Genomic DNA, 72,089 nt, shown 5'->3' on the forward strand with positions numbered 1-72,089 from the left:
TGAGTTAGTTAGTCTGCACTGTACAATAAGTGTGCTGAGTAAAAATTAGCCATGTGTGTGTGTGTGTGTCTATGTGTGTGTGTGTGTGTGTGTGTGTGTGTGTGTGTGTGTGTGTGTGTGTATGTATGTGTGTGTTTCTGTATGTGTGTATGTGTGTGTGTCTGTGCGTGTCAGGTTGATGCCGCTGGCCCCGGGGGTGGGCCGGGTCATTGCGTGCAGCTCCATAATGAGGGTGGAGAGTGAGGGCTGATCACACCGGCCGGGCGGTGGAGAGTCGGGGTAATTAGGAAGTCAGTTGGGCAGTTTGTAGTTGTTGTATTGTGGGAGAGGAGGAAAGGTACAGGAGGAGACTCACTGTCACGCAGCAGAATCAGGATCAGAATCAGGATCAGGATTCAGACACGGAATGAGCTCCTGACCCGACGCTGCTCTGAACTGCCAGAATCCACCAAATAAGAGCTTCACTTTCACTGGCTTTAGACTGAGGAGTTTAATTCACGTAACATTAAAAACATTACTCATTACACTGTAGGTAGAAGTATAGATACAAGTGTTTAAAATACTTTTGTAGAAGTTAAGAAATCAAGTTTAAGCTTTTTACTCTTTCTACTTAAGTAAATGTGAAAAGTATGAATTTCTAAACTACTTAAAGTAGAAAAGTAAGAGTAATGTAAGGGGAAAAAAGCTTAGTCCAGGCCACAGGGTCCTATATAGAAATGTTGGTTATCTATACTTTCAGATTACTTTTTATTTCTACTTCTTTCCTTTTTACATTTTCTATTTTATTACAGCTTGTTTTTGTTCCGGCTTCTCATTGTTAAACAAAAAAAAAACTCTTGTTATAATTGGACAGTACTCAGATATGTGCAGATTCAATAAACCGAGTTTATTATAAAAAAAAAAAAGGGGTCAACAGCGGTAAACATAAGTAGCAGGGGATAAACATACCAAAAAACGAGAGACAGTCCAAAGCAATATCAGAGGCAAGGTAAGAATCAGTATCAAAAATACAAAACAATGTTGGTAAATGAGAGAAAGAACAAAATAGTAAAAAAGTGAATACAGGTGTGTGTGGACTGAAGGTCTACAGTCATATGAGAAAGTTTGGGCACCCCTATTAATCTTAATGATTTTTAGTTGTAAATATTTGGGTGTTTGCAACAGCCATTTCAGTTTGATATATCTAATAACTGATGCACACAGTAATATTTCAGGATTGAAATGAGGTTTATTGTACTAACAGAAAATGTGCAATATGCATTAAACCAAAATTTGACCGGTGCAAAAGTATGGGCACCCTTATCATTTTATTGATTTGAATACTCCTAACTACATTTTACTGACTTACTGAAGCACAAAATGGGTTTGGTAACCTCATTGAGCTTTGAACTTCATAGCCAGGTGTATCCAATCATGAGAAAAGGTATTTAATGTATCTCCATATATCCAGGATTAAAGTAAAATAAATGATACTGAACAGATATAATCTCTAGTCTCTAGTAGATATATAATAGGAAATGAGAAATGTATGACTTTTTCTTTTGCTCAAGACAAGAAAAAAGTAGAACCCTCATGTGATAATTAGGGGTGAGTGATATGGCACGATATTTCAGGGTATAATATCGCTCACGGTATCGAATAAAAAATGTTGGCGATATCATTACGTACGATAAGATATGGCATACCCCTACACTGGAACACAGAATCTTCTCTCTATATTTACTTTTTTTGGTATATTTATATCTACTCCCACGCCAGACAGCTCTGACCAATCAGAAGACACAGCCTGCTCACGTGGTTTATTGGTGCGCATTTTTGATGTGTTTAGGTTTTAATGCCTGTGTGAAACCAAACCAAACAGAGGGAGAAACGCTCCAAATAAACTAATCTCAACTCATCAACTGATTCAGACCAGACAAGTAAAGAATCTTTTCACACTTTTGAGTAGCATAATGGTTATCGCAATCTTTCCAGTGATTCTCATAGCCCTAATTTTTAAATGTGCCTCTGAAAAATCTAATTTAGAGGCCATATAGCTTAAAAACTGCCCTTTCCCTTTTTTTGTCCCAAAAAGAATCAAGACAGCCTACCTCTAGATGTAAATGCATGATGAAACAAAGAGGTCAAGTTCATGGAAAAGTTGCTGTTACTCTTGTATATAATTTAGTTATGTAAAAATCTCAGATGAGAAGCGCTCGGTGCACGGCTTTAGATCTGAAGCTAAGAAGTCAGCACTTTTAACACAGAAAGCCTCTGCTGATCCCAGAGGCCTCCCCTGTTCCTGCATGTGGCTTGGCAACAAAAAGAACTGCGGACCACACAGTCCTATAGCCTCTGTGTCTGTGATCATAATGGCTCCATCTTTCAGTTGGAACTGAGGCCTACTGGACCAGAACAGGGACAAAAGACGTCTTCCAGCGGCCACTGAGGGCAGTTCCTGTGGTCTCTGGTTTTGTGGTAATTAAGGCCCGTTCCTCTCTCTGCTCTGGCACAATGCTCTCGTTATACGCCCTCATCCTTTCATCATGGCTTCGAAAAGCTATTAGAAAGAAGTTGTGGCCACCTAAAGCCATCTGTACTCCATAATCTCAGCTGGGTCTGATGGTCAAAGCTGCTGCTCTTTGAGGACTTTGGGGACAAAAAGAAACAGGGCCTGTTGTTACAGTGCCTTGCAAAAGTATTTGCCCCCCTTGAACTTTTGCCGAATACTTTTGCAAGGCACAATTGTTATGTGACAGTATAATTGATCTAATGCTATCAGTGTTAACGTGTCCTTAACTTCCTGACGTATTTCACTTTTTTTGACAGAGCACTTTTAGCGATGTAAACGCTTCAGTAAGTCCTTTTTTTATTTATTTTGAAATATAGATTAAACATTTATAACTATCTCTCACTCTCTTTACATCTGGATCTGATACACAGATCAGAAGATATTGTAGCACCTTCTGACTGAACCCACCCATTTTTCTTTTAAGCAAAAGTATCAGAACAGATTAAATTAAAGTAAATTAAAGTGAAAAAGATGTCATATTTAGTTGCAAATCCTTTTCTTGCAGTATCGCCCACACTTTAAACCCATAAGTTGTTTGAACTCAAATGATTTAAGTCTGTTTTACATAAAGTTGGATATTTCTAAACAATACTGAACTATTTTGAGTTAGTTGAACTCTTGATTTGTGGGCACATATACTGTACTATTCAAACTGAGATCTTTATGTTGAACCAACTTATAATAACTGAGTTTAGTCTGTTTTGTCATTAACAGCTTCTTTTCTATTGGCTTCTGTCACAATCCATTTGCATACTGGGTGTGTCCAACAGTTTCTGACTAACACTCATCATCAGTGTGTAGTGATTCTCCCTGGGCTACCTTACAAATAATCAACTTCCCCTTTAGTTGTAATAGTAATTCCCCATTACTTAAAAAAATGAGCAAGCCGGCTGCCTTAAAAAATGTAAGTAAACTCAACTTATCTGGTCTTACAGTATAACAAAAATAAAAAGTTAAATCAACTTCCCCTTTAGCTGTAATAACTTGATGCTCTAAGTTATGTTAAACAAAGTTTTTATTCCCCATTACTTAACTTTTCTTTTTTTTTTAAGACAACCGGTTTCCTCAAATTTTTACAGTAAATTCAACCTATCCAGGCTTACAGTGCAGTGTCTGAGGATTTGGGATGCGTGGTCGGATAGTCCTCGTCAAGGCAGAGGCTGTGCCGATTTGAGCTGTGAATTTTGCTGTGTATGATTTGAGGTGTGTTGTTTCATGTTGGATGGTAAGATCTGCCAGACATGGATGCTGAGCGGGTTTAGAGAAGGTGTAAGAGGTGATTAATTCCTGGTAACAGGAAACTGAAGAAAGCCAGAAGAAACAGTGTTACGGAGTGAAGGGATAGACGTAGCTGCAGGAAGCTTGAAATACAGTAACACAGAATATGAGAAGCGAAGGAGGTGCTAAATGAGAGTACTAGGATCTCGTTTGAAGTCTCTGACGAGCAGAAAACAGGTGGTGGTTGGAAAGGGTGAGGGGATCCAAGTAGCAGTTGAAAAAGAATTAAGGCAGAGAAGTAAACTAGAGAGTGGAAGAATGGGTAGAGAATAAATGTTGGCAATGGTGAGAAAGCAGTGTCGAGGTCCAAGGAAGGAAAAGTAGGGAATGAATGAGGTGAGGTGTTTAAGGATCTACCAGCCAATTTATATGTTTGAGTGTACTTGGATGCTCAACACGGCTGAAGAGAGGAAGTGAGGGTTTATATAGGGTGGAGAGTGGGCGGTGTAAGGGCGTGGATCAATCTCCCCTACTCCTGGCTTAAGGCATTGGTTTAGACCAATATGTAAATGTTCATAGGTTCATTCTATTGGCAGTATTTCTCTACAGGGACTAAATAAGCTTGTGTTTGTGTGCATGGTGCATCTGTGTCAGCAATTAATGCAACACATAGTAGTTAAATGCATTTATTAATGGTCAGCAAACATTTGGACATACAGTGTTTTGCATGCCACTGTTTTTGGCATGTACGGTCACAAATAAAGTGAATAAAATGTAGATATGAAGAGAGTGAAGTAGTGACTAGTCAGAAATGATCTATACTTCAGTATTAATACAAATTCAATATGTTCCTTATACAGTCCTATATAAACATAAATAATGTGGTAATTATATTGAACAAGTGTGGGAGATAAATATACCTGTATGATTACTGTCACTAAACTGTCTAATACAATATAGGTTCCTTTTTAGAACAATTTTTAGATTTTACATTGACATGCCACATTTCACGGGACAGGAACTGGTATCACTTCCCATGCCTTTTGCCACGACCCAGCTAAAAAACACCGCAATGACTTGTGGGATATGTGTATGAATCCTCCTGCATTAAATGCGATTTCTGCCAGAGTGGCTTTCCAGCGTGAATTTCAGCCAGACAATTGGGATGCACTAATATCAGTTGATTCCTAATAGTGATTTTATACTACTGATGGAAATTTGAGCCAGTCTATCAGAGCCTGGCCAGCTGATGGAAAGATTAATTTTTTAGTTGTATCGAAAATTCTACATGATAATGTGAGAGTGGCTGGGTGAGTACATCAGCTGAAACTCTGTAAAGTTGGGTAATGCAACAGGACAATGACCCTTAACTTGGCTGATCGATTATAGATGCCTCATAGATTCTCACCTCACCTATAATTCAACTGAATAATTATAATAAATGCGACTGAACTCTCAGCTGAATGTAAATGATCCTTAATACTTATTTTAACCTTTATCCGAAACTTAAATCAACATTAGAACCTAATACTAACCCTTACATTAACATAAAACTTAAATATAACCCTAAATTTAACTCTTAAAGGTTAAGGTTAGGGTATAGGGTTAGGGTTATATGTAAGATTAGAAAATATTTACTTTTAACTGTGAGTTCATTTGCATTTACTTGACATTTAGTTCAGTGTTAATCAAGGCATCAGCATTGGACCATCTAAGTAAAGTCTTACCTGAGATTACAAAGGGGTCACATAGGTTTTTTTTGCCAATGTATGTACAGACTGGTACGTATGCACCAAATACACCAGATTTAAACATGGATTTAATTTTAGGAAGTGAATGGTCTTAAGCTGTTTTTTCTTAGCTGGATTACTTGCTGATATTTGAAGACAGGCTATGATTATAAAGTGTACGTTTTATTAATTGCTATAATACTGCATGTGTATTATACTGTATGTTGAAAAGTTACCTTGATCCTGAGTATAAAGCTCAGAATATCTACATGATAATAAATAATTTATTTATGCAATGAATGATCTAATATTAGGACTAATATCCAGTCCTAGTATTGGTGCATCTGTGCATCTGTGTCAGTTAAACGTACACATGTAGCTTATTAATTGGTTACAACAATGTACAAAAATCTTAATCCCACTAATATCTCAAACTCTCTACAACAAACAATGCAGGAGCGTTCTGGTGGAACAGAGGTAGATGTGAGTCTGTAAAGTCTGAGTTAAACTGTAACGGATTATGATGAACCTGACAGGAAGTCCAGTTGTAAACAGCAGTGTTGTTGTGCGTTGGTCTGTTCAGTATAGGCTTTATAAACCTGTCTGTTTCATCAGAGTTATTTGGCTGTTTCTCCAGGCTTCAGTACACTGAAAAAAAATGATGAGTAAAATTTACTTTAAAAAAGTTTTGCAACTTTCTGCTTTTGCTTTTTTTAAGTAAATTTAATTTCAGATAAATTTAAGTAACTTCAACTCAGTTTCAAGACTTAAATGTTACACAGAGTAAATAAGTGAACTGAACTTCAGTCAATCCTTTCTTTTAGTAAACTTTACTTCATTTATTTTTACTGAATCAATCCTTTCTTTTAGTAAACTTTACTTCATTTATTTTTACTGAATCAATCCTTTCTTTTAGTAAACTTTACTTCATTTATTTTTACTGAATCAATCCTTTCTTTTAGTAAACTTTAACAGAGTTGAAGTCACTTAAATTTATCTGAAATTAAATTTACTTAAAAAAAGCAAATGCAGAAAATTGCGAAACTTTTTTTAAGTAAATTTTACTCATCATTTTTCTCAGTGTAGGACCGGTGATGTTCTAGCTGCGAGGGGAAATCTTGATCCGGTAGGGTCTGGGCTTCATGGTCAGAGCGAAGGTGGTGCTGAGGCTGAGCTCCTGAGCCGAGGCGCTCTCGATGTGCAGGCGCTGGAGGACGGTTGTCAGGAACATGAACATCTCCAGACGAGCGAACCTGTCTCCCACACATCGCCGCTTCCCCATCCCAAAGATCAGCACCTTCTCAACCACGTCTTTATTAATCTGAGAGGACGGGCTGAGGAAACGCTCTGGCTGGAACGAATCGGGATCACTCCAGATCTCCCTTCAGAAAACAGAAAGGGAATTTAGAATATAAAATATACAGTTCTTACAGATTTATTACAGTTATTACAGGTTATGTAATGTGTGCACACTGTGTTAAAACAATGCAAACTTCACTGTTAGTTACACAGTTACTGCATTATTATAAAGTGGGCCAAAACATACAGCTCTGGAAAAAATGAAGAGAGCACTTCAGTTTCTGAATCAGTTTCTCTGATTTTGATATTTATAGGTTTATATTTGAGTAAAATGAACATTGTTGTTTTATTCTATAAACTACAGACAACATTTCTTCCCAATTCCAAATAAAAATATTCTCATTTAGAGCATTTATTTACAGAAAATGAGAAATGTCTGAAATAACAAAAACGATAATAAACAATGCAAATAAAAGAAGTTCATATTCATAAATATTTTTAAAGTTTAGAAATCAATATTTGGTGGAATAACCCTGGTGGTTTTTAATCACAGTTTTTTTCATGCATCTTGGCATCATGTTCTCCTCCACCAGTCTTACACACTGCTTTTGGATAACTTTATGCTGCTTTACATCCATCTTCCTCTTGATTATATTCCAGAGGTTTTCAATTTTAAAATCAAAGAAACTCATCATTTTTAAGAGCTCTCTTGTTTTTTTCCCAGAGATGTAGGGTTTCACAGGTAAATGGTAAATTTCCAATTTTCGACACTCATTTTTGTGATACTTACGGGTCATGGTTGACTTGATACTGATTAATAAAGACACAGGTATCCTTGGGGATGAAGTATCCGTTGAGAGTGATGTTTTCAGTAGTGCTACATTAAGACAAACAGAGTCAAATGGTAGTAAAAAAAAAAAGAAAATTAGTGAGAAAAAGCTAGAAATGATTAATGTGAAAATGTGTGCCAGCTCTCACCAGTGTGGGAGGGTGAAAGGCATGTAGGACGCATGGCGAAATACTTCGTAAAGGAAGGCTTCTGTGTACGGCATTTTCGCTTTGTCCTCAAATGTCGGAAGCCTGTTTAACCCGACCTGATCATCTGAACACAAACACACACAAAAAGAGACAATAACCAGCCGAACCAGACACAAATATAATCCATGTAGACTGATGATTAGCCACATACTTTACACTTGGTAGTCAAATGGGTAAAACTTCATAGAGGATTTTATTAATGGTCTGCGGTGATTTTACTGTAACTTAGAGGTTTAGTATGCTGAATATCTTACAAACACAGCCAATCTGCCCTCTTCAACTTTAAATAAAATGTAGGAGTTACCAGCAGGGGTAAAGATCTCATATCAGAAGAATTATAATAATCTGGATTCAAAAAAGTCCCACAATCTATTATATACAGGGGACAGGTGTGTTACTTTTATTTCCAACATCTTTCCAACCTATGATGGGATCATTTTTACAATTTTCTATTAAAAAAATACCTTAGACAGCTGTGTTCTCTATTATATGTTTTAATTTAAATAGCTAACAGTGGGAAGCTACTCAAAACTCTGGGCAATAAAATCCCATCATTTATTTTCACCTTATTCTTTCACCTGAACCTGCTCTCTACTTTGGAAAAGCAACCTTAACACACATACACACACATAAAAACACACACACACATATGCAGAGGACGTATCAGGAGTGAGACATCACCTGTCTCATCATCTTATCTTCTATTATTCTATAAGAATAATTAGCTCATACACATACAGACAGTACTAGTCTAGCAGCTCACCTGCAGCATTAGCTTAAATGCTAAATAAAAACGTTTCAGACAATAACAGAATAAAGAGTTCTGTTTCATTTAGTGTGTGTGTTCATCCAGTGAGAGCTTAGCATAGAGAAAAAAAAGTATTTACCATTCTCACGGTAAGGGGGCGACTGATGTATTTTCATTCTTAAAATACTGTTTATTAGTTTCTCAGGGGGTTCTGGGGAAATTTTCTCTTTTATGGGGGTTTTTAATCCTCTGTGATTTAATTCCTTTCCAGAACAACCATGTACATGTTTTTCTCAGACGTCCTCTGAGAAAGTAAATTACAGGCTGAATTATCTACTGTTTTTTTCGGAACTCCGTGATCCTCTGGTAATTTTAGTCCCGTCCGGACGCACATTGTTTTTCGTCTCCTCATGTTTCGTCTCCTCATGTTTATTAAATTAGCAAAGACTGACGAAGACAAAGTGGCACAGGGGATTTATTTATACAAACAGGAAACACACTAGAAGTGGAAACACCTGGGTGGAGCTACAAATGAGACACATGTGGTGGAAAACTACTAACAAAAGACACAGAGGAGCACAGGTCACGTGGGGATAACACACAGAGACAGACAAGAGACAGGGCCAGGATGTGACAACAAGAGCTAATAAAAGTCAAAAAGCTCTTTTTTTTTTTACGTGTTTTCTTGTCATACCTGCTGTGTGTGCCGTGCTGGAGCATTATTTTAATTTATTAAATTATTTTTATGTTATTTTGTACACAGTAATAAAGTGTGCATTAGGATTAGCTGAGAATACTGTGTTTCATGGCTGTGAATACACAGATTTAGTGTCTGTGTTTATCAGATTTTTGTGAAATGACTGACAGACAGCACGGTCAGTGTTTGTTTATAGTTCATGCCTCCAAGATGCGTTTGGAGGATCTGAACAGGATGTAGTGGTGGGGTGTATCAGTGGGGAGCTAGTGCAGTGTTGTTTTTGTACCGATCTCCTGGCAGATTCGGGTCCGGATGTGTGGAAACTTGATGAGATACAGCAGACTCCACTGCAGACCTGTAATGATGGTGTCAAACCCTGAAAGTGAATATAAAACACAGGCATTCATTATAACAGGCCTGCTAATGTTCTCAGTTAGCACAAGTTTAGGGTCTGTATTTCACAATTTAGGCTTTCATGGTGCATTCATTCATACAATGTACACTGTGTTCCATCCCTTATTATTTAAGTGATATTTTTCTCAGATTTTTTACATTCCAAGTCATGACCTATTAAGTGTAGATCCAATTTTATTGAAAAACTCTTCCAATGATAACAGTATTTTTTATATAAACAACTCAAAATGCACTGTTTCACATTATTATGCACAACATAGTTTCTAAAACATTTTATAGGTTTTAAAAAACTAAAAATGGTCATTTGCTGAATTTGCAGCATTAGGAGGATTTCACTGAAATCAAAAGCGATTTCAATCAAGAACATCCTAACAGGCCAAGTTACACATTAACGAAAGCACTGCACTATTTCACTCTGTACAGCAGCAGAGAGATCCTTTTTCCTTCCCATATTGCTTGAAACCTGTGGCCTGCTTAATAATTTGGAACAGTGCATTTTAATTTTTTTATTAAAAAAATACTGTTATCATCAGGAGGTTTATTTAATAAAGTTGGATTTATACTTATACAGGTCATGACTTATTATACAATTTTACTGACTGTCTATTGTATTGACAATTTAGGAAAATCTGAGAAAAACATCACTTGCAAGATAATTTGGAACATGGTGTACATCCACGATTTGGTTAAACTCAAATAAATTAAGTCTGTTTTACATAAAATTAGATATATATTAGTCCAAAAGTTAGGTGAACATTTGTGGTCATATATTCAGCTCTGGAGAAATTAAGAGATCACTTCAGTTTCTGAATCAGTTCCTCTGATTTTGCTATTTATAGGTTTATGTTTGAGTAAAATGAAAATTGTTGTTTTATTCTATAAACTACAGACAACATTTCTCCCAAATACAAATATCGTCATTTAGAGCATTTATTTGCAGAAAATGAGAAATGATCAAAAAATGAAATGACAAAAAAGATGCAGAGCTTTCAGACCTCAAATAACGCAAAAAAAAAACAAGTTAATATTCATAAAGTTTTAAGAGTTCTGTTTTTTAACCCAGTATTTTTTATGCATCTTGGCATCATGTTCTCCTCCACAAGTCTTACACACTGCTTTTGGATAACTTTATGCCTTTACTGCTGGTGCAAAAATTCAAGCAGTTCAGCTTTGTGGTTAGATTATATTCCAGAGGTTTTTATTTTGGTAAAATCAAAGAAATTGATAATTTTCTACTGTACATTCGTTGTTTATGTTTTCTTTTGTTCTTTGCCAAAAAAAAAAAGGATTGCGCATTTTCTAGTTACTCTTAGGAATCTGGAATTTACTGACCCTTTAACCAGAGGGCTCAGAGCAAGCAGTGAACTGCAACAGCAAACTGATGCAGCCACAGGGCCGCCGCTCTGCATACGCAGACAACGCAGCCAGCGTTAAGCCTCAACCATTTTGCAGTTGCAGGGAGCCAAATTGACTGAGAATGAAATGTGTTGAAATTATGACATTATTAAATTTAAAACCCAATGTGAATTATTTATGATACGCTCATCTTTTTTGTCTTTAAACATTGCATGGGGCACCTACTCTACTACTTAAAAGCGGCACGTTTTTATTTTTGTGCATAATATAATGCCCCCACCCCTATTGCCTGAAATGGCACGGCTCGGTTTGCTCTGTTGGTTGTTGCCAGATGTGACATTTTCCAGTCAAATAAATAATCAAAAAATGCATGGAGGCGCTAAATCTTGCGCATGTTTAACCATTTTTAAAGTGTATGTGGCCATTCTATACAAAAACTTGTCCAGTGCAATATTTGTGTAAGTTAAAAACTTAAAATAAAATAAACAAATAGGATGAAAAATCGTAACTTATCTGGCAACCTTAGTCCTAACTAAAGTAGCAACGCTACTTGAGTTTGGCAGGAGACAAGTTCACCGCGCGAAGTTGCTACTAAATGGTAATTCAACTATGAAGCGACGGTTTGAGTCTGGAGCTGAGAAGAAGAAAAAGAAGCAGAAAGATGAGGCCCATGCATCCCTTTCTGGTGAGTAACTTCGATGATAAAGGTTTAAATAGTTTTGATTACTTCATGTTCAGTGGTGTTGCCTGAGCTAGTTACGTTGGCTTTGCTGATTTGGTAGCTTTAAACGCTTAACTAGAAACTAATCTGTGTATTGCAAGGCACGTGGCACGTTTGCAAATAGTAGTAGTGTAGTTTGAAGATTTTTAGTGACTTTAATAAAAAATTAATAAACAGAGTAGCCTACCTATTGACTAATGCCGTCAGTGCACTATCCAAATGGTCTGTATGACAGCAGGATCAGACAGCTCTATAGATTTTGACAGGCTGATATAAATACACCACGAATATAAACGATAATTTCATAACCTTTAAGGCTGGCTTGTGTAAATGACGTGTCCACTGCTTAAAATAGACATGCATCGTTTCATTTATTATTTATACATTATAAATAGTACTCTTGTGCTGTTCTTCACTGTTATTGGCCTTACTTATAACGTTGTAAATATTCACAGTTACATGTGTAATTTTAATAAATAGTAAAATTTTGCGTAAACCTTTTGTGTTTGTGTGTGTGTGTGTTTTTTTTTTTTTTTTTTTTTTTTTTGGGGGGGGGGGGGGGGGGCCTCCCTGACCAGTTATGCTTAGGGCCTCCAAAACCTTAGCAGCGGCCCTGTGCAGCCAAGTAGGATAAATCTGGACTGGAAGTCTGGAATTCTTCCCAACTCTCCTAAAGGAACAATCCATCTGGGGCTCATCACCGAAACAATGCTAAACGCTCTTTAACAAACTCGCATCACTGAGAAACATAAACTAACACAGGAGTGGATGTCGCAAGCTGATGAGCGAGGGATCCAAAGAATCCATCTTCAGCCTGAGCCCACTCGCCTCCCAGCCGGTGGAACACAGCCACGCACAGCATCTGGATCCAAATTTACTTATTTATTTATTTATTTATTTATTTATTTATTTTTCACTTTTTTATTCCTGGAACAGCTGGATCAGCCGAGACCTCTGGGGCATTTTCTTAAAGTGGTATTCTAGGTAGAAGATAACAAGATAACATTACAGTACATTATCTTATAGCATCCGGTTATTTTACTATATTCAAATTGTTTTTGCCTCCATATATTTTGTGTGACATTTTCTATTTCTCTATTTAGCCTCCTGAGACCCAGACTTTTGCTGGTGTGCATTTTTTCATTTCTCCTAGCTGGTCTGTACTAAACTTTATCTTTGTAGAGGCATAAAATTGGATTAGAATTTTTGCGTGGCCCTTGTGTCTCTCTGTACTGGCTGTAGAAACTTTTGTCTGGGGTTCCTGCCATCTTGTTTCCAACCACTTGAGTGTAATGACATAATGTGACCACTAGATGGTACAGACAGTGTCTCCATATGAAGCCAAAAAAAGGGTCAGCAATTAAAAAAAATAAGTATCATGGTGCAGAGAACCAAAAATGTATGTTCCCAAATATGGAGGCAGGCTCTCGTTTTATTTTTTATGATATTAAAGCCGCATTGTGTGGAAATCAACATTTATTTGTTGTTGGCTCTCACTACTTTCTGAAAGTGCAAAATTACACTTTAAAACACCAGTCAAGAAGGACATGCTTTACACATGCATTTCTGGACAAGCTGAGAGCTTAATCATTATCTTGTCTCACCTGCTCCAAAGATGTCGATGACAGTGTGTATGATCTGCGAATCTGTAAGCATAGCTTTGTCTCTGTCCTCCTGCCGATCCTCACACAGCTCTATCAGGGCGTCTGTGATGTCCCGAATACAGTTCTACACAAACATAAACCAAACAGGGGGTCAGAGTTAATCTGAAAAATAATCAACAAAAACAATGTACTGTATTTTAGATTTCTGATTTAATGATTTGAGGCTAAATAAACAACAATGTACAGGGGTTGAGCAATGAAACTGAAACACCTGTCATTTTAGTGTGGGAGGTTTCATGGCTAAATTGGAGCAGCCTGGTGGCCAATCTTCATTAATTGTACATTGCACCAGTAAGAGCAGAGTGTGAAGGTTCAATTAGCAGGGTAAGAGCACAGTTCTGCTCTAAATATTGCAATGCACACAACATTATGGGTGACATACCAGAGTTCAAAAGAGGGCAAATTGTTGGTGCACGTCTTGCTGGAGCATCTGTGACCAAGACAGCAAGTCTTTGTGATGCATCAAGAGCCACAGTATCCAGGGTAATGTCAGAATACCACCAAGAAGGACCAACCACATCCAACAGGATTAACTGTGGATGCTGTAAGAGGAAGCTGTCTGAAAGGAATGTTCGGGTGCTAACCCGGATTGTATCCAAATAAACATAAAACCACTTATCTTAGAAAGGACATGCTTTACACATGTACTTTTGAACAAGCTAAGAAATACCTCTCAAGAAGTGCATGTTTGACACATGCATTTCCGGACAAGCTAATAATATCAATCAAGAAGGACATGCTTTACATACGCATTTCTGGAAAAGCTGAGGAATACCTCTCAAGAAGTGCATGCTTGACACATGCCTTTCTGGACAAGCTGAGAAATGCATCTCAGAAAGGACATGCTTTTCACATGCGTTTCTAGACAAGCTGATTAATTCCACTCAAGAAGGACATGTTTTACACATGCATTTCTGGACAAGCTAAGAAATACCTCCTACGAAGTGTATGTTTGACATGTGCATTTCTGGACAAGCTGGTTTATACCACTCAAGAAGGACATGCTTTACACATGCATTTCTGGACAAGCTGAGAAATATCACTCCAGTAGCCTGACCAGCTGGTTGCATTTAGATGGAAGTTTATGTAGATTGTAGGTGAGCGGGACTAAAAAAGTGTAAAACTGTACACATAATGTGTGATGACTTTAGAAATGAACACTGCCTGGAAACTGATTAGAAATTAGATATTTTACCTAAAATAGTACATTGAGGAATCAATGTTCTTACCAATGTTATTATTATTATTATTATTATTATTTATTTTTTTTTACAGAAGAAATTAGATAATTGTCTGCATGTCCAGTCAGTGACACACTTTTTATTTATAAAATGATTGGAGTAAAAATAAAGTAAAATATTTAAAAATATATATCTGTAAAACTATAAATAATTTCCTTTTTAGAAAATATGTGTGTGCCCAATGCGTGTGCCTTCCACAACACTGACTACAGCGGATTAAACGGATGCGTGTGAATGTTTTGCACAGACACAAAGAGGCACTTTATCAGCGCTGAGAGAGGAACACTGGGACACTGCTCTGGCTTTCACCCAGTGGACACATTTATCATACTAAAAACGCAAAGCTGAGACATCGCGTGAGAAACCGTTTTAATGTCTGCAGAAAGTCTGGCAGTGTTATTAAAATCAAGCAGACTACAGGATTTTTAATGAGGAACCTGATTACAGCTTTGATTAAGCTCTGATAAAAAAAAAAACATATAATGAACTGAAAGTCTACAGCATACAAGTTTAATAAAGAACTGCCTCTAAAACCTGCTGTATTTATTATATTACTTATTAAGCCAATTCAAATGAAACATACTGGGATAATAATAGTAATAACTGGGTAGAATGACCTGGACAGTGTATAAAACACAGCCGGGCAACAACAACAACAAATAATTGCCTTTTTTGCCTACGTTTTGGCAAAATATATATATTGTGGTAAAATCTTCTACACCCTCAGTTGATCAGATTATTTGATTCTACCCTGTTAGGATGATAGTCTAGGTCAGGAGTGTGACGTAAGCTGATTTATTATTATTAAGTCAAAATAAAATGTAATTTAGGCAATTTCAATAGCTTTCCAAAACTAGATTCCTCTACTGAACTAATCTTTCATTGCCAAATATTGCTACCACAGCATTAAAGGTGTCCTTCCGTGATGATGAAACTCTTCCTCAACCTTCATTGTCTGCAGCAGCTTGTAAAAGAAAATATTCAGAAAAACGATTCGATCAGGAAAAGCACCGTGTCTCAACCCGTGAATTAGTATTCATGGCCCCGCCCACCTCAGCTTGGGATCGCCCACAGGCAGAACTGAAGCCGTCTTGTCAGATAGGAGCTAAATAACAGCACTAGGAACAGCTTGCAGTTCATTCCTGTGTTATTTGTGCGAATAACACATCAGTGTTTAGTTATATGCTTTACCCAGTAATTCAGAGCTAAGAAACAAATGGTCAGAATTAGTCTATGAAGGAAAAAAAACCCTACCAGCCAAGTACAATAGAGATAGGTAGGTGTGTGTTTAAAACAGTTCTGTTTAAACTAGTTACAAGTAAAAATCCACAAAACCAACAAAACTCCAGGGTGGATTTTTTCTTTCTGGACCTGAACTACCCACCTTTGGATCTCCGGTGGATTTGGTGTTTTACAGAGACTCTAAGACTCTTGGCCAGTGGCTGACCTGCACTTATCAGGGCATTATTACACATGTATTACACAAGTAACATATACAAATTGTAAAGACTGTTATTACTATAAATGTCTTTATTTTAAAAAATTTCTAACTGTTGTTCATCTCACTGCTTCACAGTGCTTTTAGCGAAACATTTATATCATTTCTCCTCGCCCACTCCTCCACCGGACTAAATCAGAGTTATACCGGATCACTGAAGCACTTTTTTTCACAAAAATCAGTTCACATGGCATTTATTCATACTAGAGAATAAATGAACAAAAAACGATGGAATAAAACCTTTAAAATGTCAGATACCAGCCCACCACAGCATTAGCAAGACCCAGCTACCCAACCAGCAGATCCCAACATCATGAGGCCCTCCCACTGAACAGTTTTATGGTATGGAAAAATAGACTCCGAATCAGTAAGGCTCACCCATTTTAACTTATATAAGCACAACATCGCAAACATCTGGACCCCTTCCTTACATACCAACACACCCCACAGAGACAAATCATAATGAAATTTCCCATTGGCCTGTGGCCCAGTCTGAGTCCCATCAGATCTAAAAAAATATGTGTCTAAAGCACTTAAATTAATGGCCTATCAGGTCATTCCCAGTACCAGAGGCATATTATATAGATGTATTACACACAGACTGATCTATTTTAAGAGTTTGTTTCTTTCATTGTTGATATTTATGGCTTACAGCCAATGGAAACCCAAAAATCAATGTCTCAATGAGGGCAGTGTGCCAAGTCCTGCTGGAAAATGAAATTCGCATCTCCATAAAAGTTGTCAGTAGCAGAGGGAAGAAGCATGAAGTGATTCTGTAAGATTTTGTGGGAAAACAAAACTGCACTGACTTTAGACTTGATAATAAAACACAGTGGATCAACAACAGCAGATGACATGTCTCTTTATCCAACCCATCACTGACCTCGAGCAGTTTGGACTGTGTGTCTCTCCACTCTTCCTCCAGACTCTGCTCCCTTGATTTACTTTTTTTCCAAATGAAATGTAAAATTTACTGATGATCAGTGATGGTTTGGAGAGACATGTCATCTGCTGGTGTTGGTGTCAGTCATAAAATAAATGTAATAAATTTATATAATATATGAGTTTCACATTTTTAAAGTGAATTACTGAAATAAAGTATCTTTTCTAATTCTAATGTTTTGAGCTGCACTAATAAATATAAATATCGATTTATAGTCGGCCTATTTAAAGATCTGCATTTCTGCAAAACAAAAAGACTGGTTGGTCACACTGTTCTCCAGATGAACTACAGATGTTCATGCAAACTATGTGGTGAAACTATGCGGTCTAGAGCATTAGGATTATCTAGATTATCTACGGCTGTGGGTCGGAAATGGTCTGATTATGGGTTTAATCCAGACCGCCAAATAAATTCAGAATCTATTTGCTCATCAGCAAATTTCTAATTGAGTTTAGTTATTCTAAGAAACCCCTAAACCACACAGACCTGTAGGCACAACATGGAGGAAGGAAAGCTCCACAGCAGAAGCATCTGAATGTTTAACTTAGCTGAGGAGTGGGAACCCCGTAAAGCAAAAATGTAAGTTATTAAATACTGTAATATTACTCTACTACCTCAACCCACCAAAAGACTTTCAGTATGATTAACAGGGATTTACTATGCATCACCATACAGGACTTCTCTAATGTTTAGTTCATTGTCTTTCAAATGTTGAGTGATGTACTCTTAAGAGGGTTATCTGGTTAGTGTTCTGAAAGAAATGCACTTTGCTTTTTAGAACTCAGAGCATTGTTAGTGGTGTTTGGTAGCTTTGCTGTGTTCTGATACTATATGGTACTGGACTGAGCAATGTACTCTTAAGAGGGGCATCTGGTTAGTGTTCTATAGAAAATGTAATTTGCTTTTTAGAGCTTAGAGTTTTGTTAGTGGTGTTTGCTAGCTTTGCAGTGTTTTGACACTATGTGTACTGGGTTGAGTGATGGACTCCTAAGAGGGGATCTGGTTAGTGTTCTAATACTTATTGTATGGACTAACTAAGTAACTATCTGGTAAGTGTTTTGATACTGTATGGGCCAGAGTGGTGTACTCTTGAGAGGGGTATCCGGTGAGTGTTCTAATACTCACTGTACTGGACTGAGTGATGTACTCTTGAGAGGGGAATCTGGTTAGTGTTCTAATACTCATTGTATGGGCTGACTGATAGATTCCAAGTGGTTGTATCTGGTTAGTGTACTAATAATTACTGTACAGGCCTGAGTGATTTACTTTTGAGAGGGGTATCTGGTTAGTGTTCTAATACTCATTGTATGGGCTAACTGATTCCAAGTGGTTGTATCTGGTTAGTGTACTAATAATTACTGTACAGGCCTGAGTGATTTACTTTTGAGAGGGGTATCTGGTTAGTGTTCTAATACTCATTGTATGGGCTAACTGATTCCAAGTGGTTGTATCTGGTTAGTGTTCTAATAATTACTGTACTGGATTGAGTGATAGAATCTCGAAAGGGGTATCCGGTGAGTGTCCTTATACTCACTGTACTGAACTAAGTGATGTACTCGTGAGAGGGGTATCTGGTTAGTGTTCCGATACTCACTGTACTGGGTTGAGTGATGAACTCTCAAGAGGGGAATCTGCTCAGTTACTGACAAATAGCTTTGACCTGCTTCTTGATGTCTTCTCTTCTTATAGAGAATAACTTATAACTCGTAAAGATGCTAAAATAAGTACCTTATCAAAGCTGAGGAGGTGCTCCTTGATGTGGTCCTCCATGAAGCAGTTCATCCTGTGGATGTACTGCACCACCTTGCGCAGGGATGGACTGGGTAGGTAACGGAAGATGGGGAAGAAGTCAGCCAGGTTTCCAGAGGCGAAGATCTTCAGCACCTCGTTATTGATGTTCACAATAGTGAGAAACTGCTCATCATTGTGACTGTAACGTTTGCCGAAGCATAGAGCACATGCCACGTTGGCCACAGATATAGCCAGCAGGGCGGTTGGGTCCAGGCCCTCGTCTCCAACTTTTTCTCCCTGCTCCCGTAAGACCTCCACCATCTCCAGCACCTCTTCAGAGATGCGCTCCTCCAGCAGGCAGGAGGAGCTAGAGTTCCGGGCCTTGGCTTGTGAGAATGTCCTCAGGGCGTTCTTGCAGATTTTCTTATGGAGCGTCCAGGCTTCACCGTACTTCTCACTGAAGGTCATGCTGTTGCCGTCTGACACCGCAGTGAAGGTGAAGAGCTCCGGGCGGCCTGCGAAGGCCTCACCCTGCCGCACCAGAGCCTGCCGGATAGTGGAGAGGCCGCTCAGCACCACCACTTCCAGTGAACCCATCTTCACCCGGAAAACGTCCCCGTAAACAGCCCCCAGGTGTGTAAGGGAAAGGTGCAGCTGTTCCCCCATCTGGAAGAGGTTTCCCACCACAGGCCAAGCTCTGGGTCCTGGAGGCAGGTTGGATGGAAGGGTTTTCCTCTGATGTAGGCGCAGAGTCAGAAGAAACAGTGTGAAAATGCAGAGGAAGGCAGTGACACCAGTCACCACCAAGCCAACTTCAGGGAACAAATCTGAAGGCATTGTCTGTAGAGGAGAAGAGTACAACAGTGATTAAAAGATCTTAACACTGATAACTAGGTAATATAATTAATGTATGGCTGTAGAGATTCAAAAACAGATATCAGTACCTTAGCAGAAAAAGCAATGTTTACATTAGACTGAACAAAGCAAAATTCTGATCTAAACTTAAAAAAAAAAAAACTTTTTTGATTGATTATGATGGTTTTAGTATATAATGCAAAATAACAGAACAGAGCACCACACAATAAAATAGAAAATATTAGAACAGAAAAATGAATACATAAAATGAAACAGGTAACAGCCAATGAGAATAGAACAGAGTAGATAACAGCAGACAATAATAGATCAAATTAAAATTGAATAGAATAGAATGTGATGCAATACAATATAGTAGAACAGTGGGTATCAGTATACAATAGAACAGAATAAAGCAATAGAAACAATAGAAAAGATTAGAACAGATTATAATAGAAATAAATGTAATGCAGATCAATCTAATATAAGATTATATAGTATTAGTAAGAACAGAACACGTAACAATAGAATATAATAGAAAGGAATAGAATAGAATAGAATAGAATAGAATATGATGCAACACAATCTATTAAAACAGAACAGAACAAGTGACCGTAGATTGAAATTAAACTGTATAGAACACACATAAGATAACATAAGATAAAAAAAGAATAGAATAGAGCAAAACAGAATAGAACAGAATGGAATAGAAAAGAGCAGAACTGAATAGAATGTGTTGCAATACAAAATAAGATAACAGAGAGTATCAGTATAGAACAGATTAGAATAAAACATCACGTTGCAATAGAACAGAATAAAGTAGAGTAGAACAGAATAGAATATGATGGAATGCAAAATAATAGAACAGGGAGTATTAGCATAGAACAAAACAGAAAAAAACTCACATGTAACAATAGAAGAGAATAGAGTAGCATAGAGTAGAACAGAACAGATATAATTTAATGCAATACATAATAATAGAACAGATATGAATAAACCATGACATTTTACAATAAAATAGAATAGAAAAAAAAACATAGTGATTATAATAGAGTAAAGAGAAAAGATGTAATAGAATAGTATATTATAACACAACACAATAAACAGAGATCAGTACTTAAAACTGATCAATATAATAGATATAGAGCAAAGAGAAACAGTAACAACAGAATATAATAGAATACTGTAGAGTACAATAGACTATATCAGAAGAAAGGAGAAGAAGAGATGAAGACAGTGAGGATGTACCTGAGCTGTCTGTCCTCCTCTGAACACTGTCTCTCTCTCTGTCTCTCTCTCAGTGTCTCTCCTCCGCTGAAGTGCTGAGAGCTGCTGCAGCTTCTCTACTATAAGAGACCACCACTGTTGTTGGTGGGGAGGCTGGGGGGTGCGGAGCCCCCCTTCACCACCCCGGGGACAGGTAAACCTCTGCAGCCCTGCTGCTCCACACACAGAGCTCCTACACCCCGTCCCGAGGAGAGGACTGATCCCACAGCATGTCTCACTGAGAGCAGTAGGCCTGGAGGGGGCGCCACTGACCAGCCCTCTACACATCCAGCTGTCTGAAAGCTCTGCTCTCCAGTTTAAACACAGTTTATTAACCATTAGACCCAGTTTAACACAAAGACCACTGTTACAGTAGAATCTGTTAGACAGAACCGGTCCACAACCAGTTCCATAACATGCTATTCTATTCTATTCTATTCTTTTGTAACATGTGATGTTTTATTCTGTTCTGTTCTATTGATACTCTCTGTTCTCTTGTTACATGTAATGCTTTATTTTCTTCTGTTCTATACTGTCACTTCCTGGTTCCGCTCTACTCTATTATTTTGTATTGCATCATATGCTTTTTTATTCTGTTCTATTCTACTCTACTCTACTCTACTCTATTGTTACATGCAATGTTTTATCCTGCTCCATTCTATATTGATACTCTCAGTTCTATTATTTTGTATTGCATCATATTCTATTCTGTTCTATTGTATTGTATTGTATTCTATTGTTACATGCAATGTTTTATTCAGTTCAGTTCTATTTTGATACTCTCTGTTCTATTATTTTGTATTGCATCATGTTCTATTCTGTTCTATTGTATTGTATTTCATTCTATTCTAATCTATTCTGTTCTTTTTTGTTGTTGCATGTGATGTTTTATTCTGTTATGATCTATACTAATACACAATGTTCTAGTGTTTTGTATTGCATCATATTCTATTCTGTTCTATTCTACTCTGCTCTACTCTATTGTTACATGTAATGTTTTATTCTGTTCTGTTCTATATTGATACTCTCTGTTCTATTATTTTGTATTGCATCATATTCTATTCTGTTCTAATGTATTGTATTGTATTGTATTATATTGTATCCTATTATATTTTATTGCATCATTTTCTATTCTGTTCTATTGTATTCTTTTCTTTTCAATTCTTTTTTACATGTGATGTTTTATTCTGTTCTGTTCTATACTGATACTCACTGTTCCCTTGCTTCTCTATTGCATCAAATTCTTTTCTATTCAGTTCTATTCTATTATATTCTTACATGTGATGTTTTATTCTGTTCTAGTAGATGGAAGGAAATACTAGTAATTGGTGTACCATTAAAAGTGAATTATTTTTCCTGAAATCAGTTTAGATATTTAATCAAAAACTTATATTCAATGTGACAATATCCCAGCATATGAAGAATGCTAAAAGATTGTTTAGCAACATTTTGAAAAACTTCCAGGAAAATTAACATGTAACTTTACAGAAACTTTTCAGAACAAAATAAGCTAAAATAAACTGTGGGAAATGGTTTGATGACCTTTCCAGTAATCTTGATGTTAAGAAACCTCCATAATATGCTAAATGATTGTGAAATGAAGGTCAATGTTCTGGCCTTTTCTCGTTTCACATGTTGACCCAGTCCCTACACCAGTTCCATTCACACTCAATCACCGCTCACCTCTCACTTCTGGGACATGGCGCCTCCTTTGACCTGTTGGATCCAGAACCAGTGGAGCAGCTCTGTGTCACCAGCGGTCATTAACCGCTCCCTCCCCAGACCAGCTATTCTCTTTCTGAGCATATTCTGACCCAAACCTGCCTTTCCACACCCCAGTCAAAGAATACCAGTCCTGTTTACTGGTCCTTTAGGGCAATTTACAAATCCTAATGCAAGAATTCTGGTTAAGTGCAGGAATACATGTTCCTGTTTCCTAGTCCTAGTACAAAAATACTGGTCCAATTTTCTAGATCTAGTATAAGAAAATTGGTCTTATTTCCTAGGCCCAGTGTAATAATAATGGACCTATTTTCTATTATAAGTACAATATTGCAGGCTTCATTTACTTGTTTTAGTGCAAGAATATTAGTATTATATTGTAGTCTCAATGCAAGACTACTGGTCCTGTTTCCTAGACCTAGTATAAGAATATTGGTCCTATTTCCTAGTTCTAGTATAAAATAACTTATCCTAATTTCTTAGTTCTAGTACAAGAATATTGGTCTCATTTCCTAGTTCTAGTTTAAGAAAATTGGTCCTAATTCCTAGTTCTAGTACAATAATACTGGTTCTATTTTTTTAGTCATAGTATGAGAATACTAGTCCTATTTCCTAGATCTAGTATAAGGATATGGGTCATGTTTTCTAGTCCTAGGGCAATTTACAAATCCTAATGCAATAATTCTGGTCATTTGCAGGAATACATGTTCTGTTGCCTAGTCCTAGTACAAAAATGTTGGTCCTGTTCCTTAGTCCTAGTACAAGAATACTGGATATATTCCCTAGATCAAAAATAGGAATAATGGTTCTATTTCCTAGGTCTAGTATAAGAATGTTAATCCTATTTCCTGGTTCTAGTACAAAAATATTGGTTCTATTTCCTAAGTCTAGTATAAGAATTTCCTAGTCCTAGTACAAGTACACTGGTCTTTTTTCCTAGCCCCAGTGTAATTATTTTGGATCTGTGTCCTATTATTGGTGCAAGAATACAGGTCCTATTTACTAGTTTCTGTGCAAGAATACTAGTCCTGTATTTCATTCCAAGTACAAGTGAAATCATGTCAAAGTACACTTGTCCTAAAAGTCAGGTCATTTCTAAAAGTCAGACCAAGTCAAAGAACACTGGTCCTAAAAGTCAGACCAAGTAAGAGAACACTGGTTCTATAAGTCAGGTCATGTCTAAAAGTCAGACCTAGTCAAAGTACACGTGTCCTAAAAGTCAGACCAAGTCATAGTACACTTGTCCTAAAAGCCAGGTCATGTCTAAACGTCAGACCTAGTCAAAGAACACTGGTCCTTAAAGTCAGACCAAGTAAGAAAACACTGGTTCTATAAGTAAGAGCAAGTTTAAGTACAGTATTATCACCATTGTTCTTGCACTAGGACTCGAAAATAGTACCAGTCAGTCCTAGTGGAAAAACCTTGGTCCCATATCCTATTCCTAACGCAAATCACCAGTCAGATTAATCATTCCTAGTGCAAGAACAAGCAACAAGTATATCATCAATGAACTGCAAAATCTTGAATCTCTAACTTTACGAGAAAAAAAAACTTTCTAAACGTTTAATGGAAGTCAATGTAAAACGATTTTATTCCCGACAGTGGCAATATGTAATAATACTTTTACTATATTCCAGGGTAAAATGTTATAGTGCAACAGGTGTACAGGCTCAATTTGAAGAGTTTAAGATGTCCAGCTGTAGGAGAAAACGGTTAGTATACTCTGCTCTAAAATGCTGTAAAACATTATAGCTTTTATAATACATCGGGTCAGCTATCTATCCTTGATTAGAATTAAGAAACTTGGGGACTTACAGTATTTAAGCGATCTATAGGTGAGTCGTGAACCGTGCAGCTTTATTTAGGGTGCGTCAGTGTGTCTTTGCTATTGTAACGTCGGGAAAAGTACAGCTTGTGCAGCTAGAAATGCATAAAATGCATGCACTAATTCTCTTAATTCCATAAAACACTAATCATTGTAGTAAACTCTGCAGTCTGTAGCTAAATTACGTGGAATTTACTGATGCACAGTATGGACTATACAATAGCACTTCACATTTTAAACGAATGTAAGGATTATTTAAAACTGTATAAATAATGTCTTTTTTTAATAAAGTTATTAAACAAAAAGTAAACATTTTATTTTTGTAAACTATGTACAAATAAACACTCTCCTTTCAACACTGGCATGCCTAAAGTCATGGGACAGCAGTATGTAAATTGATTGTGAAGTTGTGAGGAGTTAAGTTGTAAGTGAGGTGGAAAACTGGCTAGCATGCTCATGGTAAGGTGATGTGAATTATGGGAGATGATGGGAGAAATGTCGGATAGTGAGTGCCAGTTTAGGCATTTAATATTCCTCGATTTTCAGTGGCATGTGTGCACCATCATAGTGGTAATTATCATAATGGTAATTATCGTGACCGGCGGCATCTGGCTACAATAGTCCTTGCAAACATACATGTGACCCCACAGATCAATGTAGTGTCTTTAGCTAGCAGCATACACGGGATTGATACACATGATTGATGCTAGCTCCTGTCCCATAACTTTTGGTATGCCAGTGTATTCTACTCTAGCATTAACAAAAAGAATACTACCAAAGATTTCTTCTGAATTAAGAAATTAATTTTGAAGGTCAGTATGTGTCCCTGTGGCTCTTCAGACAGTCTCTATAGTTATAATGAATTTTATCTCATTGGAGGTCCTCCTCTTCCTCTTCCTCGTCCCGGTCCTGGTCCCGGGGGCATCCCGCGGCTGGCCCCAGGCAGGGGTCCTGGAGTCCTCGGGCCCGGTGAGCGGGTGACTGGTGCCCGGGGATTGGCAGCAGCCAGCGACACGTCCCTCTGAAGGTTTACGCCCTTCCCGCCGGCTGCTGTCCCCGCCTTCCCCATCACCTTCGGAGATTTGTTGGGCGGGGCTTGATTAGCTGGAGTCTCTGAAATGCAGAAAAAAAGAGTGATCAGTGTCTCAGTATGATAGACAGATACAGATTCTGGAATTTATAAACGAATTATGCCTGGTCTGCAATACAGGGATTTTAAAGACCTCACCAAAGTTGAAAAAATTACATCTTTTTTATTTTTTTTATTTAAATGTATTTCTTTATTTTATTTTTATCCCATTTTCTTCCCAATTTACAAGGCCAACAAGCCAACCCACTCATTAGGACTCCCCCTTTCACTGGTAATGGTTCAAATCCCGTTCATGCAGCTTGCCATCTGCTGCCAGATCCCTGAGGGAGCACATCTGGCTAGTTTGGCTACATTAGGGTAGATGGTGCTCTTTCCCCTCATCATTCCCAGGGTGATGTGGATCAGCACAAGGCTGTGTCTGTGAGCTGTTGTATCAGAACCGAGTCGGTGCGCTTTTCTTCCGAGTGTTAGCGCTGTGATGCTACTCGGCAATGCTGCATCAGCACACTGTAAGTTGAATTTACTTAAAAAAATGTAGGAAACCGATTGCCTTAAAAAAGTTAAGTAATGGGTAAAGAAAAACTTTAGTTAGCAAAAATTAAAACATCAAGTTTTTATAACTAAAGGGAAACTTGATTTATTTCTAAGGTAGCCCAGGGGGAATCACTACACACTGATGGTGAGTGTTAGTCAGAAACTGTTGGACACACCCAGTATGCAAATAGATTGTGACAGAAGCCAATAGAAAAGAAGCTGTTAATGACAAAACAGACTAAACTCAGTTATTATAAGTTGATTCAACTCAGAGATCTCAGTTTGAATAGTACAGTATATGCGCCCACAAATGTTCAACTAACTCAAAATAGTTGAGTATTGTTTAGAAATCTCCAATTTTATGTAAAATAGACTTAAATCATTTGAGTTTAAACAATGTATGGGGATTTACAGCTGAGTAGCAGCTAAATATATAGGACAAATTGGAAGAAAATAGGAAATAAATAAATAAAAAATAGCAGTGAAACACTAAAACAGGCGTGTCTGAGGATTAGTTTGTAGTTTGCATTAAGTGGGTAATCCTATCACACCTGGGCCAGGTAACCTACATGTATTAATTACCTGGCTCAGGTGTGTTTGAAGCTTTTAGAGGATAAAACAGTGTGAACCTGACCAGTGTACTTACCTGTAGACTGGACTAGAGAGCTTTCTAGCTTACCCTATTGAAAAAAGTAGATTACAGTATACTAAGCATTATTATGATATAGTGCACTAAAGTGTTCTTGTAGACACTTTATTATTAATCAGTATATTTAATCATTTTAGAGGCGCTAAAACAACTTTTTTTGTACGTATTATACTTTAATTACAGTATAAAAATAGTACAAAGGTCTTACTTAAATTGTGCTAAGTGCCATTAACCGTACTAAAATTGAACTATTTTAAATTAATACTGAAGCAATTTAATGAGTATTACAACTGTATCACTTTTATACACAGGGTATATTGTAAATGTACTAAAAATCAATGTTAAATTTATGTGATCTATTTACATTAGAGTACAAGTGTGCTTCTTGTTTCTGTCTTTTGTAAAAAGCACATTTCTACTATACTTTATTGGGTATAAAATTATATTTAAATATACTGTGCTACAATTTTTAGAGTGTTACACATTTACTTTAATTTTTTAAATTAGTAAAAGTAATTTAATTTACTTTCTAAAAAAAGCTAAAAAATGTACAAAAGTATATTTGGAAATAAGTATTTTAGAAGTATATTGAATTACATTAAACTAAAAGTGTACTTCACAGTAGTCTATTTTTTTTTAAATACACTTTATTGTACTTTTTAAATGTATGATTAAAGTTTACTTGCAAACATTTGATAAAATATTTAATATGATATTAATGTACTTTTAATATATTTTAAGTGGGTATATAAATCTGTAAGTATATTTACAGCATACTTAGACATTTCTCAATATGTTTTAAGTACAATTAAGTATATTTTGTTTATATTATGTTTATATTGTAGCTTTTATGCCACTCTATTTATTCCAGACTATAATCATTTGAAGAAGTTCCCATTGGCTTTTAGTTTTTAACTTATTGTCTGTGGTAAATGACTTAAATATATTTAACTGCAAGAATATTGTATGTAGAACTGTTAAGCATAGTGGTGGTAGCAACATGAGTTCCACAAACAGTTATTAAATATATGACACATTCCAGCAAGTGTTGGTGAAACATATTAATTTAAATGTTAAAAGTGTATGTAAAGCTGCTGACCTGGTTCCTCTTCAGTAGGTGGAGGAATTAAAGATTTGTTGGGCAGAAGATCCTCCAGATCCTTCATCACCTGATTGGTGCTGTCCTTATTGTTCCTCCGGTTCTTCTCCTCGTCTCTTTGCTAAAAACAAACAAAATAACTGAGGCTTCTGGGCTGAAATAGATCAATATGATGCTGTGTTGCTATTGGTAAAAAGTCTGTGTTAGACCTTTAACCTTGTGAGGTGTTCGGGTCTGTGGGACCCTTTTTCATTTTTCATCAAATGATACTAAAAAATATATTTTTTCTAACTCAAACTCATTGGCATTGGCTCATTTTTTGTGAAAAACATATATCAAAACACATTTTCGATAAACACACACTGTACACCCCCCCCCCCCCCCCACACACACACATTTATATTACATACAGTATGTTTGGCCAAGGGCTAATAAACATTGCTTCATTTGTAAATTTGAAACTAAACAAATTTTCTACTCATATCTTGAGTTTAATTCATTTTCTTTTACATTTTATTAAAAAAACTAATAAAAAAAGAGTAGCACTTTTTGAAAGAAATGTAACATAAGAAAGGTAAAGGGCAAATATTAACCATGTAAGCTGTTTATATTGCTTGCAATTTAGGTGAAGCGAGCATGTGTAAAGCATTTTAATGTAAAATTGCTTAATTTTGCTGAATTAAATACGAAAAGTAACAAAGTAAACGAGTAACAAAAATATGAACACCACACAAGTGTTAAAAGGCAGATAATAAGAGAAAGTGTCTCTCAGTTCAGGATCAGCGCTTCCCCGAAGGGTTTAGTATTTAATTACGGTCATTAGTTTATACTAATTACAACACCTGACCCAAATAGTCAACTATCAACTAACTAATCAATTCATCGAATAACTACCTGCCCTCACTGAGGCGACAACCAACCAGAAACACCCATTTATTTCACTGCATAATAAAAAGGGTAAATGTTAAACATGTTACAGCGGGTTCTGGAGTATCACTGACCTGTATTACTGATTTTATGCTGTGACACTCTCAGCTCTCCTCAGTAAGGGCAGTTAGTTCATTAGTTGGATCAGCTGTTTTTAATATGCTGTATAATCGCTGGTGTTGCGCCGAAAACAGTCTCCTGCTAATATCTGCAGTGGCGCCGGGAGTTCAGTTCACTCTGCTGTAGCATTAGCTTAAAGTTAGCATTTTTCTCATTACGACTCTTAAACGATCTCAAAATTCAGAGGATCCAGTGATATTTAGGAGGTAAATGTACACAGAATAAAACGTACAGGGGTCTGAACAGATTTATTTACCACAGAATGTTTTTGAGGCGGGTTTTTAAAAACTCTATTCATTTTTCTCATAGTGAAAAACCGCTAAGACACGGAAGCCGTACGAGGACTACAGAATGAGGCACGACTTCAGTGGTCTATCGTAAAATAAGTGATTATTAAGTAAGTGATTTGAAGGCGCTACACACCATTTGCATCTTCTTCTTTAAATCCACGTTGGCTTTCTGGTAGGCTTTGGAGACTGTGTTCAGGTAGTAAATAGCCAACCTGCATGAGAACAAACCACATATACATTTCACAAACTAATCAATAACGGCTTTAACATCCTAAAACATTGCTGTTCACCAGCTGCAGCTGCAAGAAGGTCGTTTTTATAAAAGTTTAGAAGCACAGAAGGCAGTTTTTCTAACAATATCTGACAGATCGGTAATTTGTAGTCTTTTTGTAGGCATTGTGTTTATTAAGGTTTATTACAGTGTTAACTATTTTTAAAAAGGAATTATTCAAGATGACATATATTACATTACATTACATTACATTATATATCTACCCTGGTAAAAAAAAAATATATATATATATATATGCTTATTTGTACTTAAAACATATCGAGAAATGTCTAAGTATGCTGTAAATATACTTACCTAAAATATATATTAAAAGTGCATTAATATTATGCTTTCATCAAATGTTTGAAAGTAAACTTTGCTCATACTTTTAAAAAAGTACAATATAGTGTATTTTTAATACTAATAATGAATAGACTACTATAAAGTACACTTTTAGTTTAATGTATTTCAATATCAGCCCTTCCAGCGTGTCAGTGGGTGTGTTAAAGGAGGAAATCCTCTAAAACTAAAGATCTCTTGCATTAGGGCTGCACGATATATCGTTTTAGCATCGACATCGCGTTGTGCGCATGTGCGATAGTCACATCGCTGTTCCTTTTGTTTACTTATATTTTAGAGTGGCCCTTTAGAGCAGGTTTTCTATCTTTTCTACACACATTTAATTTATTTTGCTTCATTATACTAATTGATAAGTGATTTAAATAGTTCAGTAATAAAGAATCTGCTTTAATATTTTATTTTTGAGCCAATATTAAAAGCAAAAAAATGTATCTCTTTCAAGGTAATAATTTGTGTTTTTATATGAGTGTTAAGGCATTTTTAGGCTGTAATGGCCATCTCTTTCTCTCTTTGGGAAGCAGGTTTAGAAATCCCAGCCAATTTTAACCAGATTATTAAAAATCTATTCAAAGTTTCAAACTAAATAGTCTATATCATGTTATTTGATGAAAGTATGAACCACTGTTTACAGGTTAAACATGAAATAGAAATGCTTATCAGTGTATATAATCAGCTCAGAGTTAATTCCGCTATACAAAATAGGGCTCTCAGGATTTGAGACACATTTTATTTTTGAAGATTGTCAGCATTGCTGAAAGAAATGTTTTTTTTTATTTAAAAACATTGTAAGTAAGATATAGGCCTACATGGATTTTTTGTTTTACTGTTAATGTCTGCACTGATATTTTAAAGACTGTACGGTCATGAAAATATGAAAAGTTTATGAACCCTGTAACCCCCTTAGACAGCCAGTCCAAAGCTGTGCACCTCAGTTTTGTGAGTTCATGCTTTTAATCCTAGAAAATCGCTCTTATTTACCTTTTAAAAGGCCATTTAAATGCTTAATTATTGTTTTTTTTGCTGGTTTCCTCGGGTTTTGAGGGCTTAGCTGACCCTAAAGCTTTGACTCAGCTTTTCGTCACGGGTCCTGCATTGTGTAATATCGTGATATATATCGCAGAAAACAAAAACAATGCGATGTGAAATTTTCCCAATATCGTGCAGCCCTAGTTTGCATAGAGGCACTTTCACTAAAAACTCACACCATAAGAAGCACGATGGATATGATGAGTCCTGGGTTGGAGGCGTAGGTGAAGATGCTGGCCATGAACGAAGGAAGGTTCTGGATCGTCTCAATCACCACGTCGTACATCTTCTCTCTCCCACTGCGAAGAGAATAAATAGAAAATTTAGTACATTCTATGCATTTTTAATATTTAATAATGTAATAATTTACTTTAATGTACTTTAACATAGACATGAACATTAAAACATGTTGCACCTTGACCAAGACACTACACTACTGTGCAGTGTACCATAGAATAACCCCAGAACTCCAGATCTTTAAGCTACCACCACCATGCTTAACAGTTTGGAACTGCTGTTGTTTACATATAACTCCAATAAACATTACAGACTCGTGGAGATCTCAATCTTACTTACTTAAGCTTGTGAACAGTTTAAAGAAATAATTGAAGCAGACCCATAATTAATGTTTTTTTTTCATAATTAATGTGTCTGATATTTCCGCTTTCTATTAAATGTAATATTCGGATTAAAATCATTGGCTTTTGGGATGCATTTGCTGTATGTGTGGTCATTAATCATACTAAGGCTATAATAATACAATGTAATATATCAGAAAAGTACTGGGGAATCTATTCAATTCTACTGAAATCAAGGATATTATTTAAAGATGTTGAACTGTAATAAAGTTTATAAAAGGTATTATAATTATTATACAATTATAATAAATGTATAATTGCATTCAAGGACAAGAGCTTTAGTGTAGTCAGGATGCTGAATGATGTATTGGTGATTTATCTCAACAAGGACTAGATAAGCGGTGTAACTTACAGGGGTTGGACAATGAAACTGAAACACCTGGTTTTAGACCACAGTAATAGATTGTGTTGACGGACAGTTCTGGTGGAAACAGGAGAGTTGAGGTGCACATTGAATTCTGCGTGATTTGATCAGCCGTGTTTTTTTGTTTTTTTAATACAATCCTGGTTAGCACCCGAACATCCCTTTCAGACAGCTTCCTCTTACAGCATCCACAGTTAATCCTGTTGGATGTGGTTGGTGCTTCTTGGTGGTATGCTGACATTACCCTGGATACCGTGGCTCTTGATGCATCACAAAGACCTGCTGTCTTGGTCACAGATGCTCCAGCAAGACGTGCACCAACAATTTGTCCTCTTTTGAACTCTGGTATGTCTCCCATAATGTTGTGTGCATTGTGTACAATATTTAGAGCAGAACTGTGCTCTTACCCTGCTAATTGAACCTTCACACTCTGCTCTTACTGGTGCAATGTGCAATTAATGAAGATTGAACACCAGGCTGCTCCAATTTAGCCATGAAACCTCCCACACTATGCATTATATACAGTTATTAGCAGTGTGTAGGTGTGTATGTGAGTGTATATATGTGTGAGTGACCTGAAGGGTCCACAGTCGAAGGATGGAGACATGGTCATCATGGTGTAGATAACAGGCATCAGGCTGAGGAACAGTACCAGCAGCAGGATGCCCATGTAGAAGTTGTTGGAGCGGGAAGCTTTAAACACTCGTTCATGAGGAACGTTACTGCTCATCACCGCCCAGCACTGGAGATACATGGAAGTCACCAAACGCAGAATATTAATGCCCACTAGCCCAGGGGCGTAGAAGGCACCCATCCTGGAAAAAAAAATACAGAGAAATACTGATATTCTCATCTGCAAAAATTTATCAAGGCACTGATTTCTTACAAAAGTCTGAAATTTGCTTGTTTAACTTGTTTAAAGCTTTAAAGCTGTTTTGGTTTGTTTTTTCTCCGTTTTTGTTTTCAGTTCCTCTTTCAGGTCTTATAACACAGTAATTATATCAGACAGTCACATGCCCTGATCTCTTTTACTTCAGAAGACATACGGCTGCTCAAAAATATAATCATTTAAAATGTAAAAGGAAGCAGAATTGTTATATTTTCCTGGAACTGATCATGTTTTGCTCAAAATTTTACCAAGCGCCTGTTTTTTTTTTTGTTTTTTTTTACTTATTTTTGAATGTATAGAATGTATCAACAATGGTTAGACTAGAGTGTTTATGAGTTGAAAGCATAATAACATTGATGATTTGAGTTCATTACATGGCTTATTAATTATTACTTTGACCAAATACATGGAGGAACAGCATCAGGCTGTGTTCATCTGCTATATGAACTGAAATTGCTGATCCGAACAACTAATGATTTATAAAGCAAAATCACAAAAATGATCAGGGGGGCCAAACCTTTTAATACCACTGTACATTTAACGCAGCTTTCACTTTTATTACATACTGTAAATTCACAGGAAGCTGTTTATTCTCACCAGATCATTCCCTGGTTGAAAATCAGCCCAAGGACGTTTCCACTGATGTCAAACTCTGCATATGATGGCTGCAAAAACACAAAAACACACAAACACACATGAATTAATCAAGAGCTTATGTGTTATGCTATATTACACCACAGTTAGTTCCGACCCTGCAATGTGATTGGCTGAGAGGCGTTCTATGAGTGCTGTTATCAGCCGGTAATGCACTGTAACTGAAGCTCTACATGTATTACTCACCACATACAAGCAGCAACCTAGCAATGATGCAGCGCTTACAAACCAAATACAAACCAAATGCGATGTTATTATACACCACTGTGAGCCGCTGGATCCAATAAAGGCACGGTGCAGAAACGCTAAGCCATGTCTCCAATAGGCGGCGCAGGCAATGATGCGGTCCCACAAATAAATAAATAAATAAATAAATAAGCCCAGCGATTCAAAAATCTGCATTATTACACACATTATCAGCCACCAATATCAGGTTAAGAGTTGTTATTATTAAAATAAAAGCTTAAGTGCATACATTTCCCAGTTAAAATAGGTAATTTAAGGCTGAATATAATACAAAATATAAAAATATAATATAAAAATATAAAACAAAACTTTAATTCTTAAAAAAAAAACATTTTCTTTCAGTCAAACCGGCCCTGGACTTTAATCTACACAGAATTCTCTCCTAAAAAATGATTATTTCTCCCCTGAAAACCGGTTAGCAGAGAGTTTGTAACCAGTGGAGTTGCCTGGGAATGTAAAAATCCGTTGGTTAACCCAGTTAATTATTTATATATATATATATATATATATATATATATATATATATATATATATATATATATATATACAATTTAATAAGTATCCTGATATATAATGTTTAACACTATAATGTGTAGTTTAGAGTGGGGTCTTCCCTGATAGCCCACCGCGCTTCGCAAAACCAGCAAGCTGATTGGCTGTTTCTCCTGAAAGCCGGAACTTTATCCTTGAACTGGCTATAAGATTGGCATTAAGAGATTTTCCATTAACACAGCGGACAGTGTCCTGTCTCCTAATTATTTATACAGTTGAGCGAAACGATTCGGGGCTACTGGAAAATTATGTGTGGCTAAAGCCCCGGAAGCCCAGACCTGGCGACGCCCCTGTTTATAACCAAACTGTTCACATTTTCTCGTCCTTTTTAACTTAAAATCCTTTAATAAACAGTGATAATGGAACATCACAGCAGTGCCAATATTACATGTTATAGCACGGCCCTCGAGTGTATTACTGCTTAACTGTACTTTAGGGTACAGGATGTTGCTCTCTCTCTCTTCCTTTCTCTCTCCGGGTCTCTCTTACTGTCTCTCTGTAATTAAGTGATCCGACTGGTGTCGTGTGTCTTTGTGTTCCTATGGTTGTTAAGTATCACCTAACATGCTCTCGCTCAGGGTGATATGTTAGCTGTGAAGGAACGAGCCTTATGTGTGTGTGTGAGTGTGTGTGAGTGTGTGTGTGTGAGTGTGTTGGTGTGCATTTAGTGATTAAATATTAAAGGCGACTGTGGAGAAGAGTATACACAGTATAGTGTGCTTGTAAAACCCTGTAGTGTAGCAGAGCTCATGTCCAACATTTGTCCTAGATTTCAGTTTTGCAATGAGCTCCATTTGTTTTGTGGGTTTATATAACAACAAACAGCCAAAACATTAAAACCACCCTCACATAGAGTTCTGAAGGCTCTGTGGTATCTGGTATCAAAACTATGGAACCTAATGTGATCTATATCCCTTGTGAAAAGGAAGTATACTTAAGAGCATTAAAAATACGTTTAAATTACGTAGGTAAAGAATACTAAAAGTGCATTTGCTATTTAATATACTTTTATTAAATTCTATAAAAAGAAAAACACATTATTTCCATAAAATTTATTTTTAAGCCATGCTTTACTGTAAATTATAAGTTGTTGATACAAAAAAATAAATATATGTAGTGGCATTTAACATTGCTTTATTTTTATTTTTTTTTTCAGTAGCATTAAGCTGTACACAATGTGTGCATTAATACACAAAGTAGTACATTTACAATATACTTCAAGTGTATTAAAAAAGGTGTTTAAAAAAACAAAAAGACAAAAAAATACACAAAAAGCTGCAGAAGTTGTACGAAAAAAGCACAATTTAATACTTTTATGTTTAAATATAGCCTAATTACAGTTGAAATATACAGTACTTAAGTTGCCATGAGTTGTTTCAAATTAGCACATTTAGTATGTATTTAAGTACATATTTTAATTTTAAAAAGTATGTACTTCTCCATGTTAAATATACTTTTAAAAATATACTTAATACACTTTTCTTTTACATGGGGAGTGCGCTGGTCAATTGGATTTAGAGTGTTTCGGAGTGTTTTTAGTATTGTGAGGGCGAAAAAAAATATGCCGTCTCAAAGCACGCAAAAAGTTTGTACTAATTTACTTAATTAATCAGGTGTGTGGTTAAATTTGGGTTTAACGTGAAATAAACCAATCAGTGTGCCAGTTGTCATTCCCTTTAAGAAGCAATTTCGGCCTACATCTTAACATATGTAGTTTTATTTATACAAAAATTCTACTCTCCCTGAGATGTTTATTTTTTTTTTTGTAAACAAAAGGCATTATTTTCAAGTTTTCACTACACAACAAAAAGCTACCCATTCTTTACATTGAACAATTACATAAAAAATTGTCCTTGAGTAATCCCTTTATTAATTTAAATTATTTTAATTATTTGTAATGATAACACAATACTTACTACCGGCCCCTGTTCATTTATGTCCTGATATGGTTTCATCAAGAGGAATGGCCATCAGTGCATTTGATTTGTTACAGCACTTCCAGTCAGCCCGCTCACTTTATCATCCCAGAACAGCTGAAAATACCTGTTACTTTCCCCACCTTTTACACCAAATTAATCTGAGCAGTTGATCTGCCCTGCTGTTTAACTCTTACATCCAAAATAAAACTGTCTGAAATTATGTGCAGCTTGCACTAGCGCGAGGCTAGTGTAAAGTGTGTCCGTGTTTTACACTAAAAGATTGTTGATTCGCTCATTTCGCTGTCAGTCAAAAAGGGACTCCGCCTCGGACAGATCATCCAATCATCATGCAGAAGCTGAGCGTCCGGGCCGGCCGAGGCCAGCCCACTGCCCCATAGACCCCCAGAGACGCTGAGCGTCCGATGGGCAGGACAAAGCCCAGCATTTATCCAATGACTCGTCTCGTTTCGCTGCGCGCTTTGCTCCGCAATTGAGCTCTGTGGACGCTCAGCGTCCGCACTGTTTAAAGCAGCGCTGTGAAGCTGCGGGAATGAGTGAGAGGAAAGCCGCGGCGTTACCAGTGATAAGAAGCTGATTCTGAACTAAGTTCAGCGCGGTGTAGCCCGTATTTACTCAGTGACATGTACACACAACAGTATATATTTAATCACTTATTTTTTTACATTTTAGGGGAAGCTGAGCTTCCCTTGCAGTCTTAAAGCCATCGCCACTGCTCATCACTCCTAGGGTGATGTGGATCAGCACAAGGCTGCGTCTGTGAGCTGATGTATCAGAACCGAGTCGCTGCACTTTCCTCCGAGCGTTAGCGCTGTGATGTTACTCGGCAATGCTGCAGCATCAGCAGCAGCTCTAAAAAAAGAGGCGGAGTCTGAATTCACATGAATCGGAGGAAGCGTGTGCTAGTCTTCATCCCTCCTGGTACTTTGGCATTGCTAGTGATAGGAGGAGTACAGCTAAGCAGCTGAGTGGGTGGGATTATCGCTAAATTGGGGGGGAAATTGGGATAAAAGTAAAAAAAAAAAAAAAAACAAGTAGGATCCGTTAGATTTGGTTGTTTGGGAATATCCCATCCCAGGCCATCATCTACATTTCAGACAAACATAACCTGAGTAAATATAAAAAGTAGCTTTTAAATTATATTTGTATTTTTAAGATATTTTTTAAGATACTTTTTTTTATTATGATTTTTATTTTTTTAAGGGGAAAAAAATCTACTCAATCTATCCATCCATCCATCCATCCATACCCCAAAAAGTAGATGTTAATTTTTTGTACTTCTCCATAATTAATATATATTGTGGCGTGAAGGTCCCGCAAGGAGGAGGTTCGCTGTCTCCCAGAGACAGATCCGGAGCTCCAGCTCCTGCAGCACCGGACAGCGCCCGAAAGCACATGGCCAGGGTCAACAAAGCTCCCGCTCCTTCAGCACCAAGGACAGCGCACTGATCACCTGCTTGCTGCAGGAGCAGACGAGGCACGGCTGGCAGCCACTAATCAGGACGCTGCCAGAGAGTGGCACTGCCCTTTAAAAGCCTCAGTATTACTGAGGCTGGGTTGAGTATGGTTTGGCTTGTCCCCAGCTCCACACTAACACTTTTCTCTGTCTCTCCTCGACCTAGAAGGCTGACTCTGGACCCGTTGCACAAAGGGATCCCCGTCCTAAAACTCCAGTCATTGGATGGACTAACCTCTCCTGGATTGGGAAGGGATATTGGCCCCTCTAGCCTGGTGGCTCCTACAGCCTCGGTCATCTGAACCAGAGACTTTACTTCTCTCAGTTTTCTTTTTTCCCTTTTATTAATAAATGCCCTACGGGGAGCTTTTTGTTGAACCTGCCTCTGACTCCTGCTTCAACTGGGTCCTCCTAGCTAGGTTGCTCACAATATGTATTTTTAATTCTTAATATTTGTTATTTATGTGTCTGAGATTTCCTAAACCCAAAATTTCAGGAGTGATAGCTATCAATACAGTAATAGGTATAGTCAATCTGTCACCCACAGATTCATTTATTCAGCATATTATTACTATTAATGAATGTTATAAAAGTAAAAGACTCACAAAGCCAGCCTCCAGGTCCCAGCACCAGCAGTAATTAAGGAATCGCACAATTATCGCCCTCATGAAGTCTCCGATCATGATGGTCAGGTATGTCACCTCGATATCCGACACCGTGAGCTTCACAAACTCCTGAATGAAGCAACAGAAATAAAGAACACAGTGTGAAAAAACTTATTTAAAAACTTTTTTACACAGTATTTTTACTTATTTACAGTAATTAACTGCCTCTACTGTGATTTATTATAACATTATTTTACTCTATTTCACTCTGAATGAACAGAAACTAATGTTTCTTTATCTTTCTGTTCTGTAACAGTATCAGATGATGGTAATACACTCACTATGCCCACTTCAGTCTCCCAGCAGGGGCCCCTGATGACGTCCGCGGGGTCGATGTTTTGCGGGGGGACCTCGCTCTCGGTCACGTTGTGGTACAGGGTGTAGTTAGTTATGTACTGTTCCAGAAGATATTCAGTTTCGTTCTTTATCAACTTCTCTTTCTCCAACTGCAACAATAGATAGTACCCAAATTTAAATTTAAAAATAGTATTTATTACTGTATATAAAACAGTGTTAAAAATGCTTGGTGACTTTAATTTAAACGACTGTATACATTCAGCTCTGGAAAAAAATAAGAAACTGCTTAAAAATGATGGGTTTCTTTGATTTTACCACATTGAAAACCTCTGGAATATAATCAAGAGGAAGATGGATGATCACAAGCCATCAAACCACCAAACTGAACTGCTTGAATTTTTGCACCAGGAGTAAAGCAGCATAAAGTTATCCAAAAGCAGTGTGTAAGACTGGTGGAGGAGAACATGATGCCAAGAGGCATGAAAAAACTGTGATTATAAACCAGGGTTATTCCACCAAATATTGACTCTTAACCCTTGTGTGGTGTTCGGGTCTGTGGGACCCGTTTTCATTTTTCATCAAATGATACTAAAAAAATATTTTTTCTAACTCAAACTCATTGGCATTGGCTCATTTTTTGTGAAAAACATATATCAAAACACATTTTCGATAAACACACACTGTACACCCCCCCCCCCCTACACATTTATATTACATACAGTATGTTTGGCCAAGGGCTAATAAACATTGCTTCATTTGTAAATGTAAAACTAAACAAATTTTCTACTCATATCTTGAGTTTAATTCATTTTCTTTTACATTTTATTAAAAAACTAATAAAAAAGAGTAGCACTTTTTGAAGAAATGTAACATAAGAAAGGTAAAGGGCAAATATTAACCATGTAAACTGTTTATATTGCTTGCAATTTAGGTGAAGCAAGCATAAAGCATAAGCGTAAAGCATTTTCATGTAGAATTGCTTAATTTTGCTGAATTAAATACAAATAACAAAGTAAACGAGTAACAAAAATATGAACACCACACAAGGGTTAAAACTTTATGAATATGAACTTGTTGTTTTATTTGCATTATTTGAGGTCTGAAAGCTCAGTCATTTCAGCAAATATTCATTTTCTGCAAATAAATGCTCTAAATGACAATATTTTAATTTGGAATTTGGGAGAAATGTTGTCTGTAGTTTATAGAATAAAACAACAATGTTCATTTTACTTAAACACAAACCTATAAATAGCAAAATCAGATAAACTGATTCAGAAACTGAAGTGGTCTCTTCATTTTTTACAGAGCTGTATACACACACATTAAACTCAAAAGTAGGTCAGAAGTTTGGATCTATCGTACCTTCTCATTGACGTCATCAATCAGGGCGAACAGGAAGGTGTAAAGATTTCCCAGAAAGAGGGCAAAGATGCGTCCCAGCTGCCACTTCAGAGCGATACGGGGGTGATAGTCCTCCAGCTCTGCGATCGTCTCAAACAGAGGCGGACACACCAGACCCAACAGCGACATCACAAACTCCACCTGAGCGCCATAAAGATCTGATCACACACTGAATATACTGATTAAAGCTCTGAAACTGAGATTTAATCATCAGAAATGCTCATTCTGTAAAATTATATAATGTTATAAAAGTCGGAAAAGTACTCTTCCAGCTGGACTGTGAATATTGCACTTGAATATAAAAAAAAATATTGGATTGTTTGTATATATTGTTTGTAAGTCTAACCTTGCAGTTATCATGCATATGTATTTATCACTTTTTTAAATATATTTATATATTATTTATGTTTTTATATCATATCCTAAGGAGAGCACTTTCAGTATTTTTTCGCAAACAAAGGAAAACATAAAAGAAAGGCCTTTTAGAAATTAATATGGTGATGAGATTTGTCTAGATTTCTAAAATTAACAAAAAAATATCTAAAAATTAGTTTATAATCTTAATTCGTTTAATGCGTCATTGCCAAACAATAATTGACTCTAATACAGAATATTCATTTGTGTACCGCCTCCTGTCTCTCCAACACTCAGTTGTACATGCTCTATCTCCAGTCTACGGACTATGATACCCAGAATGCTCCACACACTGACATCACACCCATTCACATGACACAACATGGCACCTCCAGTCAATCCCCTGAGTATTGAGATCACCTGTTCAGAGCACTATAAATACACTCTCACTTTACTCAAGTTACTTTTAAACAAACAAAACTGTCCTTAAAATAGTCTTAAATAAATAATGTAACTAAACAAGTTCTAAACAAGTTCACCAAATTCCAAACATAGTTTAAAAAAACTAAGCATACAAAAGTCCCAGACATGTAATAAACTGCTTTATTACCTCCAGTGGGTTCCATTTCCTTTTCTGGTTCTATTTTTTAAACATTTAAAATTTCAAGAAGTCATTGTTTTTTAAATAAAAGAAATAATGAAAAGCTGTGTATTAAATCTTAAAATAAGATTAATTGTGAGATTTTTTGCTCTTTGGTTATTTCTGGTTTGTTTTCTGGTTTATTTTATTTTAGTGTGAACATATATCTTCAAATTGTGTATTTTCAACATATATATAAAATGTGGGTTCATTTTCTCCAAAGTTATATATAATACACTTTACTTCCCCAATAACGAAGACTCTCCCAATCAGTAAAATGCTTCCAGCACCTCCTCAAATAGATGTGACGACAGACTCCGCCTCTTTTCCATCTGCCACAGATAGGAAAGTGCCGGACCCTCAGCTCTGATACATCTGCTAACAGACGCCTGTACTGGCCAACATTACACTAGGAATGATGTGGGGCGAGAGCACCATCTACTGTACCTACCCAGAGAGAGCAAGAGCAAGGCCAATTGTGCTCTCTCAGACTCCAGCTGCTGATGGCCAAGTATCACTTCCTGGTATTCGCAATTGCACAATTGCAATTATTAGCGCATATATTGTTAGTGTACTAGTCTGCTGAGCAACTCAAAGCTTTAGAAGTTGTAATTAAATATAATCATCCTGATGTCTAGAATTTAGATCTAACACTTCATAACAGTTGTAAAATTAAGCAATTTATACAAACATTAAAAATATAAAACACATACTTACCTCATTTTTCTGATACCAGGTTAAAGTACTAGGATCTAGTTTAGCACTTTCTTGTGATCTTCTCACGACGAAGTAGATGAGATATCCACTGCCCCCCAGACTGCACATGATCAGTAGGTTGGCGAGGACACGGAGGAACCTCCTCAAGTGGATGTTCTCATCCTTCTGGTTCTCCTGCTCGTCCACGATCGATTCCTGAGGTTTACAGTTTATTAGCGATTAGAAATTTGTAGGGGTATCACGATTCTCTAAATCCTCGATTTGATTTTCTTTCCGATTTTAGGGTCACGATTCGATTCGATTCTCGATTTTCTTTATTCTTTTTTTTACAACAGAGAGGCCTATGCCAGTTTTAGATGGTCTATGGTCAGTCATTGGTTTGATTCATCAAATTTACAATATCTTATTTCAAAAGGTGGGCTTGATATAAGTGATGCAAAGTGATACAAGTGATCTGTAATACACCACATTAGGCACTAATGGTCAAATTTAAATAATTTAATTAAGATATATATGTAATGCCATCTAGTGGCTTTTTTTGGTAGCAGCAGTGTGCACTATTAAAACAGCAATGTGCAACATAACAAAATAATTAATAAAAAAATACAGGAACAGTCATGTACAAAGTAATAGAACAATTAGAGCCTTAACAAACTGAACTCTATCCTACTATAACAGTTAAACATGAAAAATAAGACTAAGACTTTTTCGGTCCCTGAGAATGAGAATTCTTCTCACCTTATGTTTAATTACCTTTGTGTGTAGGCTATTACCTTTGATGTTATGCTTAGCCTTGCTTAGATACCCAGCTAAAAAATAGTGCCCATTCCACCAGCATAAAACTTAAGTCTATATTACATTCCAGCTTTTAGCAAGATTTAATTGCTTTTAATCTTCTTGGGCTTTGTGTTTTGCAGTTGTGCTCTACTAAACCCATAAATAACCCCCTAGTGGTAAAAACTGTAGCTACAGCAAATAAGTAGCCTTATGGCCAGTCATTCCAATAAAAGTAAGATACAGTATATGTTACTTGTGGGTTCTTTACTGGAAGAAGCATGTGCACAAACATGGTAGCCAGAAAGCCAAGCTAAAGAAATACCAATATGACAAAACTGATATGTTATTTTTATGTTTTATTTGGGAATTTTCTACTGATAGAATGGGCAATAATGTGGAAGCTATATATTTGGGGGGTTTCGGGGGTTGTGTGTTTTGCAATGTGCTCTACTAAACCCAAAAATAACCCCCTAGTGTTAAACACAGTAGCTATGGCAAGTAAATAGCCTTATGGCCAGTCACAAACATGGTAATTGGGTAGCCAAGCTAAGGAAATACCAAGATGACAAGCCATTTTTTTAACAAAACTGATATCTGCTATTTGGAAGTTTTATGTGGCAATTTTCTACGGATGGAATGGGCAATAATCTGGTCGCTATGTACTGTATTTGGGTAGGTCTGTAAATGTATGTTGCTTTTGTCAGTAAGCTCAAATTGTGTAATAAACCAGAGAAAAACAGAATTATAACTGGACATGGTGTGCTTAGTGCTACATAAATCTGCTTTTTGACTCTCTACCAACCGAAGATATCTATGAACACCTATTTTATCCACTTTGTTGAGTTACTTGTGTTTGTCTTCTAAGGATTTTAGTCAGTTTGAGCCATTTTTACCACTGATTCTGACCATGGGCAAATATAGAAACTAGGTCTCAAATATAACTAGCTAGCTAGCACCTTACACTTAATGCCTAAATAATGGTCCCCAATCTCAAACCCTGAAGGGACACAGTTTTGCCCAGTTTCAGGTTTTTCTAGTTTGAAGTTTGAGGTGATTCTCTGAGGTGTGGAGCACTTGTTGAGCAGTTGTGTAAGTAATGGTATACAATTACGTATCTTGGCACGACTGACCTTGAAGCTGGTTGTGATGGAAGCGTACTTGTTGTCAGCCGTCTCGGGGTTTCCAATGAGGTAATCCCAGCTGGTGAAGAGCTTCCAGCAGAAGGTGAACTCGCTCTCGTCGGCCCCGTCGCCTCCTTCATTGGCGTTTCTCGCCATCCTTTCAGAAAACAGATTGTTACCTAAACTATTGCAGGATTTTCCTGAGTCACCTAGCAACTTTTAGAATGAGCCTGCCCTGAAGCCCCACTTCTTTAGTGTTAAAACAACATAATTCCTATTTATAGGTCATAAAACGGAACCTGGTGTAACAGGATATGCTAAATCAAACTACTGTATATAAAGGTTAAAAACTAGATAATACAGATTAAGTAATATAGCAATGAGCATCCCAATGTACCTTGCTGAGGGTGTAAGATAGCAATGAGCATCCCAATTTCACCTTTCAGAGGATGTAAAATAGCAATGAGCATCCCAATGTGCCTTTTAGAGGGTGTAAGATAGCAATGAGCATCCCAATGCACCTTGCAAGGGATTAAGGGCCATATTTGACCTATGTTCAGATAAGCTATCAACCGTGCACCATCCAGCTTGATTTAGGAAGTGTCAGTGTGTCTTTGCTATCGTAACAACGGGAAAAGTACTCCTCGCACAGCTCAAAATGCGCGAAAGGCTTTAAGGGTATATATATATATATATAGGTCATAAAACGGAACCTGGTGTAACAAGATATGCTAAATCAAACTACTGTATATAAAGGTAAAAAACTAGATAATACAGATTAAGTAATATAGCAATGAGCATCCCAATGTACCTTGCTGAGGGTGTATATATATATATATATATATTGGGCATAACGTAAAACAAACCAAATAATCCAGTGTGTCATTCGCTTTGTAGATATATTCACAAGCACTAGCAATGAGCATCCCAATGCGCCTTGTAGAGGGTGTAAGGTAGCAATTAGCATCCCAATGTGCCTTGCAGAGGGTGTAAGGTAGCAATTAGCATCCCAATGCGCCTTGCAGAGGATGTAATATAGCAATGAGCATTGCAAAATGTCTAAGATAGCAATGAGCATGACGCTAGGTGTAAGATAGGCCCTTATGAAGTTAGTTTTACTCACGTTCTGATTACAACCATCAGGCTGTATCCGAAGATTCCTATTCCCACCAGGAAATACGAAAGCGGCAGCCGAAACTTGAGGAGTCCAATGGTATTCAGGTTGTTAAAGTATCCATAAAACATAACGGAGTACTTGCAGTAACCCTTTAAAAAGAATATAAAAATAATTTCAACCAGTATTTGATCACAAATTCACTAAACTGAACAGCAGAGGCAAGACACTCCTTACACCAAATTCAAAAAGTACTGAGAAGTCCATGGCGGTCTCCTGTTCATCTCTGGGGACAGTTTTCCTGGGGATGGTACCGTATGGTAAACCCATTAAGACCTTGAAGAAGACAAAAGGTAACTTTGGACTTTACAAATATATATATATATAGTCAACACATTATGGAGAAATCACACTTTAAATTCATTCAGAAACACCAAATTTAAAGAAAATGTTTAGTTTTTCTAATTGTAGTGTTTCTTTTTTTGGTCCTTTCTGTTCCTTCTGTCTTGTGTTCTTTTGTCTTGTGTTTTTGCTTGTGTTCCTAGCCGTGTGCTCTTTAAGCGCATGGCTCTGTTTTGTTATAGTCTCTGCTCTAGCTCCGCCTTGTGATCAGTGTTCCCGCCCCCTTGTTATCTGCAGCAGGTGTTCCTTTTCTGTGTCAGTGTGTATTTACCCCATGTTTTCCTAGTTCTGGTTTGTGATTTTGACCCTGTCTTGATGTATGTTTGATCCACAGTCCTGCTATATTTGTCCTGGCTTTCCAGAAAGCTGCTCTTCCTTATCACACCGCATCATTAACTATACATTTACCTCAGGAATGACAACAAGCCCAAACATGAACCCAAAGAGAACAAGGTTGAGGCCGTACATCCATCTGAGGAAGATGAAGTAGGAGGCTACTGAAGAGCCAAAATGACCTTAGAAAGAGCAAGAGAAGACCTCACGTTAGGATTTCTAAAATCTTTCACAAAATCTCAATGTAACACCATGTACTGATGAGAGCCAGTTTCATCATAACTTTTTTTTATCTTCTTTGTGACTTAAATTGAAGATACTTTAAAAGTTTCTTTACTTAGTTGAGTAATTCCTGTCATAATCTGGATTAGAACATTACTCAAATAGAGCTATTCACTGTATACCTGTAACTCTACCTCTTCATTACTTAACAACTGATGCTCTCAAACACTTTATTAAGAGACAAGAAATTCAAGTAATTAACTCTTGATGAGTTCAGCACAGCTGTTAACTGAAAGCTGAACATTTCAGGTGACTCTACCTCATAAAGCTGACTGAGAAAATCCAGCAGAGATGTTCAAAAACTGATCATCTAACTAAGCAAAATAAAATATAAATATCTTTATAGTTTGGATGACTTTAGTATTAGTCTACAATGTATGTGTATACTGTATGTGTGTGGAATTTCAAACAAAACCAACTTTCCACTTCTTTAATCTTCCTCTCCCATGGAATGCAGGCTGTCTTGAAGTTCTCAAAGTCTCGATTAAACTTGATCAATTTCTGAAAAAAAGTAAAAATGATTATTAAGATATGAAATTGTTGCAGATTTTCTCATAGTCCATAAGTCTCAGTGGGTATTACAGTACTGTACCTTGGCCATCATGACCTTGAAGGCGTAGAGTTTTCTTCCCTTTCCTTTTCCCAAAGCACCTTCAAACTTCTCCACGAACCCCTGGGCCTCCCTGATGATCATTCACACACATGAAATCATGCCCATGACATCCACATTTCCAAAAAGTTGGGTAAAATGAAAAAAGAAACAGAATGCAATGATTTGCTAATCTACTAAACTAATTTTATTCACATCAGAACATAAAACTTGAAAAATATGAATTCATTTAGAACTACTCCTAGAACTAAAATGTTGTGATGGGGAACAAAAGGCTGGAAAAGAAAGTATCCCCCCCTACAGATTTATTTTGTTTTTGCTTTTTTGTAATGTAAAGGCTAAATATAATGCATTAAAAGTTCACCCCAACAGCACTGAGTTTTAGATTTTGGTTTTGTTTAGTTTCATCTTTTTGATATTACCATAGTATGCTGCTGGTGGCAGTGAAAGGAAGAAGTCACACACCAGCGACATGACATGCATGGAGTGAACCTACTGAATGAGCAGTGATGCTCTTCATTGGTTATTGTACAGTATAAGTGCCAGCACCTTTGGCAGACGGCTCCTCAATGCAGGGCTACATGCATGCAAGACATTACGAATGAGTTTCATCGAATGGTGATGATTTATTTTTACTTTTCATCTACTTTTATCTACTTCTGTATATGTAGCTCAATAAATATTGTCCATATCAATATAAACACTTTTTTTTCGGTGAATTTTATCTTGCTTTCCACACTGCAAGCTTTACACTTGCATCCTTCTGGGTGCAACTATTTTCTTGATAAGTATAAAATGCAATAGCTCTCCATACTAAAGCTAAAGTTAGCTGAACGCCCAGCAGACACAACAGATCAGATAAGTAGAAACAGACAATCAGATATTAGGGAGTACAGTTTCTGGTCCAGTCAAGTAGCACAGTACAATAAACAAAGGAGGACACCGGTCCTGGAATATCACATTACACCCACTACACTTCCCAATGAAACCCAAACCATCAGCCAACTAATTAACTCCTGAATCGAGCATGTGAAATGTGAAATGTTTGGGAACTTAAGATTCACTGGTTAATGATGTGTATACACAGTCTTGACAGGCCTCTACGTTGTGACCCAGATAACATGGCCATGTTTTCCCCATATGGAACTCATGATTGGAGCAGAAGTTGGGCTGTAGTGATAGGGCCCGTTTGGGAAGCCCAATTGGGTCCAAGTAACAACATTTATACAAACCAGCTCTCAAGATGCCCATGCCTTTCTAGAACCAACCATGTCTAGATTTTTTTCACTAGCAGGATTTAAACCAATGCACTAATGTACTAATAACAGTGAACCTCCACAGATTTATCTTCCGACAAGACAATGATCCAAAACATAAAGCAAAATCTACAATGGAACGGTTCACAAATAAACATATCTAGGTGTTTGAATGGCCAAGTCAAGTCAAGTTCAGACCTGAATCCAATGGAGAATCTGTGGAAAGAGCTGAAAACTGCTGTTCACAAACGCTCTCCATTCAACCTCACTAAGCTCGAGCTGTTTTGTAAGGAAGAATGGGCAAAAAAATTCTCACTGAAGGCATTAAAACTAAGAATGAACACGTGGAGTTTTATGTACTTAACAAAAAATGAGCTGAACCTCCACAGTCACCGGACCTGAACCCAATCCAGATGGTTTGGGGTGAGCTGGAGCACACAGTGAAGAAGGCAAAGAGCCAACAAGTGCTAATAAACACCTCTGGGGACTCCATCCTTCAAGACTGTTGCAAAACTTTGGAAATATTTCAGGTGGCCACCTCTTGAAGCTCATTGAGAGAATGATACCAAGAGTGTGCAAAGCAGTAATCAGAGCAAAGGGCGGCTATTTTGAAGAAACTGGATTTCTTTTCAGTTATTTCACCTTTTTTTGTTGCCTTCAGTGAGAATCTACAATGTAAATAGTCATAAAAATAAAGAAAACGCATTGAAAAAGAGAACATGTTTCCAAATTTGTGGCCTTTACTGTACATGTGTGGGCATTCCCAAGCCTTCCCCATGAGGTATATCGCTCAATCAAAGCTTCCTCTGCCAGGTTTCCACCCTCACTATTATAGGTGGATAGGTTTCTCTTGCTACAACTCAGGTCCTTAGGACAGCGAACACAACCCCCACAAACCCAGCCTCCCACACAGGCTATCGATGTATTCCTGGCCAGGGTTTGTTTCTACTACCTCTTGAAGGCACCTGTCCAAACTCTCGTTGCCTACTCAGCTACAGCGCTGCCTGGGACAGTCTGAGGTAAGGGTTCATTTCAAGGCCACGGTGTAAAGGACTCAAGGGCACTATCACTCAGCCAAGACTGTTCATGGAGGTTCAGTTTCTACTACAGTCTGGTTAATTTTAGATGATGGTGATTTCTGTAATCGTGGTGGCTGGTCCCAAAAAGTAGTACGCCACAACTCTCATTCTACTCACGAGTTTTCTTTATTTTCATGACTATTTTCATTGTAGATTCTCACTGAAGCATCAAAACTATGAATGAACACATGTGGAGTTTTATACTCTACAAAAAAGGTGAAATAACAAAACAAAAAAACATGTTTTATATTCTAGTTTCTTCTAAATAGCCCCCTTTGCTCTGATTACTGCTTTGCACACTCTTGGCATCATTCTCTCAATGAGCTTCAAGAGGTGGCCACCTGAAATGAAAAGTTTTCCAACAGTCTTGAAGGAAGGAGTTCCCAGAGGTGTTTATTAACACTTGTTGCCCCTTTGCCTTCTTCACTCTGTGCTCCAGCTCACCCCAAACCATCTGGATTGGGTTCAGGTCCGGTGACTGTGGAGGTTCAGCTCTTTTTTTGTTAAGTACATAAAACTCCACATGTGTTCATTCATAGTTTTGATGCTTCAGTGAGAATCTACTGTAATGTAAATAGTCATGAAAATAAAGAAAACGCATTAAAAAAGAGAAGGTGTGTCCAAACGTTTGGCCTGTACTGTACCTCCAAGTAAAAGATCTTTACTTGACAGTTGACTTTGAGAAGGAATGCATTCAATGGACTAGAGCATAGAGGCAAGATGTTTAAATAAAGGCGTTTTTCACACCTGTAGTTTCACATTTCTTTAGTTCAAATTAATGGTTGAGTTGGTTTGCTTGTAGTGTTCTCTCCCCGTTTGGTTTGGTTTAGTTTCACACAGGTATAAACCTAAACGTGCCAAAATGCACATCAATAAACCACATGAGCACATTGTCTCCTCTGATTAGAAGCAAGAAAATACATATAGCGCGAAGATTCTGTGTTCCAGCACGTATATCTGTGCAGTTTAAAGCTGCTTTAATGCTGCGAGCAGGGAACGCTGCACCTACCAGGCGTGTAAACAGCATGGAGCAGAGACCGCGTTTATTCATAGCTGTGGTAATTAGAGTTATCTAGCTAATATATCAGATTAATCTGCGCTTTATAAGAATTTTAGCTCAAATAAAAGAAGTATATTTGATAGCCGGGGTAAGATCAAGACTGGATCATAATCTCACCACAAGACTTTGTTTGGGACCAGACTGAAACCACCTTCACTTTTTCACCTGCTCAATCGAGACAATTCTAACTGGACCAAATAGTGCTGGTGTGAAAACATGCTAAAATTTAGTTTTAAGAAACTGTCAGTTGCTAGTGTTTGCAGTGCTGTAATGAACAGGAAACTTGGACTTCCAAGAACTTGAGGCCTTAAGAAAGATGGAGAGCTTGTGTGATGATCTAGCAAACCATCACCTCATCTTGTATCCAGGCTAGAAGTAGCCCTAAAGTTGTTTTTTTTTTTACATGAGAAATTGTGTGGGAAGTTTAGTAAAGCTAAGGTTGGGTACCCCTCTTTGTGAAACCACAAAGCTGGTTTGAAACTGTAGAAGAAGAACACACACAAGGATGAGGAAGAGGAATAAGCTGTACATACTTTTAATCGAGGACAACAAACCATAAAATAAAGACTATTCATGCTTTTAGGGCACTGTGACCATTTCAAAATGTCTTAATATATCTTAAAAAATGATTTTTAGTTTTTTTAGACAAAAAAAGAGATTTGAGAAAAGGCTGATTTACTTCAAGCTTTTGAGTCGTCTCTTCATGCGCCACGGTTTGTTGCGGAGAGTTTGGATCAGTTTCTTCTTCTCCTCCACTTCTTCTTTTAGCCGAGCCATTTCCCCCTCTGACAGAGACTCAGCCTCCGAGTCGTCGTCGGACGAGCTGCCGGAGAGGGAAATCAAAGCCCACAGTCACAATATGACAGTCCATTCGCTCAGGCTCGAAATATACACGTATATCCCACACGGATCTGAACTGTTGAGATGATACAGAAGCCACTAGTTCATTAGAGTTCAGTGAGGGCAGAATTAATGTCAGGTTGAAAACTGAGGTAATCCATAGTCTGTGAGCACTTCCAAATCTTCCGATGGAAGGCAAAATCATGCAAGTGTCAAGAGTCCAAAGGTAGAATCCACAGCAAACAAGCTTTTTTTAAAAGTTCAAATAGCATTTTCAGAAAGTAGTAAAGGCGATTGTAATTGCAGTCCAAACAGAAAAATTAAAAACAGCAAGAGATAAACATTATCTCACAGGAAGTACATTTTTCAAACAATCAGTTTGAATCACCACACATAACAGAAGAAGATGTACAACATTATATCTGTCACTGAAATATGAAGTATGATGGTTTTGTGCGCATGTAAGAAATTTAAACTCAATGCATTATATTTTACAGAGGTATTTAAAAAGCAGTTAATGACTACATTTAATGCATGGACCTAAAATAAAAAAAAAATCATAATCTGAACAAATATGACAAAAAAAACCCATGAACATCTGGATGCCAAACATCAAATGGTGCCAAATGAGGCAGCTGAGGCACATTGGCACCAAAAGTTTTGATTTTGAGGTAGCCACTTTTGAATGTGGTATGAGAGGTATCTTCGGATACATGAAAGTTCCCAGTACAGATTCAATAAAGTAGCTGTAAACTCTGACTGATTTTCACATTGAGTGTGGAATGTACAGTAGTTCTGGCTCTATATTTAATATATATTCCTAAGTTCCAATAGCGCTGGATGTTTAAGCAATAAAGCAAAAAAAATCAGTCATTGTATAAAATCCCGTATGACACGTAAGACATGAGCTGCCAAGTACAGAAGTATCTGGTATGCAATGGCTGTTGGCTTGAATACCTGAGCTGGGCACAAAGAGAAAGCTTAAAAAAACGTTTTTTTTAATACCCTACATTTTAATTGACAGCATTATAGCTATGTACTTGAAGAAGAATTGAAAAAACTCTACTGTTTATTTTTTAAAGTGTTTTACGAAAAAGGTTTGCAGCAATTTTTTGATTGCACCATAAAATTGGATTGGTTTTAGAGCATTTTCACACCTGTAGTGTGTTTTAACAGATTTATAAACTGGTTTCCGTGGGGTTTATATGTTTTTCAGGTTATACCAGGTTAAACTACACATGTAGAATGCAGTTTAGCTCAAACTTGTAAAGGTTAGATTACATTTTCACCACAAACAAACCAGTCTGGAGTGTGTTTAGGACTGGTTTGAGATTGGCCAATGTGGTGTTAGGAGTTAGGAGTCTTGCCCAATGACTCTTATTGGTGTAGGACTGTCACCCAGAATAGGAATTGAACCTTAGTGTTCCACCTGATGTGGTAGCTCACTGGGAACCAGTGGTGTTATCCACTGCACCAATGCCCTAAAAAATAATTAATGATTGAATGATAATCCTGATTAGAAAAAATTAACACAATCTTTTTCCATCCATTTCAGGAATTCACCCAATACCCACCTTTGACATAAGTGCCCCAAACCAAAACCCCCAAACCAAGGTACAGGATAATGGGTATTAGATTGGGGAATTAAACCCCAAAAGGGTACTGTTTGAGATATTTATGAGATATTTCAACCCAGGTTGGTATTGGTTACAATCTCTTGGTTTAAAAAGTGGGTAATATGCTTCATACATAGAGAGTTAATTTTTACCAAAATGTATCTAAAGGCTAAAGAGCCAAAACTGTATTTAAGTGCTATAATTTGGTACAGTAGGTTGGGACACTTAAATCAACAGGGATATTGGTTTGAATCCCCTACTTGGGTACTTCAAATCTAGATTTACTAAAAAGGAATGAAATCAATCATTGGTCTTGATCAAAGTGCTAAAGGATCATTATTTGTCCCTTATCCCTAAAACAGAGGTACTGTTTGAGGCCACCCAACCCTGGTGGATTGTTGGTTTGAGTCCCAGTATAGGCACTATAACAAAAGGTGTATAATTTGTTCCATCCATTTCAGAAATTCACCCAATACCTGCCTTTGACATAAGTGAACCAAACCAAACCTCTAAACCAAGGTACAGAATGGGTATTAGATTGGGGAACTAAACCCCAAAGAGGTACTGTTTGAGATTATTTGCGAAAGATACCCAGCTTGGTATTGGTTACAACCCCTGGGTTTAAATATTGAGTAATATGCTTCTGACATAAAAGGATAAATTGTACCAAATTGTATCTAAAATGCTTAAATCAACAGAGATATTGGTTTGAATCCCCTACTTGGGTACTTCAAATCTAGATTTACTAAAAAGGAATGGAGCCAATCATTGGTCAATCATCTTCCACTTATTCCTGAAGGACAGATATTGTTCGGGGCACTCAACCCTGGTGGGTTGTTGGTTTGAGTCCCAGTATAGGCACTATAACGAGAGATGTATCAACAGAGTTGTGGAGCGAAGAAAAAGATTCAGAGAACCCCAGGCCTACAGAATACTGCACCTGCTGGAATCTCCTTTCTTCTTCTTGTCATCACCCTTTTCCTTCCCTCCTTTTCCAGCTGCCTTCCCATTGGCCTTCCTCTCCTTGTTCTCTTCCTCTTTCTGTTTCTTGTTTGCTCCTTTTCCTTTCTTCCTGTTCCCTTTATCCTCCTCGCTGTCGTCCTCAGAGTCCTCGGCTTTGGCGGCTGCTTTCTTCCTGCTCGCCACTTTGGCTCGTCCGCGGGGACGCTCGTCCTCGCTCTCCTCCTCGCTGTCCACTTTCTTCTTTTTGGTTTTCCGTCTGCGAGGAGCCGGTTCTTCATCGTCGTCATCCTCCTCGCTCTCTGGAGGCTTGGCCTTCTTTCCTCGGGCAGGTGGTTTGGCCTTTTTCCCACCTCTGGCTCTTTTGTTGGAGATGTCTAGAGAGGTTCACATGTGAGAAAATGTTACGATAAAATGTTGGTAAAAAGTCCATAATAGTAAAAAGTAAAAAAAATCCAAATACTCAATGAGTTTAAGTTTCAATTTCAGAACAAGCTATTATAAATTTCTAGCTAAATTAGCACCATAGCTCCAGTACTTATTGGTCGGATATAAGCTACAAATACATTACATACATTACATTAGGGGTGGGCGATAAGGCCCTAACATAATATCACGATATTTCATGGTATTTTTGTGATAACGATATACTTGGGGATATGACAAAATGTGGAATAATTATTATTATTTTTTTTATTCAAGAATACACTACTATAACAAAACTAAAATTTTATTATTGCATACATTATGATATGGCACAGCCCTAACTGATATAATAAAAATATAAGAATTTTATCAGTCAATGATCCAGAATGTCATGATACTAATAGTTATGCACTTCAAATAACTCCTTTTACTCTGGATTAAGTTCAAATAAATGATACTGAACAGATATAATCTGTCTCTAGAAGATATATAATGGGAAATGAGAACAGTGTAAATGTCTCTTTTGCTAAAAACAGCAAAAAAGTAGTACCCTCACATGATAATTAGGGGTGGGTGATATGAAACAATTTTTTAGGGTATAATATTGTTCACGATATTAAAAAATGTTGGCGCTGTTATTGGGGTATTATCAAGACAGTGACCCACTGACATCACTAAACTCCTGCATTCTTCTTCTGCGATGTTTTTCCAGGCTGCAGTGGGTCAGTAACCTGCTGCATGATGAAGAATCGCGCAATCAATTTGGTTTTGCCTTTTTTTTAAATTCTCAGACAAAATGTTCATTTTACATCAATGCAGATTAATGAGCCCATCCCAGACTAAACCATGCAAGCTTAAGCCATGACACTACCTCCACTGTGTTTCACAGATGAACCGGTATGTTTGGCATCATGAGCTGATACTTTCTTTCTCCAAACTTTTCCAGCTTTTCCATCACATTGGTAAAGTTTAATCTTTGTCTCATCAGTCTATAACCAGTCCACAGGTTTGAGTCTCTGTACTTCTTGGTAAATTTCAGCCTGTTCTTCTAATTCAGCTCGTTCATAGTGGTTTTTATCTTCTGGTGAAGCTTCTGTACTTTTGTTCATGAAGTCTTTTTTCTGTGAACAGCAGATTGTGATATCTTCACTCCTATCCTCTGGAGGTTGTTGCTGACGTAACTAACAGTTATTTTAAGTTTTTTTCTTTTTACAGCACTCACAATGTTTTTCTCATCGACTGCTGTTGTTTTCCTTGATCTACCTGTTCAACATCTGTTGCTTAGTACACCAGTGATGACTTTCTTCTTCAGGTCATTCCAAACTGTTGTTCTGGCTTTGGCCAATATTTGTGCTCTAATGGCTGCTTTTAGGTTTTCAATAGATTTTTTTTCACCCATAGACTCTCATAGTTCTCTGTTTTTTATGTTTGTTACTCTTCTAAGTATAAATGTACAGTCTGCACACATAAAACCCAAATCTGGAACTGAAAATAGATATTTATTGCTATTTATTGTTTAAATAATTAGTATAACAGGACACACCTGGACAATAAAACACACCTGACAGTCACACGTTTCAATACTTTTGCTCACAAGACAAATCTTTTTATGTAAAACCCAAAAGTTTTCATTCTACAGCAGAAATAATGGAATTGGTCTCACAGTTCCAATACTTTTGGATATATTGATAACTAGTAATCACACAGTCAAAACCAGGAACTATTTCTATGCTTTAAATCGTTCCAAAATATCACACAAATATTACAATGTAGCAAATACAAGCCTAAAATCAACAGATAATCTGATAATTCAACTTTCATTTTACTTACCGTCTTTTTCACTGTCGTATTCACCATCAAACTCCATTCCGACTACAACACACACATCACACACCACATACATAACACAGATAACAGTCCGTCAATGATGACCTCAATTCTACAATTCAGTACCATTCAATGCATTATATCACATTATATTATCAAAGAATATCATATATTAGATATGGTAACTTCCTATTGATTTAGTTTAGAAACGGTCCAAATATTTTAAATGAGAAAATGCTGTTAAGTTAAACATTTTTAAGTGAATAAGCAAAATAAAAACTACATTTAAGAACCACAAATATACAGCTCTGGAAAAAAATAAGAAACTACTTCAGTTTCTGAATTAGCTTCTCTGATTTTGCTATTTAAAGGTATATATTTGAGTAAAATAAACATTGTTTTTTTTTATAAATATCATCATTTAGAGCATTTATTTGCAGAAAATGAGAAATTGCTGAAATAACAAAAAAAGATGCAGAGCTTTCAGATCTTAAATAATTCAAATAAAACAAGTTCATATTCATAAAGAGTTTTAAGAGTTCAGAAATCAATATTTGGTGGAATAACCCTGGTGGTTTTTAATCAGTTTTTTTCATGCATCTAGGCATCATGTTCTCCTCCACCAGTCTTACACACTGCTTTTGGATAACTTTATGCTGCTTTACTCCTGGTGCAAAAATTCAAGCAGTTCAGTTTGGTGGTTTGATGGTTTGTGATCATCCATCTTCCTCTTGATTATATTCCAGAGGTTTTCAATTTGGTAAAATCAAATAAACTTTTATTTTATTTCAGAGTTGCATACCAAAACAAAAGTATCTCACCTGTTACTGTATAGTAGACGAATATAGAAAAATGTATTACATTTATTAGTTGCTATCTATTTTATTTTTTCAATTTGTCTGAAATATCAACAGATGATAATATTTATAATATAATATATATAATATTTTTTTTGTTTTTACCTTTACCTTTAGATTAATTTTAAAGAGTTCACAAAATATTGTTTTTAACAAGATTATATTGATTTAGTTTAGAAATTAGCTACATATTTTAAATTAGAAAATGCTCTAAAGTTGAACATTTTTAAGTAATTAAGCAAAAAAAAACAACAAAATTTAAGAATACCAAATATTGTTGATGTCCAATGAAAAACTCTTATCTCCAAAACAGCAAACTTTACAGGAGAAAGAAAAAACCTTGTAAACTTTCAATGGAAGTCAATGAAAAAAGAGTTTATTTCAGGTCATTTTGAAGAGTTTGTATTGGTCCGTTCATCAAGAAATTTTGGTACAGTGTAAGGGACAGCGACAATATATATATATATATATATCATTCTTCCACAACAAAAGTATCCTGCAACTGTAAATTTATAGGGGAAGAATAAGAAGAATTGATTACGTTTTAAACGTCATTTTGAACTATTTCCTATAATTTTAATTAATCAATTAATTTAAATCAATACTTCAAATAAATTTAACTAATATTTGAAACAAATAAAAAAAATCAAGAAGCATGAATGCACCAAAACTAAAGCTCTGTCTCATTAAGACAAACTCAAACAATGCTTTAAATAATCAGCCGATAATATAAAATTAATTAAAAAAAAGGAAAATTGATCCGCTCACCGTCGTCCATAGTTATGGCTATATCACTTTTCCGACGCGGCATCGTGGTGGTGTGCTGAATTCAGTCACTAAATTCCTGTGAAGAGCCGCGCTCCTGCGAGTGGAGGCACGCAGCACTGAGTACCTGAGTAACGCTCAGCGTCTGTGTGCAACAGGTGCGCCTCCACCCAGCATCAGATATCTCCTTCACTACGGAGTAGATGATATTACCCTGGAGATCAGCTCCCGACCTGGAGCGCCGAGAGAGGGGGGAATCTCCAGCAGAGACCAGATAACACAGATAACACAGATAACACACTCCACACACTCCACACAACCAACTGGGATAGAGCTGTGCCTTATTGTATCAAACACAATAATATTTTTATAATTTCTAAAACCATAAAAAACAATTGTGATAATTTAATACAACGTTTAATTTATACTAGGGGTAAACCGATTACTTGAGTAATTCAAGTTACTTTTTTTTAATTAAATTGATTAAGTAATTTTTTTGTGCCTCAAGTAATTGTTTTTAAGTTGGCTTGGAAAAGCCAACTTACTGTTCTTCGTAATCTTATTATTAAGTTGGCTTGGAAAAGCCAACTTATTGTTCTTCGTAATCTTCTTATTAAGTTGGCTTGGAAAAGCCAACTTATTGTTCTTCGTAATCTTCTTATTATTATTAAGTTGGCTTGGAAAAGCCAACTTCTTGTTCTTCGTAATCTTCTTATTATTATTATTATTATTATTATTATTATTATTATTCTTACGCCTTTTTTTCTGTACGCTACTCCTCCTAGAGCTTTCAACGTAGAATCACGAAACTTTCACGGATCGTAGGACCTATGCCAACTTAGCGTGCTTGTGCTTTTTGGAGCGATTTATCGTACGGTTTTCGTAAAAACTTCGTAAACGTACGCATTTTTTCCCCATAGGAATGAATGGGGCGAAATTTTAAACGTCCGTAACCGCCACAATTTTTGAGATACGAAGACCAAATTTGGCGAGCTTATAGATCTTACCGAGATCTTTAAATTAATAGCAGGTTGCGAAGCGATACGACATACGGTTTTCGTACAATTTTCGTACGAAGTTTTCCCATAGAAATGAATGGGGGGCCCAGAGTTCCATCTCGCACACGAGCAGCTCTGCGCACGGAACCCCTTCTCTCCCCTGCTCCTCCAGTACTGTGAGTGTATGGAGGAGCTGCTGTATGGAGCAGCTATCAGTCAAAAGTTTGGACACCCCGGCACCCCAGCCAGGGTTTAGCAACCACCTATTAACTGCTTAGCAACCACTCTCTCTTTCTCACTCTCTCTTTCGCTCTCTACTTCTCTAATTCTCACTCTCTTTCCCACTCTCTCTCTATTTCTATATTTCTCACTCTTTCTTTTGCTCTCTACTTCTCTACTTCTCACTCTCTCTTTTGCTCTCTACTTCTCTATTTCTCACTCTCTTTTGCTCTCTACTCCTCTATTTCTCACTCTCTTTCTCACTCTCTCTCTACGTCTCTATTTCTCACTCTATTTCTCACTCTCTCTCTACTTCTCTATCTCACTCTCTCTTTCTCACTCTCTCTACGTCTCTATTTCTCACTCTCTCTCTACTTCTCTATCTCACTCTCTCTTTCTCACTCTCTCTCTACTTCTCTAATTCTCACTCTATCTTTCCCACTCTCTCTCTACTTCTCTATTTCTCACTCTTTCTTTTGCTCTCTACTTCTCTACTTCTCACTCTCTCGTTTGCTCTCTACTTCTCTGTCTCACTCTCTCTTTTGCTCTCTACTTCTCACTCTCTCTTTTGCTCTCTACTTCTCTATTTCTCACTCTCTCTCTACGTCTCTATTTCTCACTCTCTCTCTACTTCTCTATTTCTCACTCTCTCTTTCTCACTCTTTTCTACGTCTCTATTTCTCACTCTCTCTACGTCTCTATTTCTCACTCTCTCTCTCTACTTCTATATTTCTCACTCTCTCTACTTCTATATTTCTCACTCTCTTTTTCACTCTCTCTCTACGTCTCTATTTCTCTTTATTTCTCACTCTCTCTACTTCTATATTTCTCACTCTCTTTTTCACTCTCTCTCTACGTCTCTATTTCTCACTCTCTCTCTACTTCTCTATTTCTCACTCTCTTTCTCACTCTCTCTCTACGTCTCTATTTCTCACTCTCTCTACTTCTCTATTTCTCACTCTCTCTTTCTCACTCTCTCTCTACTTCTCTATTTCTCACTCTCTCTTTCTCACTCTCTCTACTTTTCTATGTCTCTTTCTTTCTACTTTTCTATTTCTCTATTTCTCTCTTACTCTCTCTTTATTTCTCGCTCTTCTCTCTACTTCTCTTTCACTCTACTTTTCTGTCTTGCTTTCTCTTTCTATCTATCTCTCTACTACATCCTTTTTCTTTCTCTACTTCTTTATTTCTCGATCTCTCTTTTTCCCTAATTCTCTTTCTCTCGCTCAATATTTCTCTCTACTTGTCACTCTTTTTCTCACATTCTCGGGTGTTCTTTCTCTACTTCTCACGCTGATTTTCTCTCTACTTCTCTATTTCAGGCTCTCCCTTTTTCTGTACTTCTACATTTAACACTCTTTCTTTTTATCTACTACTGCCTAGGAACCAGTTAGATACACCTTAGCAACCACCTGGAAAACATTAGCAACTGCCTAGCAACCACTTAGCAACCATGTGTAATACGTTAGCAACTGCCTAGCAACCAGATAGCAACACCTTAGCAACCACCTGGAAAACGTTAGCAACTGCCTAGCAACTGCTTAGCAACCACTTTAGAAATGGTAGCAACTGCCTAGCGACCAGTTAGATACACCTAGCAACACCTTAGCAACCACCCCAGATACCATAGCAACATCTTAGCAACCACCTAGCAACACCTTAGCAACCACCCTAGACACCATAGCAACACCTTAGCAACCGCCTAGCAACACCTTAGCAACCACCTTGCAACCACCTAGCAACACCTTAGCAACCACCCCGGATACCATAGCAACACCTTAGCAACCACCTAGCAACACCTTAGCAACCACCTAGCAACACCTTAGCAACCACCCTGGATACCATAGCAACACCTTAGCAACCACCTAGCAACACCTTAGCAACCACCTAGCAACACCCTAGCAACCATCTAGCAACCACCTAGCAACACCTTAGCAACCACCCTGGATACCATAGCAACACCTTAGCAACCACCTAGCAACACCTTAGCAACCACCTAGAAACACCTTAGCAACCACCCAGGATACCATAGCAACACCTTAGCAACCACCTAGCAACACCTTAGCAACCACCCTGGATACCATAGCAACACCTTAGCAACCACCTAGCAACACCTTAGCAACCACACCATAGCATCCACCCCGGATACCATAGCAACACTTAAGCAACCGCCTAGCAACCACCTAGCAACACCTTAGCAACCACCCCGGATACCATAGCAACACCTTAGCAACCACCTAGCAACACCTTAGCAACCACCTAGCAACACCTTAGCAACCACCTAGAAACACCTTAGCAACCACCCAGGATACCATAGCAACACCTTAGCAACTGCCTAGCAACCACCTAGCAACACCTTAGCAACCACCCAGGATACCATAGCAACACCTTAGCAACCACCTAGCAACACCTTAGCAACCACCCCGGATACCATAGCAACACCTTAGCAACCACCTAGCAACACCTTAGCAACCACCCTGGATACCATAGCAAAACCTTAGCAACCACCTAGCAACACCCTAGCAACCACCTAGCAACACCTTAGCAACCACCTTGCAACCACCTAGCAACACCTTAGCAACCACCCCGGATACCATAGCAACACCTTAGCAACCACCTAGCAACACCTTAGCAACCACCTAGCAACACCTTAGCAACCACCTAGAAACACCTTAGCAACCACCCAGGATACCATAGCAACACCTTAGCAACTGCCTAGCAACCACCTAGCAACACCTTAGCAACCACCCAGGATACCATAGCAACACCTTAGCAACCACCCCGGATACCATAGCAACACCTTAGCAACCACCTAGCAACACCTTAGCAACCACCCTGGATACCATAGCAAAACCTTAGCAACCACCTAGCAACACCCTAGCAACCACCTAGCAACACCTTAGCAACCACCTTGCAACCACCTAGCAACACCTTAGCAACCACCCCGGATACCATAGCAACACCTTAGCAACCACCTAGCAACACCTTAGCAACCACCTAGCAACACCTTAGCAACCACCTAGAAACACCTTAGCAACCACCCAGGATACCATAGCAACACCTTAGCAACCATCTAGCAACCACCTAGCAACACCTTAGCAACCACCCTGGATACCATAGCAACACCTTAGCAACCACCTAGCAACACCTTAGCAACCACCTAGAAACACCTTAGCAACCACCCAGGATACCATAGCAACACCTTAGCAACCACCTAGCAACACCTTAGCAACCACCCTGGATACCATAGCAACACCTTAGCAACCACCTAGCAACACCTTAGCAACCACACCATAGCATCCACCCCGGATACCATAGCAACACTTAAGCAACCGCCTAGCAACCACCTAGCAACACCTTAGCAACCACCCCGGATACCATAGCAACACCTTAGCAACCACCTAGCAACACCTTAGCAACCACCTAGCAACACCTTAGCAACCACCTAGAAACACCTTAGCAACCACCCAGGATACCATAGCAACACCTTAGCAACTGCCTAGCAACCACCTAGCAACACCTTAGCAACCACCCAGGATACCATAGCAACACCTTAGCAACCACCTAGCAACACCTTAGCAACCACCCCGGATACCATAGCAACACCTTAGCAACCACCTAGCAACACCTTAGCAACCACCCTGGATACCATAGCAAAACCTTAGCAACCACCTAGCAACACCCTAGCAACCACCTAGCAACACCTTAGCAACCACCTTGCAACCACCTAGCAACACCTTAGCAACCACCCCGGATACCATAGCAACACCTTAGCAACCACCTAGCAACACCTTAGCAACCACCTAGCAACACCTTAGCAACCACCTAGAAACACCTTAGCAACCACCCAGGATACCATAGCAACACCTTAGCAACTGCCTAGCAACCACCTAGCAACACCTTAGCAACCACCCAGGATACCATAGCAAAACCTTAGCAACCACCTAGCAACACCCTAGCAACCACCTAGCAACACCTTAGCAACCACCTTGCAACCACCTAGCAACACCTTAGCAACCACCCTGGATACCATAGCAACACCTTAGCAACCACCTAGCAACACCTTAGCAACCACATCATAGCATCCACCCCGGATACCATAGCAACACTTAAGCAACCGCCTAGCAACCACCTAGCAACACCTTAGCAACCACCCCGGATACCATAGCAACACCTTAGCAACCACCTAGCAACACCTTAGCAACCACCTAGCAACACCTTAGCAACCACCTAGAAACACCTTAGCAACCACCCAGGATACCATAGCAACACCTTAGCAACTGCCTAGCAACCACCTAGCAACACCTTAGCAACCACCCAGGATACCATAGCAACACCTTAGCAACCACCTAGCAACACCTTAGCAACCACCCCGGATACCATAGCAACACCTTAGCAACCACCTAGCAACACCTTAGCAACCACCCTGGATACCATAGCAACACCTTAGCAACCACCTAGCAAAACCTTAGCAACCACCTAGCAACACCCTAGCAACCACCTAGCAACACCTTAGCAACCACCTTGCAACCACCTAGCAACACCTTAGCAACCACCCCGGATACCATAGCAACACCTTAGCAACCACCTAGCAACACCTTAGCAACAACCTAGCAACACCTTAGCAACCACCTAGAAACACCTTAGCAACCACCCAGGATACCATAGCAACACCTTAGCAACTGCCTAGCAACCACCTAGCAACACCTTAGCAACCACCCAGGATACCATAGCAACACCTTAGCAACCACCTAGCAACACCTTAGCAACCACCCCGGATACCATAGCAACACCTTAGCAACCACCTAGCAACACCTTAGCAACCACCCTGGATACCATAGCAACACCTTAGCAACCACCTAGCAAAACCTTAGCAACCACCTAGCAACACCCTAGCAACCACCTAGCAACACCTTAGCAACCACCTTGCAACCACCTAGCAACACCTTAGCAACCACCCCGGATACCATAGCAACACCTTAGCAACCACCTAGCAACACCTTAGCAACCACCTAGCAATACCTTAGCAACCACCCTGGATACCAAATCAACACCTTAGCAACCACCTAGCAACACCCTAGCAACCACCTAGCAACCACCTAGCAACACCTTAGCAACCACCCTGGATACCATAGCAACACCTTAGCAACCACCTAGCAACACCTTAGCAACCACCCCGGATACCACAGCAACACCATAGCAACCACCTAGCAACACCTTAGCAACCACCTAGCAACACCTTAGCAACCACCCTGGATACCATAGCAACCGCCTAGCAACACCTTAGCAACCACCTAGCAACACCTTAGCAACCACCCTGGATACCATAGCAACACCTTAGCAACCACCTAGCAACACCTTAGCAACCAACCCGGATACCATAGCAACACCTTAGCAACCACCCGAATCCCATAGCAACACCTTAGCAACCACCTAGCAACCCTCTAGCAACCACCTAGCAACACCTTAGCAACCACCCCAGATACCATAGCAACACCTTAGCAACCACCTAGCAACACCTTAGCAACCACCCCAGATACCATAGCAACCAGTTAACAACCACCTGGAAAATATTAGAAACTGCCTAATAACCACTTAAAAACCATTTGGAATACGTTAGGAATTGCCTAGCAACAAGTTAGCAACAGCTTAGCAACCACCTGGAATATGTTCGCAACTGCCTAGCAACCAATTAGCAAGCACTAAGCAACGATGTGGACTACATTAGCAACTGCCTAGCAACTACCTAGCAACCACTTAGCAACACTTTACTTTATAAGATAATTATAAGCTTTTCACCATGTTAGCCAAAACTTTTTGGACTTCAACATTTAGCCGAAAGTCAACAGCATAGCAACCACTCTTCACACGCTTTAGACAGAAATATCTTAGCAACCATTTTAACTATTCAACGTTATTTAACTATTTAACGTACTTTTCCAAGCCAACTTAAAGTTCGTTATCGAACTTTCCTTTTCTAGTTATTATTATTATTCTTACGCCTTTTTTTCTGTACGCTACTCCTCCTAGAGCTTTCAACGTAGAATCACGAAACTTTCACGGATCGTAGGACCTATGCCAACTTAGCGTGCTTGTGCTTTTTGGAGCGATTTATCGTACGGTTTTCGTAAAAACTTCGTAAACGTACGCATTTTTTCCCCATAGGAATGAATGGGGCGAAATTTTAAACGTCCGTAACCGCCACAATTTTTGAGATACGAAAACCAAATTTGGCGAGCTTATAGATCTTACCGAGATCTTAAAATTAATAAGAGGATGCGAAGTGATACGACGTACGGTTTTCGTACAATTTTCGTACGAAGTTTTCCCATAGAAATGAATGGGGGGCCCAGAGTTCCATCTCGCACACGAGCAGCTCTGCGCACGGAACCCCTTCTCTTCCCTGCTCCTCCAGTACTGTGAGTGTATGGAGGAGCTGCTGTATGGAGCAGCTATCAGTCAAAAGTTTGGACACCCCGGCACCCCAGCCAGGGCTTTGCAACCACCTATTAACTGCTTAGCAACCACTCTCTCTTTCTCACTCTCTCTTTCGCTCTCTACTTCTCTAATTCTCACTCTCTTTCCCACTCTCTCTCTATTTCTATATTTCTCACTCTTTCTTTTGCTCTCTACTTCTCTACTTCTCACTCTCTCTTTTGCTCTCTACTTCTCTATTTCTCACTCTCTTTTGCTCTCTACTCCTCTATTTCTCACTCTCTTTCTCACTCTCTCTCTACGTCTCTATTTCTCACTCTATTTCTCACTCTCTCTCTACGTCTCTATTTCTCACTCTCTTTCTCACTCTCTCTCTACGTCTATTTCTCACTCTATTTCTCACTCTCTCTCTACTTCTCTATCTCACTCTCTCTTTCTCACTCTCTCTCTACGTCTCTATTTCTCACTCTCTCTCTCTACTTCTATATTTCTCACTCTCTCTACTTCTATATTTCTCACTCTCTTTTTCACTCTCTCTCTACGTCTCTATTTCTCACTCTCTCTCTACTTCTCTATTTCTCACTCTCTTTCTCACTCTCTCTCTACGTCTCTATTTCTCACTCTCTCTACTTCTCTATTTCTCACTCTCTCTTTCTCACTCTCTCTCTACTTCTCTATTTCTCACTCTCTCTCTGCTTCTCTATTTCTCACTCTCTTTTGCTCTCTTCTTCTCTATTTCTCACTCTCTCTTTCTCACTCTCTCTCTACTTCTCTATTTCTCACTCTCTCTACTTTTCTATGTCTCTTTCTTTCTACTTTTCTATTTCTCTATTTCTCTCTTACTCTTTATTTCTCGCTCTTCTCTCTACTTCTCTTTCACTCTACTTTTCTGTCTTGCTTTCTCTTTCTATCTATCTCTCTACTACATCCTCTTTCTTTCTCTACTTCTTTATTTCTCGATCTCTCTTTTTCCCTAATTCTCTTTCTCTCGCTCAATATTTCTCTCTACTTGTCACTCTTTTTCTCACATTCTCGGGTGTTCTTTCTCTACTTCTCACGCTGATTTTCTCTCTACTTCTCTATTTCAGGCTCTCCCTTTTTCTGTACTTCTACATTTAACACTCTTTCTTTTTATCTACTACTGCCTAGCAACCAGTTAGATACACCTTAGCAACCACCTGGAAAACGTTAGCAACTGCTTAGCAACCACTTTAGAAATGGTAGCAACTGCCTAGCAACCACTTAGCAACCATGTGTAATACGTTAGCAACTGCCTAGCAACCAGATAGCAACACCTTAGCAACCACCTGGAAAACGTTAGCAACTGCTTAGCAACCACTTTAGAAATGGTAGCAACTGCCTAGCGACCAGTCAGATACACCTAGCAACACCTTAGCAACCACCCCAGATACCATAGCAACATCTTAGCAACCACCTAGCAACACCTTAGCAACCACTACAGACACCATAGCAACACCTTAGCAACCGCCTAGCAACCGTCTAGCAACCACCTAGCAACACCTTAGCAACCACCCCGGATACCATAGCAACACCTTAGCAACCACCTAGCAACACCTTAGCAACCACCCTGGATACCATAGCAACACCTTAGCAACCACCTAGCAAAACCTTAGCAACCACCTAGCAACACCCTAGCAACCACCTAGCAACACCTTAGCAACCACCTTGCAACCACCTAGCAACACCTTAGCAACCACCCCGGATACCATAGCAACACCTTAGCAACCACCTAGCAACACCTTAGCAACCACCTAGCAACACCTTAGCAACCACCCTGGATACCATAGCAACACCTTAGCAACCACCTAGCAACACCTTAGCAACCACCTAGCAACACCCTAGCAACCACCTAGCAACCACCTAGCAACACCTTTGCAACCACCCTGGATACCATAGCAACACCTTAGCAACCACCTAGCAACACCCTAGCAACCACCTAGCAACCACCTAGCAACACCTTAGCAACCACCCTGGATACCATAGCAACACCTTAGCAACCACCTAGCAACACCTTAGCAACCACCCTGGATACCATAGCAACACCTTAGCAACCACCTAGCAACACCTTAGCAACCACTTAGAAACACCGTAGCAACCACCCCGGATACCATAGCAACACCTAAGCAACCGCCTAGCAACCACCTAGCAACACCTTAGCAACCACCCCGGATACCATTGCAACACCTTAGCAACCACCTAGCAACACCTTAGCAACCACCTAGCAACACCTTAGCAACCACCTAGCAACACCTTAGCAACCACCCAGGATACCATAGCAACACCTTAGCTACTGCCTAGCAACCACCTAGCAACACCTTAGCAACCACCCAGGATACCATAGCAACACCTTAGCAACCACCTAGCAACACCTTAGCAACCACCCTGGATACCATAGCAACACCATAGCAACCACCTAGCAACACCTTAGCAACCACCCAGGATACCATAGCAACACCTTAGCAACCACCTAGCAACACCTTAGCAACCACCCCGGATACCATAGCAACACCTTAGCAACCACCTAGCAACACCTTAGCAACCACCCTGGATACCATAGCAACCGCCTAGCAACACCCTAGCAACCACCTAGCAACACCTTAGCAACCACCCTGGATACCATAGCAACACCTTAGCAACCACCTAGCAACACCTTAGCAACCAACCCGGATACCATAGCAACACCTTAGCAACCACCCCGGATCCCATAGCAACACCTTAGCAATCACCTATTAACCCTCTAGCAACCACCTAGCAACACCTTAGCAACCACCCCAGATACCATAGCAACACCTTAGCAACCACCTAGCAACACCTTAGCAACCACCCCGGATACCATAGCAACCAGTTAGCAACCACCTGGAAAATATTAGAAACTGCCTAATAACCACTTAAAAACCATTTGGAATACGTTAGGAGTTGCCTAGCAACAAGTTAGCAACAGCTTAGCAACCACCTTGAATATGTTCGCAACTGCCTAGCAACCAATTAGCAAACACTAAGCAACGATGTGGACTACATTAGCAACTGCCTAGCAACTACCTAGCAACCACTTAGCAACACTTTACTTTATAAGATAATTATAAGCTTTTCACCATGTTAGCCAAAACTTTTTGGACTTCAACATTTAGCCGAAAGTCAACAGCATAGCAACCACTCTTCACACGCTTTAGACAGAAATATCTTAGCAACCATTTTAACTATTCAACGTTATTTAACTATTTAACGTACTTTTCCAAGCCAACTTAAAGTTCGTTATCGAACTTTCCTTTTCTAGTTAAGTTGGCTTGGAAAAGCCAACTTACTGTTCTTCGTAATCTTCTTATTATTATTATTATTATTATTATTATTATTATTATTCCGCGCTCAAATTTCTATACGCATCTCCTCCTAGGGCTTTTGACGTAGAATCACGAAATTTTGCAGTATCGTAGGACCTATACCCGATTAGGTTGCTTGTGCTTTTTTAAGCGATACATCGTACGGTTTTCGTAAAAACTTCGTAAACGTACGCTTTTTTTTCCCATAGGAAATGAATGGGGGACAACTTTGAACGTTTGTGTAGGTAACAATTTTTGACATACAAAGACAAAAATCGGACGGTCTATAGAACTTACCGCGTTCTTTCCGAAAATTTTAACGTTTCGACGATACGTCGTACGGTTTTCGTACAAATGTCGTACGAAGTTTTCCATAGAAATGAATGGGGGGCCCAGAGTTCCATCTCACACACGAGCAGCTCTGCGCACGGAACCCCTTCTCTCCCCTGCTCCTCCAGTACTGTGAGTGTATGGAGGAGCTGCTGTATGGAGCAGCTATCAGTCAAAAGTTTGGACACCCCGGCACCCCAGCCAGGGCTTAGCAACCACCTAATAACTGCTTAGCAACCACCTTAGCAACCACCTGGAAAACGTTAGCAACTGCCTAGCAACCACTTAGCAACACCTTAGCAACCACCTGGAAAACGTTAGCAACTGCCTAGCAACCACTTAGCAACTGCCTAGCAACCACTTGGAAAACGTTAGCAACTGCCTAGCAACCACCTGGAATACGTTAGCAACTGCCTAGCAACCACTTAGCAACCACCTGGAAAACGTTAGCAACTGCCTAGCAACCACTGAGCAACCACCTGGAAAACGTTAGCAACTGCCTAGCAACCACTTAGCAACTGCCTAGCAACCACCTGGAATACGTTAGCAACTGCCTAGCAACCACTTAGCAACCACCTGGAAAACGTTAGCAACTGCCTAGCAACAACTTAGCAACTGCCTAGCAACCACCTGGAAAATGTTAGCAACTGCCTAGCAACCACTTAGCAACCACCTGGAAAACGTTAGCAACTGCCTAGCAACCACTTAGCAACTGCCTAGCAACCACTTGGAAAACGTTAGCAACTGCCTAGCAACCACTTAGCAACTGCCTAGCAACCACCTGGAAAACGTTAGCAACTGCCTAGCAACCACTTAGCAACCACCTGGAAAACGTTAGCAACTGCCTAGCAACCACTTAGCAACTGCCTAGCAACCACTTGGAAAACATTAGCAACTGCCTAGCAACCACTTAGCAACTGCCTAGCAACCACCTGGAATAGGTTAGCAACTGCCTAGCAACCACTTAGCAACCACCTGGAAAACGTTAGCAACTGCCTAGCAACCACTGAGCAACCACCTGGAAAACGTTAGCAACTGCCTAGCAACCACTTAGCAACTGCCTAACAACCACCTGGAAAACGTTAGCAACTGCCTAGCAACCACTTAGCAACCACCTGGAAAACGTTAGCAACTGCCTAGTAACCACTTAGCAACTGCCTAGCAACCACTTGGAAAACGTTAGCAACTGCCTAGCAACCACTTAGCAACTGCCTAGCAACCACCTGGAAAACGTTAGCAACTGCCAAGCAACCACTTAGCAACCACCTGGAAAACGTTAGCAACTGCCTAGCAACCACTTAGCAGCTGCCTAGCAACCACCTGGAATATGTTAGCAACTACCTAGCAACCACTTAGCAACCACTAGGAAAACGTTAGCAACTGCCTAGCAACCACTTAGCAACCACTTTAGAAATGATAGCAACTGCCTAGCAACCAGTTAGCAACCACTTAGCAACCACCTGGAAAACGTTAGCAACTGCCTAGCAACCACTTAGCAACTGCCTAGCAACCACTTGGAAAACGTTAGCAACTGCCTAGCAACCACTTAGCAACTGCCTAGCAACCACTTAGCAACTGCCTAGCAACCACCTGGAAAACGTTAGCAACTGCCTAGCAACCACTTAGCAACCACCTGGAAAACGTTAGCAACTGCCTAGCAACCACTTAGCAGCTGCCTAGCAACCACCTGGAATATGTTAGCAACTACCTAGCAACCACTTAGCAACCACCTGGAAAATGTTAGCAACTGCCTAGCAACCACTTAGCAACTGCCTAGCAACCACTTGGAAAACGTTAGCAACTGCCTAGCAACCACTTAGCAACTGCCTAGCAACACCTTAGCAACCACCCTGGATACCATAGCAACACCTTAGCAACCACCCTGGATACCATAGCAACACCTTAGCAACCACCTAGCAACTCCTTAGCAACCACCCTGGATACCATAGCAACACCTTAGCAACCACCTAGCAACACCTCAGCAACCACCCCAGATACTATAGCAACACCTTAGCAACCACCTGGAAAGTTTTTAGATTTCAGCATGTAACCAAAAGTTTTAGATTTCAGCACTTAACCAAAATTTTTTAGATTTCAACATTTAACCAAAAGTTTTTAGATTTCAGCATTTAACCAAAAGTTTCGAGATTTCAACATGAAAACAAACGTTTTAAGATTTCAGCGTTTAACCAAAAGTTTTTAGATTTCAGCTGTTAAACAAACGTTTTAAGATTTCAGTGTTTAACCAAAAGTTTTTGGATTTCAGCATCTTACAAAACATTTCTAGATGTAAGCAATTAACCAAAGGTTTTTAGATTTCAGCGTTTAACCAAATGTTTTTAGATTTAAGCGTTTAACCAAACGTTTTTAGATTACAGCGTTTTTGGTATTTAGCTTTTAGCCAAAAGTTAACAGCATAGCAACGACTCTTCACACTCTTCAGACAGAAACAGCTTTTTAAGTTTCTGTCAACCATTTTAACTTTTCAACGTTATTAGCGCTCTTTTCCAAGCCAACTTAAAGTTCGTTCACGAACTTTGCCTTTTCTAGTTATTATTATTATTCTTACGCCTTTTTTTCTGTACGCTACTCCTCCTAGAGCTTTCAACGTAGAATCACGAAACTTTCACGGATCGTAGGACCTATGCCAACTTAGCGTGCTTGTGCTTTTTGGAGCGATTTATCGTACGGTTTTCGTAAAAACTTCGTAAACGTACGCATTTTTTCCCCATAGGAATGAATGGGGCGAAATTTTAAACGTCCGTAACCGCCACAATTTTTGAGATACGAAGACCAAATTTGGAGAGCTTATAGATCTTACCGAGATCTTTAAATTAATAGCAGGTTGCGAAGCGATACGACGTACGGTTTTCGTACAATTTTCGTACGAAGTTTTCCCATAGAAATGAATGGGGGGCCCAGAGTTCCATCTCGCACACGAGCAGCTCTGCGCACGGAACCCCTTCTCTCCCCTGCTCCTCCAGTACTGTGAGTGTATGGAGGAGCTGCTGTATGGAGCAGCTATCAGTCAAAAGTTTGGACACCCCGGCACCCCAGCCAGGGTTTAGCAACCACCTATTAACTGCTTAGCAACCACTCTCTCTTTCTCACTCTCTCTTTCGCTCTCTACTTCTCTAATTCTCACTCTCTTTCCCACTCTCTCTCTATTTCTATATTTCTCACTCTTTCTTTTGCTCTCTACTTCTCTACTTCTCACTCTCTCTTTTGCTCTCTACTTCTCTATTTCTCAGTCTCTTTTGCTCTCTACTCCTCTATTTCTCACTCTCTTTCTCACTCTCTCTCTACGTCTCTATTTCTCACTCTATTTCTCACTCTCTCTCTACTTCTCTATCTCACTCTCTCTTTCTCACTCTCTCTACGTCTCTATTTCTCACTCTCTCTCTACTTCTCTATCTCACTCTCTCTTTCCCACTCTCTCTCTACTTCTCTATTTCTCACTCTTTCTTTTGCTCTATACTTCTCTACTTCTCACTCTCTCGTTTGCTCTCTACTTCTCTGTCTCACTCTCTCTTTTGCTCTCTACTTCTCACTCTCTCTTTTGCTCTCTACTTCTCTATTTCTCACTCTCTCTCTACGTCTCTATTTCTCACTCTCTCTCTACTTCTCTATTTCTCACTCTCTCTTTCTCACTCTTTTCTACGTCTCTATTTCTCACTCTCTCTACTTCTCTATTTCTCACTCTTTCTCACTCTCTCTCTACGTCTCTATTTCTCACTCTCTCTCTCTACTTCTA

At 38.5% G+C, this 72,089-nt stretch overlaps 2 protein-coding genes across 2 annotated transcripts; both read right to left on the reverse strand.

Moving 5' to 3' along the window:
• Nucleotides 1–6,275: 6,275 nt before the first annotated feature.
• On the reverse strand, nt 6,276–19,686 carry LOC103022525 (cytochrome P450 1A1). Its single transcript, XM_022666253.2, has 6 exons — nt 18,847–19,686; nt 13,377–13,500; nt 9,568–9,657; nt 7,777–7,900; nt 7,589–7,675; nt 6,276–6,881 (listed from the first exon to the last, which is right to left on the reverse strand). Exons 1-6 carry the CDS (start codon nt 19,684–19,686, stop codon nt 6,599–6,601), a joined length of 1,548 nt encoding a protein of 515 aa, XP_022521974.2. The 3' UTR covers nt 6,276–6,598.
• A 4,565-nt stretch (nt 19,687–24,251) lies between these two features.
• On the reverse strand, nt 24,252–57,318 carry tmc2b (transmembrane channel-like 2b). Its single transcript, XM_022666277.2, has 20 exons — nt 57,019–57,318; nt 55,397–55,438; nt 53,121–53,517; nt 50,404–50,547; nt 46,312–46,402; nt 46,139–46,220; nt 45,513–45,619; nt 44,940–45,038; nt 44,712–44,854; nt 43,598–43,745; nt 41,691–41,885; nt 39,941–40,120; nt 38,563–38,727; nt 38,222–38,350; nt 33,369–33,436; nt 32,458–32,697; nt 31,057–31,179; nt 29,357–29,435; nt 27,887–28,007; nt 24,252–25,627 (listed from the first exon to the last, which is right to left on the reverse strand). Exons 1-20 carry the CDS (start codon nt 57,059–57,061, stop codon nt 25,380–25,382), a joined length of 2,844 nt encoding a protein of 947 aa, XP_022521998.2. The 5' UTR covers nt 57,062–57,318; the 3' UTR covers nt 24,252–25,379.
• Between the last annotated feature and the right edge of the window lie 14,771 nt (nt 57,319–72,089).

This window comes from Astyanax mexicanus, chromosome 22, assembly GCF_023375975.1.
Source record: "Astyanax mexicanus isolate ESR-SI-001 chromosome 22, AstMex3_surface, whole genome shotgun sequence".
NCBI lineage: Eukaryota > Metazoa > Chordata > Actinopteri > Characiformes > Acestrorhamphidae > Astyanax > Astyanax mexicanus.

Bases quoted from the DNA above. Each gene is read 5' to 3' on its own strand.
- LOC103022525 (XM_022666253.2), bottom strand. From the start codon at position 19,686: ATGCCTTCAGATTTGTTCCCTGAAGTTGGCTTGGTGGTGACTGGTGTC. The intron at 7,901-9,567 runs GTACAAAAACAA...GTTTGTGTTCAG, and splicing joins CCGAATCTGCCAGGAGATCG to ATGATCAGGTCGGGTTAAAC. The intron at 7,676-7,776 runs GTGAGAGCTGGC...GTCTTAATGTAG, and splicing joins CCTTTCACCCTCCCACACTG to CACTACTGAAAACATCACTC.
- tmc2b (XM_022666277.2), bottom strand. From the start codon at position 57,061: ATGCCGCGTCGGAAAAGTGATATAGCCATAACTATGGACGACG. The intron at 38,351-38,562 runs GTGAGTGTATTA...TGCTTCATTCAG, and splicing joins GGGAGACTGAAGTGGGCATA to GAGTTTGTGAAGCTCACGGT. The intron at 33,437-38,221 runs GTGAGTCTTTTA...GTGTTTTTGCAG, and splicing joins GGGACCTGGAGGCTGGCTTT to CCATCATATGCAGAGTTTGA.